The sequence below is a fragment of the Marmota monax genome, unplaced genomic scaffold (genome assembly GCF_021218885.2).
Source record: "Marmota monax isolate L192 unplaced genomic scaffold, Marmota_monax_Labrador192_F-V1.1 WCK01_AAM20220418_F8-fsc00051, whole genome shotgun sequence".
In the NCBI taxonomy this organism is placed as follows: domain Eukaryota; kingdom Metazoa; phylum Chordata; class Mammalia; order Rodentia; family Sciuridae; genus Marmota; species Marmota monax.
Genome location: NW_026695202.1, coordinates 1005861 through 1076083, shown reverse-complemented (window position 1 = coordinate 1076083; position 70223 = coordinate 1005861). Strand labels below are relative to the sequence as shown.

Sequence of the window (70223 nt, the reverse complement as noted above, 5' to 3'; positions counted from 1 at the left end):
TTTTTACTGGTGCATTCATAGTGCAACTATAATGCACCAGTAAAAAATTGTGGGATTTGTTGTTATTTGTTGTCCAAATTGTGAGATTTGTTGTCATATACTCATACATGCATACAGTATAATAATATAATTTTCCCAATATCATTCCCCAATATTTCCCCTTTCCCTCTCCTCCTCTATCCCCCTGGTCCCTTTACTCTTCTGATCCCCTTTTGGTTGAAATAGTGAATTATTAATACATTGAACTAAACTGGCTAGAATTCCTTCACTTAACCAAGTCTCAACAGACAATTTACATTACTCCTAAGGTTTGGGAAGTGGGGAAGGGGATAGAAGTAAGGAATGTTTAATTTTACTTCCCCATGAATATGAACCAACACCCTGCCCCTCTAAGGGGGTTCCATCCTGAAAGCAGAGTAGGGAGAAACACAAAAGAAATACTAGGGACCCATTTCTCATCCTTTCCCCCCATGTAAGAATTTACCTATGATAAAATTAAATAACAGCAATTTTCTAGTAATGTGCCATGAAAACAATGTAACAATTGAAGATAATGGAAAAAAATTAAGAGATTTTTTTAATTGAATGAATAGATGTACGTGGCTTATATAATCTCTGTCCTTTGAAATCAATATTCATTACTACTTGTTTTGCCTCCAATATTCATAGCAGTAAGTGAAATCTGGCAATCCAGTGATGCATTTTAGTTTTTACCAGCAAGAGAAAGTCTACAGGAAAGAGTACATATTTCAGAGGAATTCTGGTAGATGGCCAAAGCCTATAGTTTTTAATAGATCTGGAAATTCAGTTATTAAAATGTGGCACAGTTGTCAAGAGCTATGGATGATTGATGAACAGGCTCCTAGGAGGCTCCTAGGAGGCAGAGAGAAATTGCCACTCTTCACATCTTATATTAGAATTCTTTTTTTAAGATGCCAAACCACTTTTTTAAAAATTTTTGTCTTTTGACCAACTGAGAAGTTCATATTTCTATAGTCCTATGATATATAGAGAAATATATGTATACTACTAAATATATTCATATGCTACTTATTCAGAACCAGGGACTCCCTCCCCAATTTCCATTTCCGTAGCTGGGAGCCTCTCTTGGGTCTGGAGAGGAAGATTAGGCTGACCAGTTGAAGAGTCTTCTCAAGAAGGCTGATTGAGTACCCAGAGTTGTAAGTCCTGCCTAAATCAAGATTCATGGAAGATAAAATAAGGTGTGGAAGTACATGAGTCCTTAGACCCAAACATTATTGAACAGATATTTATCTGAGGGTTTATTATAGAACAGACATTGGGCTAGGACTTAGTGAATACAGAAGAATCTCTGCCCTAAATTAACAATCTGTGGGCATTCTAGTCAACAGGCTAGTGGAATGTGTGCCAAGATAAGGTTAAGCAGAGCATGATGTGGATACATATACTCAGAAGAACAAGTAAACTATTTTTGGTGAGTCAGGGAAAGCTCTAGAATAAGGCAATAAAACTTATATTATTGGTTAGGGTCTAGAAAGATGTGAGCCTTTCAAATCAGTGATAATAACAAGAAATAACAGATGAAACAAAATTTTACTTTTCCATGAAGCTGTTGAAATCATCAGATGTTTTATAACTTCAGTGAAATAAATTCCATAAAAATGTCTATGTCTGGAGGGACATAGGTGAGGAGAGACTGAGCATTGCCATACACAGGCAGAAGAGCCTGGTCTGGGTGCAAGACGGTGGAAGGGCAAGCCTCAGACACTAGGAGACCTGGCCAATAGTATTAACTGGTGGGACAGAGCTGGGTCCACAGGGACCTCAATCACAAAAACAAATTACTGAGGCCTATCTTCCAACCCCAAGATTCCTGAGAAAGTAAAAGTGGAGGAAATGATTTTAGTAAGGAGAGAGAATTCTCATAGTGCTCCAAAGTGCTTAAAATTCTTCAATGGCTCCCGTCATGTATCACTCCAGATCTTCCATGGCATCCCATCTCACACAGTGTGACTGGTCCAAAGTCCTTACAACAGCATACAAAGTTCTGTGTAAACAAGCTCCCACATAACTTTTAAATATCAAAGTTCCACCTTGATCATTCTGCATCTGGCTTCTAAATAAAATATCTATACTAGATACATAAATATGAGAAACTAGATATTGGGAAAATGAGGGAGAACCAGCAAATGAAACTGAGAAGTGGTGTCCAGCATGGGAAAAATTAAATCATGAAAGATTTGCTTTCCAGAAAGATGAATTTTGATAGTCCAAACAGGAGAAGGAAGATAATCAACCTTATTAAATGTTACTTAAAGGTCAAGGTGGAAAAGTAAGAATTGACCAATGGATTTAGCATCATGGAGGTCAATGGTGGCCTGGAAATCACCAATTTGTATATACAGTTTTGGAGAGCAGTGACTTGGGTCATGGTCTCTCACTGCCTCATGGCTGTGGCTGCGTTGCTCTAGGAACTTTCTGTGCAAAGATTCAGGACAAGACTGCCCAGTCGCTATGGTGATGCCCTGCCTAAGGAAGCTCTGTGCAAAGGCATGGAGCTACATCAGTCTTGACCTTGAGCTCAGACACCAGCTGCCGAGCATAGAGAGCTCTGAACATAATAAGATAACCATAGCCAGGTGCACATGCCTGTAACCCCAGTGGTTCAGGAGGCAAAGGCAGAAGGATCTTGAGTTCAAAGCCAGCCTCAGCAATTTAGCGAGTTGCTAAGCAACTCAGTGAGAACCTGTCTCTAAATACAAATACAAAATAAGGCTGAGAATGTGGCTCAGTGGTCAAGTGCCTCTGAGTTCAATCCCCAATACCCTCCTCCCCTGCCCTGCCAAAGAAAAGATAATCACAATGTCTCACAAGCGCTGTGACCTTCAAGACTGTCTGCTTTGCAGAAACTTTTCCACAAATAACCTTTTGATGATAAAATCTATATAATAGATGTGCTGTACTAATGTTGGGTCATTGTTCCTTCATCAGAGGACAGTGTCCCAGCTGGTCCCCACTTTCTCTCTATTAGTGATTGTTTGCCTTTCTTAATCCCCCTTTGCCCCTCACTGGTTTCTTAGATTTGGCCATGCTGTCACGGCATACAGTAGTGGGACTTATTAGGGAAATTCAGCAATTAGAAAGAAAGAAATTGAAGAAAGTGAGGGTGTACAATCTTTTGAAGAATTCTGAAAGAAGGGAGTATAGTCAAGAGATTTATCTGATGAAAATAGGGGAAACAGTATGTTTGTATTTTGCTGGGAATTATTCAACAAAAAGGAAATGTTGATGCGGGGGGGGGGGGAGTGGAAACAATCACTGAAGTGGTATCTAGAGAACAGGTAGAGGAACTGGGCTTAGCTAAGAGTAAGCCAGTGTATGCATAGTAGTCGAAGGAAGACAAGGTGTAAGGACTCTGGTGTGGGTAAGAAAAAGACCCGTTAGTGGAAGCATGTGAAGATCTAACCTTAAGAGAACATGATTTAAAATGAAAGGGGGTCTGGATAGGGCCAGGCAACATGGGTTGTACACTACTGATAGCCATTACAGAAAAAGCAGAACATTAACTAGGCTTTGCCAGGAATGATGAAGGAAGGCAGAGCCAGGTTTATGGAGAGATTATACGGAAGCATAAGATGTTCACTGGATAAGAAGGGAAGTAAGGGCTTGAGGGAATCGAGGAACACTGAAAAAGTACGCTTCTGAAGGCTCAAAGAACTATCAAAGTTAGGATAACAAAGAGTGAGGTAGAAAGATGGGAAGAAATGGCCATACCACGGATGCTTCAAATTTTAAATATGGAAGGGTGAAAGTATTAACAGTGACAAGTTCTAGGGATTGAAGATGAAAAAGACAGGGCCCCAGCTCCCCTGCAGCAGGATTCCCTGCCAATGGCCGCCTTCACCTGATGGTCTGTTCACATTGAGTCCGGTTTGGAGATGGCAGAGGATCTTGGAGATGAGTGGTGGGAGAAGCAGCCAGCAGGAGCAACTGGGAGCCCAGCTGCCACACACCCTCCGCACACACCTCAGGAGGTGCCTGAAGATAGGAAAGGGATTCCTCTGGCCAAAGCAACCAGCTCAAAGTGTATCAAATCTACACTGGCTCAAGGGGAGAATCTCCATCTCTACTAGCTCAGTGAAACTGAGTCCTCATCTAAATGGGCTCAAGGTGAGTCAGTCTGTATCTACACTGAACAGAAAAGGGAGGCATAGTGGTCCAGCCCTTGGAGAGGACAGCCCCAGGCTCCTGCCCTTGCCCTGAAGCCTCCTTCTTTTCTTAATTTTTAAAATATGCTTATTTTTTTTCATACAAACTAAATTAGGTTTATTTAATTTGCTACAACAAAGGAAAGTATACTCTGAGAACTCCTGGGAAAAATCCCAGTAAAGGGAGTTGAGGACTAGGCTGGGCTATTCCAAATTAGAGATTAGGGAAGTGGGGGGAGACTTTAAAATGGTAGACTGTTAAAAGGAGGAGAGGCTAGAATTCAGTGCTTGAGTATGTTAATATTAATCTTTTTGTGAGAAAAAGCAAAATAATAGTAGCTTAGAAGAAATGTCACACATTTTTACAACTTAGTATGACTTTGGAGGAAGAGGTGTTTGCCATGTCGTAATGGAACTACAGGCTGTGTACCAGCATTACTCACTTTCACTGTCTCTCGAATTTAATGAGGCAGAATATACTTTAAAAGAATTCTCTAGTAATTTAGCTTATATATGTATATATATATACGATGTTTATATGTATATGTACATGTACATATAACATACATACATACATACATAATGTTGTATAGAAACATCTATACAACATTATGTATGTATGTATGTGTACGTATATGTGTGTGTGTGTGTGTGCGCGCGCATGGGTGTATGTGTGACACAAGGCAGAGATAGAGAGTTTGACAAAGAATCTCCAAAGAAATGACTGGGAAGTCATATTTGAAGAGATCTGAGCCTTTTCTAGAGAATATTCCAGAGTTGAATAAAATATTATTTCTTATATCAAAGTACTTAATATAGTAAAAATAAAAAAAAATAAAACTGTAGGAAAAAATGCACCTAGAAGTCTTAATTATCACAAATTTAGATATACTAATCACTTTAAAATAAAAATTTATACAGCAAAATTAACGTAATTACAAAGAAATTAGCCAACACAATTGACAGGGGAATCAACATAAAATATGCTTATTTTTAAAAACCTTTGGGACATCAATTTTATTATACAATTTTTGAAAAACAGAAATTTATTAAGAGCCATCTCCACTATTCCAGAATAATGGGAGAAAGGACAGAGAAGAGTAGGACAGGGAGATGTGTCCCAGGGACAAAAGTCTCTGATGTCTCTTGAATGTGGAGGCAGAGGAGATTCCTGTTGGATCCAGATGCACTCCTGTCTGGGATCCATTTGGAAAAGCCTAAGCCAGTTTGCTCACTCCTGTGTCTGAGTCCATACCTGACCAATGCCCAAGCCGTAACATCAGGATCCACAGAGCTCAGAGTCTTCTGGCTGTCCATTGGTTTTGTTTGTTTCTGAATCTAGGACAGTTCTGTCCACCTTTCATTGGAGCCACTTTTTTTTTTTTTCCTGAATGCCAGCCTGAATTGAACACAGTTGTTGAATACAGGTGGTGATCCTCCTAGTCACCCCCTTCCAGCCCTTGCTATTGTCATGGGTTTGTCCTGTGGAGGTACCTCAGGAGGAACTGCTGTTGTGTCCAGTGACCCACCTACTGAGGAGACTCAAGAGGTTGGACACGTGGAGTACAAGGTCATGCTGGGAGGCTTTGAGGGGCGTAAGGGTCCTCACATGCAGGAAGTGGAGATGAATGGCAGGCTTGCTTGCTCTTCCACTGCCCTTCTGCCCTGACTGCTTGGCCTCCTTAGGCAGCTGCTGCTCACAGGGCAAGGGGAAAGTGGGAAGGGCAGGCTCACTGACATTCCTCTTTAGAGGGACATTGGAAGGATTCTTGAGGCCTGGGCAAGGTCCAACTCCCTGACACTTAGATTTCACTAGGAACATGGAACCCACCCCCAGATTCTCTGGTGCTGGAGTGTCAGGTATGTAGCCCTCCTCTCATCATAGTTTCATTTTGCCATGAGCACTCCAGTATTATATGTCATGACTGTCACAATTGTGAGGTCCTGGTGTTTGGGGAGTGACTCACTAGAATGACTGGAAAATATTCTTCACCCTGGCCCAGCCGTGGGTGCCCCATGATTTGCTCCACTGTGGGCCTCAGTATTTGATTGGTGAGGCTCCATGCTTTCTCAGAAACATGCAAGGGCATGTTGTACCTGGCATGTACTACTGACTCCTTCAACTGCTTATCATTGGTCCCCATAAAGGGCATCTCCTTGTCACCAACAAATATAGAATGACACCCAGGCTCCAGTGGTCCACCCAGGAACCCTTTTATTTTTCCCTCTGGATGACTTTAGGGGCAAGGTATTGGGAGTGTGCTCCAGAAATTGTTCAGCTTGTGCCCAACCATGAACCTGGTGTTCAGGCCAAAATCAATGTGTTTGATTCTGCCTCTGGCATCTACCAGGATATTCTCCACTTTCAGGTCTAGATGAATGACACTCTTTTCATGGCAGTAGCTCACAGTACTCACTATTTGCCTGAACAGTTTCTGGGTCTCCCCCTCCAACATGCCATCAGCCTCTGGGATGTGATGCCATAGCTCTGTCCCATCTGCGTGCTCCATGATGATGTAGACCACCAACCACCAAATACGCTAACTATCTGAGAGTCTCACAGGTCACCACCAAGAGCTTCCTGTACTTACAGACAAAAACCCAGTCATAGCCACCCTGTTATAGAGCCAGTGTTTGAAATTCCCTCACAGTGTCTTCTCTTGAGGTCAAAGCAAGAAATGGCCCAGTCACACCTGGGCATACCATTTGTAGCCTCCAGGACCTTTTAGTGTTTCATAAAAAAATAAGAAAGGAGCTGGTATGATGGTACAAGACTGTAATCCCAGGGGTTCAGGAGGCTGAGGCAGGATGATTGCAAGTTCAGAGCCAGCCTCAGAAATTTAGGAAGGCCCTAATCAATTTAGTGAGACACTGCTCAAAATAATACACGTAAATAAAAGGGCTAAAAGTACTGGAGATGTGGCTCAGTGGTTGAGCACCCTTGGGTTCAATCCCCAGTACCAAAAAATAAGAAAAGAAAGAAATCAAGCCTTTTGCTTCAGTGGGTTATAGAGACTGATACTTACTTTTTCAGAAATTAAAATTTGTGGGATTAAAAAAAGCCTGTAGTTTTAGAGGCATTTGTAGTGACTGATGTTTTCACCACTAAAAGGTGAAAGGAAAGATGAAAAGGACAGTATGGCTGAAGTAGGAAAGTGGGGATCAATAACACTGGAGGAGAGTTAAGAAATTAAGAGACTTAGGGGCTGGGGATGTGGCTCAAGAGGTAACGCACTTGCCTGGCATGCGTGCGGCCTGGGTTCAATCCTCAGCACCACATACAAACAAAGATGTTGTGTCCGCCAAAAAATAAAAAAATATATATTAAAAAATTCTCTCTCTCTCAAAAAAAAAAAAAAGAGAGAGAGACACTAGGGTACCAGAAAAATTATAGAAAATCAAAAAGCAACGCATAGCAGCAAACCAGGGAGGATAGCTTCAAGGATATCATCTATATTTCACAGCATGAAATCAGAACTGTGGGCCACTTTTAAGGGAAAAGAAAGGGTAATGGTCTGGAAGCAATGAGGAGCAATATGTACCTCCTATCCAAATAATGCAAGGATTAAGTGGATGAGAAAAGAACTGCAGACTGCACAGGAAGCTGTGTGAACAGTCATGTTGGGAGCTAGAAGAGAGTAATGATCAAAGAAGAGGTTAAGAAATGGGGATTTCACTAGAGACTAATTTCTTTTTGTCAGATTAGGAGACTGGAAGTTGAGGAAGGATAAGATGATGGATGAAGAAAGCCATATAAGGTTGGGTCTGAAGAATGAGTGATGTCACCAGAGTCCAGAACTAACTATGATGGTCTTAAGAGAGGTAGTGAAGGAGGAAAAGGTAGGATTCTTGCCAAGAATAAGTATTGTCTTCACTCCTCCCAAAAGGATGGATAGGCCAGGGCAGCGGTATTCTTACCTGGAAGGTTTAAATCTCTGAAAGTGCAAATCTCAGTGCCTTTGCATACACTGTGGAATGCATATCCCCATTCTTCTTTACCTTTCTAATTTTTGTGCTTTCAAACTCAGCTCAGGTATCAGTTCCTCTAGAAAAACTGTCCCCAGTTTCATTAATCTGTTAGGTGCTCCTCTTCAGGGCATATTCAGCCATGCCTTTACACTATTAATTGCTTTTTATTTTTCTATCTCTCAATTTGTACTGTGAGCAATTTAATGTTTTTTTTTTTACTTGTTTGTCTATTTACCTTCATAAGGGTATATTTTTGTCTGTTCTGTTCATTGCTATGTCCCTGATTTATAGAACAGTGTTTAGCACACAGTAGGGAATGCATGTTTAATGAATGGATGGATGGATAGTAGGATGGTTTTCCAATGCTAGGCACCAGCCTTGGACCCTAGTAAGCCCTCAAAATTACACATTAAAATTATTAATGATTTTTCACTGAAAAGCAGAGTGACTGTTACTAATTGAAGAGACACAAGAAAGGAATAATCCTTGCTCCAAGGAATTTACAGTCTAATGGAAAAATTCCAGCTCATATGGACTTTATCAAGGGGAAAAAACAAAACATAAGTACAGTTGCCTAGAACTGTCACAATGTTTATTTTATTTATAGTTGTGGCACTAGTACAGTTCAGGCATACCTCATTTTATTGTGTTTGCTTTATTGAGCTTTGCAGATATTGTGGGGTTTTTTTAACAAATTGAAGATTTGTGGCAACCCTACACAGAGCAAGTCTCTCAGCACCCTTTTTCCAGCTTCATATGGTCACTTCTGTGTCTTTATGTCAACATGTTGATAATTCTCAGAATACTTCAAAGCTCTTAATTATTACTTTACTATGAAGATCTCTCATCACCACTTGACTGTTTTGGGGTGCCACTATTATAATTGTTTGGGGGTACCACAAATCACTCCAATATAAGATGGCAAACTTAATCCATAAATATTGCTTGTGTTCTGACTGCTCCACCAACTGACCACCTCTGTCTCTCTCCCTCCTCAAGCCTTCCTAGTCCCCAAGACCCAACAACATTGAAACTGAACCAATCAATGGCCCTACAATGACCTCTGGTGCTCAAGTGAAAGGAAGATTCTCATGTCTCTTTAAATCAAAAGTTAGAAATGATTAAGCTCAGTGAGGAAGCATGTTGAAAATTAAGGACAAAAGCTAGACCTTTTGCATCAAACAGTCCAGTTCTGAACGCAAAGAAATGATTGTTGAAGGAAACTGAAAGATTTACTCCAGTGAACACAGGGATAATAAGAAAGAAAAGAAGTCTTACTGCTGATATGGACAAAGGTTTAATGTCTGGACAGAAGTTCAAACACGCCATGACAGTCCCTTAAGCCAAAGCCTATTCCAGAGAACTAACTCTCTTCAATTCTAGGCTGAGCAAATTGAGGAAGCTGCATAAGCAAAGTCTGGAGCTAGCAGAGGTTGGTTGGTGGGGTTTTAGGAAAGAAGCCTTCTCCATAACATAAAAGTGCAAGCTGAAGCAAGCTAGCCAGAAGACCTATCTAAGGTCATTGATGAAGGTGGCCACCCTCACACCTTATTTTCTGTGTAGACAAGACAGCCTTATCTGGGAAGAAGATGCCATACGACTTCATAGCTAAAGAGGAGAAGTCACTGCCTTGCTTCAAAGCTTTAAAGGAAGGCTAGGGTTGTGGCTCAGTGGAGAGCGCTTGCCTAGCACTGGGTTTGATTCTGAGGGAAAAAAATGATGGAGAGTTTGAAAATTGATTCCAACCCACAGGGATGACTTTGAGAAGGTTCAAGACTTGAACAGACGAAGTAACTACTATGGTGGAAATAACAAGAGAACTAAAATTAGAAATGTAGCCTCAAGACTGAATTGTTCAATCTTCTGATCAAATCAACAGATGAAGAGTTGTTTCTCATGGAAAACCAAAGAAAATGGTTTCTTGAGATTTTTTTTTAAGTATTATGAAAACAGTTGATACAGCAGCAGCACTGATTGAGAGGACTGGTACCAATTTTGAAAGATGATCTACTGTGAGAAAAGTGCTATCGAACATGCTACCGAGAAATGTTTTGTGAAAATATGTGTCAACCTGCATTGTTGTTTTAAGTTGTCACAGTCACTCTAATCTTTAGCAGCTATTACCTTAATCAGTCAGTAGCCATCAACCTCAAGACAAGAACATCCACCAGCAAAAAGGATTAAGACTTGCTGAAAATTCAGATGTTACTTAGCATATTTTAGCAATTAAGTATTTTAAAATTAAGATGTACATTTTTGGACATAATGCTATTGCACATGTAAACTATAGGATAGTAAAAATGTAACTTTTATATACACTAAAAATTGTTTGACATTCTTTATTGTGATATTTGCTTTAATGTAGCAATGTGAAAGGATACGCACAATGTGTTTGAAGTATGCCTATACATAGAAAATGGAAGGTGACCAATAGGTGTTTGTTGAAAGACAACAATGAAATATTCAAGGAAGTTCAACTAGTCATAGACATGAAGAGAGGTGTATTTAAAACTATTCCTCAATCTATCCTTCCTCACTTCAACCTCCCATTTCTACACATACAATTTGACTCTCAACTTTTCTGTTTGCACCATTTGTTACACATCTCTGTCCCAGGCACTGCTAGCCTTTCAACAAGTCTGTATCATGTCACTCCTCTGCTCACAAATTTTTAAATGACTCCCATCACCTATAAAAAGAACGTTCAACTTTTTGGGTTCAGAATAACCACAGGGGTTGGGGTTGGTTAACATGTGGATTTCTAGGCCTATCCAACAGAGATCCTAATCCAGTTTATCTGAGGTCAGTCTCAGGAATGTGCATTTTAAGAAGCACTCCCAAATAACTGATGTAGTTGGCCCATGGATCACATTTAGAGAAATATGAAGTTATTGTATAAAATCTGACAAAAAAGGCCTTTAATGAACTTTTTTTTTTTAAATCTCTACTTCTCCTGCCTCATTTTCCTGCCATTCTCTATTTCTGAGCTCTTTTGTTTGGACACTACCAGCTTTCCCTTTGTCCTCCATACCACACTCCATGCCTCTGTGCCTTTGTACAAAAATCCATCCCAAATTGTCTGCTTAACACGCCTTATCATTAAGAAGCCAGCTTAAGGGCTGGGGATGTGGCTCAAGCGGTAGCATGCTTGCCTGGCATGCGTGCGGCCTGGGTTCGATCCTCAGCACCACATACAAACAAAGATGTTGTGTCCACCAAAAACTAAAAAATAAATATTAAAATTCTCTCTCTCTCCCCCCCCGTCTCTCTCTCTTAAAAAAAAAAAAAAAAAGAAGAAGAAGAAGCTGCTTAAGTCTACCTTCTCTGGTTTCCTCAGCTCACCTGGAAGTGCTTCTTATCTATAGTACAATAGCACTTTGCATCCATGTGGATGCCTGTATCATCTTTACAGTTTTGTTTGCATGTCTGTCTAGATAGTGCAAATCAAAATTCTGCATGTATTCTCTACACTATAAATTTCTGGAAGGCAGAGATTATCCTCAATCTTTTCAGTACTCAGCATCTCGATTGCTATATAGGAAGGTTTCCAACTTTTGGTCAGTTCACTTATCCTGGATCATAAGCTGGTAAACTACACATTTAAAATCTGAACCAAGATCTCCAAATTCCAGGTGTAAAGATCTCTCCAGGTCACTGTTCTGCCTTTTGGATAGCAGCCACTTCCATAGCTTTGTGCCTCAACGTTAGCATAACTTTGTTATTTCATATTTTAAAGAGGATATATAGGTCTTATATCCTCCTTCAGAGCATAAAAGTTTCCAGAGCAGCAAGCTCGCTCTGACCAATTTTTGCATTTCCCACAATGTTAAGCAGTATGTTAAGTAGTAGCTGACCTTCAGTTAAAAAAAAAAAAAAAAAAGAGGAGGGATGTGAAAGCTGGGAGAGCTATGTCAGTCATCTCCTTAATCAGCGGTGGAGGGTGGAGGGACCCTCCCCCCTTCAAGGTGAACTGTAAGGCTTGAACATGTTAAAATGTTAAATGAATGACAGAGTTAATTATATGACAAGACTAGGCAGGGAAAACCTTAAGTGGATGCAACTCCCGACCTCTTTTTTCTTTTACTTAGCCTCCACCTCTGTTTTTTAAGATCTTACTACTACAATTGCAGCCGCGCTCCTGATCCTCCACAGCTCTCCTCGAGGCTGACGTCACAATGCAAACCACAAACTACAAACCCCAGAATGCCGAGCGAAGGGGCGGGCTCTCCTGGAGCCGCAGAGTGATTGGTGGGAGAGGCGTTTCCTTCCGACAGAAAGGCCCGGGAGGCGGGGACTCGGCGAGGCTCCCGGCGTAGTTACCGGGTTGGGCGGGGTACATCTGGGAGGGGTTTGTGGGTGAGCTCTGGGTCCCCCGCCCGCTGCGGAGATGGATGAAGATGGGCTTCCACTCATGGGGTCAGGCATAGACCTGACCAAGGTTTGTAAAAGACGCAGTTGAACTTCCGGCCATCGGCGGGGAGGTTGGGGAAGGGACGCCCGGGTACCGGGGAGAGGCCACCTCTACAGGCCCCACCCTGACCCTGTCTTCTGCTGACCTAAGAAGAGAATCTCAAAGCTCAGCCTGAAAGGGGGTCCTTCCTGAACCAATTAAGAGGATAACGCACCTCTCCCGCCTTCTCATCCCGAGTCAAGTGTCTCTCTGCCCAAGGTTGATCCGCTGGAGACACAGACCTGTTGTGACCTCTGATTCTTATGTTTTTTATTCCGGCGGGCCCTCCAGTGTGTGTGTGTGTTCCTACAAACATTCGAATCTAGAGGCACTTCTAAAACTTTTCTACAGAGCCTCTGTCGTTTTCTGACATTCCACCTATGGCTTTGGAAAAAAAGTTAACGATTATTCTCAGTCCTCCAAGAAATTCATATCACACAGCAAAATGCCCCGTTATGGTTTCCAGATACCCCAAACATTGCAAGGTGTACATTTGTGTGAATCATGTTTGTTTTTACAAAACACAGGTGCCAGCTATCCAACAGAAAAGAACGGTGGCATTTCTAAATCAGTTTGTGGTGCATACTGTGCAATTCCTCAACCGTTTTTCTACAGTTTGTGAGGAGGTAGGTATTGTGATACTGATTTCTCAAATAGCCTAGAAATCACCTTAGAATTTTTAGGTTGAAAAATGGAGTAAAACAAGAATCATAGTCTTTATGTATTCACATGGCTCATGTCAATCCATGGTGGTGTTTACACTCCTTAGCTTCTCTATGACTCTTTACCATCCAATTCTGCTCCCTACCTCTGCTGAATGAGAGTATTCTAGAGGCCTTTGTGAGTTAACTCAAGTTTCTTGTGATTAAAGAGAATAAAAGAAAATCCAAAATTTCACAGTTAAAACATTTTCTAATTTTGAATTTTATTATTCATTCTCCTCCCCAAATTGACATTTTAAAATACTAATTTAAAATATTCATAGTTTGTATTAAAATTATCTTACATTTGTTGACATAAAAGGTGGCTAGGGTGAGATAGCCTAGAAACACAATGTTGACATCAAATATCATTTTGGAAATAAAAATACCTTCTGCAAATGACTTGTGAAGTAGTGTTGGGCTGGAATTGTGGCTCAGCGGTAGAGCGCCTGCCTAGCATGGGCAGGACCCGGGTTCGATCCTCAGCACCACATAAAAATAAAGACATTGTGTTGTGTCCATCTACACCTAAAATAAATAAAAAATTAAAAAAAAAAAAGAAGTAGTGTTAAATACCAAGTTAAAGAAGTACTAGATCCAGGGACTCTTCCTGTCTTATACAATAGTCAAAAAAAGAGAATGGGGAGGAAAATGAAAAACATAGTTGAAATTGAATTTAAGAAAAAGAATCATGGGACTTTTAGGTAATTCACAGGTGAGCCATTGGAACATTCTGTCTTATATAAGGTAAAGCCTTAGCAATTAGTTTTTGTTAGGTGTGTTACTATAACTAAAAATTGCATGAGACAGCAAGACCATTTTTACTTGCATAGAATTACAGCTGTTATTTTTGTCGATTTATCAAAATTTCCTCTGCATTTTCACCAAGACAAAAATGAGATAGGATAATTGATAGCCTGCAGCCATATGTTTTTAAGAGTTGCATAGTTTCTTGACCTTACCTGTTTTTAGGAGTTGCATAGTTTCTGCTCTAGTTCCTAGGTCTTTGATCCATTTTGAGTTGACTTTTGTGCAAGGAAAGAGGTAAAGGTCTAGTCTCATTCTTCTGCATCTGGTTAACCAGTTTTCCCAATACCATTTTTTTAAATGGCTGTCTTTTCTCCAGTGTATGTTTTTGACACTTTTGTCAAGGATCAGGTGACTTGTAGATGTGTGGGTTTCTATGTCTTGTCTTCTGTTCTGTTCCATTGATCTGTTTTCATGCCAGTACCATGCTTTGTTGCTATAGCTCTGGAGTATAATTTGAAGTTAGGTATTACAATGCCTTTAGCATTGCTTTTTTGGCTTAGAATTGCTTTGGGCATTCTGGGTCTTCTATTCTTCCAAATGCGTTTTAGGACTGTTTTGTCTATTCACTCTTTAACCTCTTGTTGTTCCTCCCTCAACTTCCCCACACTATTTTAGCTGTGTCACTATTTTTTAGTATTCCTTGAACTCAAGAGAAAAGTTTGTTGAACAAACAAGTGTAAGGGTAGTCTGTGGCCTTTTATCCTTTATTTTAATTGACAATATAAATTGAATATTTCTATGATGTATAACATGATGTTTTCATATTTTTAATGTGTTGTGGAATGGCTACATCAAGCTATTTAATAAATGAACTTCTTCCCATACTACTAAATTTTTTTGTGATAAGAACACTTATAAGCTATTCTCTTAGCAATTTTCAAGGATACAATGTAATGTTATTACTTGAAGTCATCACCTATAGTAGATCTGTGGAACTTATTACTTCTAACTAGAATTTTGTATGCTTTGATCAACTTCTTCCCAGTCTTCCTACCTCAGTTCCCTCAGCCTCGGGTAATCACCATTTTAATGTCTGAGTTCAACTTTTTTTTAGTCTTCCACATACAAATGAGATCATGTGATATATGCCTTTTTGTGCCTGACTTATTATTTTTTAAAATAATATCCTCTAGGTTCATCTATCTTATAACAAATGACAGTATTTCCTTTTTAAAGTCTGAATAGCATTCCATTAAATATTGCATTTTCTTTATTCATCTGTTAATGCATACTTAGGTTGATTCTGTAACTTGGCTATTGTGAATAATGCTGCAGTGAACATTGTAAGTGCAGATATCTCTTCTATATACTCATTTTACATTCTTTGAATATACACCCAGTAGTGGAATGGCTGGGTCATATGAAGCACTGTTTTTAAGAAATCCATATTGTTTTCCAAAAAATTTACTAACTTATATTCCTACCAACAGTGTGCAAGAATTCCTTTTTCCGGTATTCTTTGGGTACTGGCCAAGACTTTGGAACTATAGAGGCTTGCATAGTGCCACGTTTACTGAGGTTGACCCTGTGTGTAGTCAAAAAATAAAAAGAAATGTAAGCAAAATCTAATGCTTACTTTTCTCTCCTCCTTCTAATTGGAGAATATTCCTCTCCATGCTGTACTTCTAGGGCTGGGCAGAAGGTAAAGATGGTGATGCGAAAACTGTTCTTCCTACCTTCTGTGTGTCTTTTTACACTCAGGTACTATACTCTTATCTGACTTCCCTATCTTGTAAAGGTATGTTCATATGGGAATAGTTTATCAAATTGATGTTTCTGCAGGTGGATGAGTGCTTCAAAGTCCCATTCCACTGTCTTGTTAGTCTCTAACCTTCTTCTTCTTTATGTATGATAATCTGAGGTTGATTATAACTCATTCTTTACAATTCACATTTTAGCAGCTTGAGATAATAATATTTATCACATGTTTACTCTGTGCTAGGAATTTTAGTAAGTGCTTTACCTGTGTTGTCTGGCCCTTTGAGAGCAATTTAGTCATACCTCTTTTACAGATATGGAAACTAAGATGTAAAGAGTTTTAAATCGTTTGCTTAAGTCATTTATCATTCAGCAAATATCCAAGTACCTTACATTTGTACCTGCACCAGTGGCTCTAATTTGCCATAGATAGAAAATAATTTGCCACAGATAGAAAATAGCAGAACTGGATTTCCAACATATCTGCTAACTGGAAAAGCCAGAAATGCCTCATTCTTGTCTTGGGTTGCACTTTCTGATCTGAATAACAATCATGTTTGCATCATTTTTATTTCATAATCATGATTTCATATTTTAATAGCTATTTCGAAATCTATTTTTCAGATTCATTTTTTGCTATGCCATGTCCATTTGGTTTGATGTCTTTTTTGATGTGATAAATTCTAAATATATATATATATATATATATATATATATATATATATATATATATTCAAATGTAAAGTGCCATTCTTTGAAGTTAAAGTCACTGTGATGTTTTGAAATAATTTTTAATTTATTCATAGCACTCATTAGGCATGTAGTCTGTTTTTGTTAAAATTTTAAGACCCCAAATGACTTTTTCCCTCAAAAACAACAATAAAAATGAACTTCAGTTGATATGTCTTAAACTGGAAGTGAATTAGATGAAAAAAGAAATTTGTTTTTCTCCCACATGATCTGATTTGAATCAAACCCAAATTGTAACAACTTCAATGATAGCTAAACTCAAACTGGAATGAAATTTGAAACAAATTTCTGGGACTCTTTTTTCATCATTTATACTGGTTTTAGAGTTCTCTAATAAAGAGAAGAATATAGAATATAACTGTGAAGAACACAACTTTTTGAAAACTTTTTGTATACTAGGATATTCTGTAACTCTTCTGTATGATGAGATTAGAGGTCAAGGAAAGGAAAGTATTTGAATTAGATCCAAATTTCAAAGTTCCTTAGGGTCATCTCTTCTTCCTTCACAAATCCTCACTAAGCTTTTCTGTTCTTGACCTGGTCAGTGAAATCCTAATGGTGGGCCATTGGTACAAATTCCATTCTATTACAGGTAAACCTGAGACAATCTTACAGTGAGTTTTAAAGTCAAAGATACTTCATAAACAGGAGATTCAGAACTGCTATTTTGACTCAGACTTATTATGCTTAGAATACTGGATTTAAAATCATTTTTTAATATTTAAAAAATTTATTTTTTCTAAAATCTTTAAATACAGGAAAAAGTGCTGAGTTCTCACATTATCTTAAAAAAAATTTACAGTTCTTATCTTACGTCCAATTTTTAACCTCCTTAGACTTAACTTTCAACCAGATAATGTTTTGTATAGAATCTCATTTGCTGCTACCTATGTTATAACTGCCTGATTTAAGTTTCAGATGGAGCTTAATAAAAGCCATTTATTGTTTCCCTTTCTGGCTTCTAGGTTGTTATATAAAACTCAATGGGATATATCAAAAGATTTATTGTTTTAAAATACTGTGTCTCTTTTAGAAAATTGGATATAAAAGCTGGGTATTTCATAATCACAAAAGTCAATGTTTTAGGGCTAGGGCTGAGGCTCAGTAGTAGATCACTTGCCTAGCATACGTGAGGCACTGGGTTCGATCCTCAACACTACATAAAAATAAACAAATAAAATAAAGGTATTCTGCCCATTTACAATTACAAAAAATAAAAATAAAAAAGTCAATGTTTCATTTTTGTTTCCATATTCATCTAGTTGCTCCATACTTCTTCCTCATGTCTTCTTTTTTCCCTTTAATAAATGTGCTACCTTAGAAATATGCAAGTAATAAATCAAGACATTTTCAGCATATCTGACAAATTTCAGGTGCCTTGTGAATTCCTGTTATCCCAAACCAAGGTATTTCAAGTTTGTTTCAAATCCTCATAAAAATAAGATGATGGTTAAATAGATGGGAAAGACTGCTACTTTTTCATTTTTCTTGCTAAAACTTTCAGAAGTGGAGATACGTATTGTCCCTGATCATGTTACTTACATTTTATCCATAGTCATCCTTACTTCAGGGTAGTGGTTCTCAAACAGGGACCATTTGGGATTGTCTAGAGTATTTTTGATTATCATAACGGAAAAGTGCTAGTGGCATTTAGTGAATAAGAGACCAGAGATTCTACTACACATCCTATAGTGCATGGGAGGGATCCTCCACAACAAAAAAATATCCATCCCAATATGTCAATAAAACCAAAGTTTGAGAAACCTGCTTTAAAGTGGTCTGTGGCTTTAGAAGGGAAATGCAGAAGGCACAAACATTAATGAAACAGCTACCCATTAATGAAGCCAGTTATATTTTCACAAGTGACAGCGACTCTCTAAAATGTATGTATTTATGTATATTATAGCAGTAATCACACTGGAATTGACTCAAAATCATGTGCTAAATTCTCTTTGGAAAGCAGAGATTTTTAATTGTGCCATGGACTCTTTGACAATCTATTGAAGCCAAATCAATGTTTTTAAATAGATAAAATGTGAAGGATTACAAAAGAAACCAATTATATATGTTGAAAACACAATATAGTAGTAGGCTCTTTATCAAAGCATTAAATTATATAATCACCATGTCTAATAACCTTAATTTCAAAATATGATAAATTTGCAAATATTGTAATAAAAATTTGTGATTTCTCTGATGACAGAGTTGTAGGTCCTACTACTAAGACTTTTTTTCAAACTAAAAGGAAAATGACAAATTTAAGTTAAAGGTAGATTAAAAATAGAAATAGAACTCTTTTTCTCATCCAGATTTAAAACAACTTTGTTTAATGACTCTCAAAATCATATCAACAAAAGAATTTTTTTTTCCTTTGGGTAGATTTTTGTTGTGATAGTTTGTGTTTTTATCTTATATTAAAGGTTTTACATATGTTCTCTAGAGCTGTTTTTTTGAGAGTTCCAAATGTTAAATGTGTTATCTAAAAATATATAATGTTTCCTAACGTTGCCTATCTTTTTTGACAATCATTCTTAACATACTCAGAAACTCTCAAATGAATTTGTAAATTATTAACTAGACTAAAACTAGTTTCTGATGTTTTATTTCTAGATTATATCTTTGTTGATATCAAGATGCTCATCTTAAAAATAAGTGTTTGGTAGAACAGGCACTTTGTAGTAGGTATGAGAAAGGATGTGATACTGGAACAAAGTACAAAATACAAGTTAAATAAGAACTTTGTATTGCTCTCATATATCATTCTGGCTAGTCTAACTTATTAAAGCAACTGTTCATAAGATCATCCAAGAGCAGTTTCTTCAAGGTTGTCATTCCACCATCCACCAAGGCATTTCTCACCCTTACCATCTAGGGTATCTAGGGTGGAACATTGACAAATCTACATCTCACCTTGCTAAAGGCAAAATATGAGAAAACTGCTTTAAATTACAGAGGACAGAGTCTAATATCTGGCAAATGCCTATAATCCCAGCTATTTTGTAATCGCAGCTACGTGGCAAGCTCAGGCAGAAGGATCACATGAACCCAGGAATTTGAGGTCATCTGGGAAATTACTGAGACCCTGTCTGAAAACAACAATACAAGTGTCCTGTGAAAAAGCCATTAACTACTCTGCATGCTGCTTTCAGTATTTTATGTCTGCTAATTGTAGATGAAATGATCATTTCTCAGGATGTTCAAGTTCTGCTTATTAGTGCGAAGCTTGATACTATCACAGGAAGTATCTGTGCTAACTATCTGCTAACTAGTAAACTGGCCATCTGCTCTTAGATTGTAGATTGAATATGATAATGTTATGATTGGAGATTTTATTTTTTCTTTTGTAGTATTGGGGATTAAAATCAGGGCCATGCACTCTAAGTCTCACCTCCAACCCTGAATTTGGGAGTTTTAAATAAATGTGTTTATGGATCGTATTCTATGATCTGTTATTTGTGTACATATATATGTCCCTATAGATAAGTTAACTGTACAGAGTAATTAGAGCATGTTAATCTCTTTGTTCTGGTTTATCTTGGATTTTGATGGTAGATTGCTTCTTTTTTCTTTTAAGTGCTAATTTTTTCTCCTTAAATTCTTTAAATAACAAATAATTTTTTAAAATATTTTTTTTAGTTGTAGTTGGACACAATGCCTTTATTTATTATGTGGTGCTGAGGATCAAACCCAGTGCGTCGCACGTGCTAGGCGAGCGCTCTACCGCTGAGCCGCAACCCCAGCCCCACAAATAATTTATCTTCTAGTTTCATTCCCTTTTATTTTTCAAACTTGAGAAGCCTGAATTTTGAACAAATTGTATATACTTTTGCGTTTCAATAATTTATGAAGGCAGATCTTGTTCCAGGTTCTTTGGTGAATTTTTATCCTTTCTCTTATTTTCTATGAAGAATTCCTTCATTCATCAATATGTACTTATTAAGCTCCTGTTGAGTTTCAGGTGTTTTGGGAACTTGGAGTACAGCAGTGAACAAGACACTGTCCTAGGCTGAGTTTATATTTTGGTTTCAGTGATTGTTTATTGCTTGGTAATTAGTTTTATAAAGCTGAAAAGAATATGATTTTACGAAATAATTATGAGGCATTCTAATAAAAATAAGAATACTTGTTTTCATTCCCACTCATGTAAATAAGATAGTAGTATATTGAAAAATGACAAATATGTAAGCCATGGTTTCTATTATTTTATATCTCTTTTGTTTTTCTTATATATAGTTTTAATTAAAAATTATATTCTATGTCTCTAATTTCTTTTTTCCAGAAACTGGCAGACCTTTCTCTTAGGATCCAACAAATTGAAACAACTCTCAACATTTTAGATGCAAAGGTTTGTATTTATGAATAATTTATAATATAAATTTTGCTGTACATAAACCAGTTTTCTCAGTCATACTTTAATTGCATTTGGGAGGAATTCAATTTAATTCCTACATCTGTGAAGTGGTGCAGTGTTTTGCTTTTTAAAAAATTTATTATAATTGCAAGGAAATGTTGTTCATTATTCATTATGAACTATTAACTGAGTCTTTTCAAATGTACACGTGGATTCAGATTTCTTTCATTATACTAGCCAAAAGCATAATGAAAATATCATGTTAACAAATTGAGCTGTTTTGTAGTTCATTTCATTTGATGGAAAATTCAAAATTATTTTAATAGTTATCATTTAATAATAGTACAATAACAGTTATATAAAACTTTAGATGTCTCCAGAGCAAAGTTTACAGACAATGTCAACAAATATCTTAAATGCTAATAAAGAGTAACAATTTGATGTCAGAAATTGCAAGAGTTATCTGGGGAAAATAAAAACTGTTTTGATTGAAAGTTTTAAGATTTAGATCATCAACAGTGGCATATGTTGTTATAATTTGGTTTCATTTGTAACATATGTATATATTTTTCCAGTTTATAAAGAAAACAGTGGATTTTTGTGACTTAATTCTTTTAAAAAATATCCTATAAAAATGTGCAATTTTTATGTTTTTATGATTAGTTAAAATTAATTTAAATTTTATAAAATTGATCTAAAATATTTATTAAATATTTCTGAGAAAGAATAAATAATGACGTATTTAGAATAAGGATCAGACTATCTAGTTTGCACTTTCTACATCTTCTATGAACTTCAGTAACTATGTTTCTTTTAGAATATTTCTCTGGGTTAGAAATTTAGGCGACTTGGTCCTGAACATGCTTGGGATATTCTCCTAGAGCCATACTCACCTGAAACTATTTTGGCTGTAGCAACCATACTAAGTACTGCCTTCACTCAACAGTTCTCAATGAGTATTGCTGCTTGAGATCTTATTACCATTGATATTTTCATTATTTTTTATTATGACTATGTATCTTGTTTATTGGGGTATTCTCAGAAAGTTGGAGTCCAAGGTCACAAGTTATGTTACCATCTAGGCAAATTAACCTTATTTATTTCCATGGCCATAGAATTAATATCCAAAGTTACACATACATCTGCCAAATATGAATCATTGATTACCAGTATAAAATCAGAAAAGGGTTTACCTAGATTTTGCAAATAGTGCCTAACTATTTCTGGTTGAAATGCTTAACCATTCTAGGTTGCAATGCTATTGTGCTTTTTAAAACATTTGTTATAATTGCAAGAAAATGGTATTCATTATGAACCATTAATGAATGGTTAATCATACCCATGTTTTGTGTATCAGAAACAATGCATTTTAGTAACATTTAAAGAATTTTTTTTTTTTTGGTGATATCGTATTGCTGTATTGCCCAGGCTGACCTTGAATTTCTGGGATAAAGGGGTCCTCCTGCCTCAGCCTCCCAAGTAGCTGGGTCCTCCTGCCTCAGTCCTCCAGGCATGCACCACTGTGCTTAACATTAAAGAGGTGTTTAAAGAAAGGAAAACTCGCTGTTTCATACATTAAGATGTAAAGAGTTTTTCATATCCCAGATAAATAAAGCTTAAATTATACTATAGAACACCTTTTTTAAACAAATATTTAAAATAAAAATAATTTTACAACTTTGTAAATTTTCTTTGAAAAATTTTTTTTAGTTGTAGCCATATGGACATGGTACCGATTTTATTTATTTATGTATGTATGTATGTATATATGTATGTTGCTGAGGATCAAACCCAGTACCTCACGCATTCAAGGCGAGTACTATTCCACTTAGCTACAACCCCAGCCCCTGTGAATATTTTTATTCCCAATTTATAGGTAAGAAAAATTGAGGCACACAGCTTGTGAGTGGTAGACCTAGGACTTAAATTCAGACAGTCTGACTCCAAAACCCATGTTCTCAGTCCTTATACCAGGAATATCTACACTTTAAAATAATTTCTGAGAAAAAAATGGTTATAAGCAAAATTACATTTGGGAAATTCTTCAAAAGTATTGTATTTTTGAATGTCTTTCACTATAGTTCATGACCTGGAAAATTAGAGTTGAGATTTTATGAGCTCATAAAACTTACATAAGCCTAAAACTAAACAACTCTCAGTAAAACACACCTGAAAATTTAGTGTTTATTTATACACCTAAGAATATTCTTATGTACCAACACTAATTTGCTTTTCAAAGTTGTCATCTATCCCAGGCCTAGATGATGTCACATTTGTGTCCAGTGTGTCCAGTGTCACAAATGGATCACAATCTGAAACTACTTCAGAGTTGTCACAGGTAAGTATTTAAGTGGCAAGAAGTATGAGCAAATCTTCTTGGTTGAACCTGATAGGCCTAGGTAGCAGGTTGAAAGAGAAAAGTTAAATAAGAATGTTAAACTTTTAATAGTAAGATTATAAAATAGAAAATGAAGTTTGAGGAGGAAAAAAGTAAGCTGTTAATTTTTTTGTTGTTTCTTTTTAACATAGGATACTTTTTTATTCTATTAGGTTAGGATATCTTCTTTTTATTTTTAAATTATAATTATTAACACATGTTAATTGTACAAATTAATGAGTTTACTGTGTTATTTTGAGGGACTTCCTGAAGTTAATATTTTCTTTGCCTGTAAAAAAGAAAATCAGTCAATACAGAACTAGGAAGAACCTTGAATATATTTTTTTTTTCAAATTCAGTATGGAAATGTTCCTGAGTTCTTTTAAGAAATGCACTTTTAAGTGTTTTATAAATTATAAAAATTTTAAACAGAAATGGAATAATACAATGAATACTCAAATGCTCATTCCCTAAATTCACCAGTTAAGATTTTATCACAATTGTTTTATTTTTATTTTTTTGTTATTTGCTGAAATGAATCCCACACATCATGTCCCTTTACTCCTCTATGATTCCTTGACCGTCTCTGAAAAATTTTACTTTTTTTTTTTTTTTTTGTACCAGTGGCACTTAACCACTGAGCCACATTCCGAGTTACTTTTTTTTTTTTTTTTTAATATATTTTATTTTTGATTCAGGGCCTCACTTAGTTACTTAGGGCCTCACTAAATTGCTGAAGCTGGCTTTGAACTCATAATCTTCAGCCTCAGCCTCCCGAGTCACTGGGATTACAGGCATGCACCACTATGCCCAGCAAATTTTGACAAAATTTTCTTTACATAACATTTTTCTTATTTCCTGTGTTCTACTTTATCATACAAAATACAATTAACAATAATTCCTGGCATTCATCTTCTGCCACCTAACTAATGAATCAATCTACTTTTTTCATTTGTTTGTTTGTTCTGGGGAGCACTTAACCACTGAGCTATATGCCCAGTCTTTTTTTTTTTTTTTTTTTTTTTTTTGAGACAGGATCTTGCTAAGTTGCTAAGGCTGGCCTCAAACTTCCCAACCTCCTGCCTCAGCCTTCTAGGTTGCTGAGATTACAGATGTGAGCCACTATCCCCTGTCAAAACCTTACTTTTTAACAAGACTCTTAGGTGATTTGTAGCTCTTAAATTTTGAGAGGTACTTTTCACAGGGTATTGTTTAGATCATGATGGTGTTGATAATAATGTTAATAGCTAATAAAGGGTGCTTATTGTATATCCAAGCATGCTTAAGTGCTTTTCAAAATTAACTCAGGCCTCACAAAAGATCTATAAAATATAAATACAATCAATCCTGTGTACTCATGGGTTTTGTATCTAACTACAGATTGAAAGTATTTTAAATATTACATCTATACCTAACATGTATGGAGTTTTTTCTTGTTATTATTCCCTCAACATCACAATAATTATTTACATGACATTTACATTGTATTAGATATTATAATTAATATGTTAAAGTATATTGGAGTGTGTATATAGTTTATAGGCAAATGCTATGTCATTTTATATAAGGAACTGGAACATTCATGTATTTTATTATCATCAGTCATCCTGGGACCAGTTTCTCACAAATACTGAAGGACAGTCCTACTTTACAGGATTACACAAAGTTTGAGTACTTAGGGCAAATGATTATGTAAGAGCTAGAATTTTTACTCAGGAAGTCTGGTGCCAAGAGTCCTAGCTCTTACCTGCTACACTGTACTATACTAGTACTGTGTTTAATCCATTGAACACATTAATGTGTGCTACAAGGCCCTGTGAGATGAGCCATTATATTTAGATAGGCTGTGTGCTAGGGAAATGGATTAGATGATCATTTACTTAACAATTAGATACTAGTAAATTTAGCCTTCATTTAATTAATATAATAAGTTTCATTATGTGCACTGGAATATAAATATAACATTTAAGAGGAGATCCAACTGTTGTACAGAAGTTTAACTTTGTAAGTTTTCTCAATTAAATGTAGGCCACTTTTTTTTCCTAAAGGAAGGCATCTATAAAGAATATGAATAAAGTATTTCCAATTTACCCAATAGTCACTCTTTGGTGGTTAGAGTTGTTATATGTTTATTTGATATTTTTAAATGGTATCTGTCTATCTTTGAATATTAATTTTCCAGGTGCTATTATGAATGCAATCTGTAATATGTATTTTAGAACTTTTATACAGTTGTGTGTAGGTCCTTGTCTATTTAAAAAAATTTTTTTAGTTGTTGATAGAACTTTATTTTTATTTATTTATATGTGGTGCTGAGAATCAAACCCAGTGCCTCACACATGCTAGGCAAGCGGTCTACCACTGAGCTGCCGGTCCTTGCCTATTTAAGGTTCTAAATCATTATCAACAATCACAGCTGCATTTCAGTAATCACCTGTTATCTCTCTGACAATTTTATTCTAAAATTGTATGATAATTATTTTAGAGGATTTACAAACTTCTGTTGGCTTCCTGGATTTAAAAAATTACGAAGTTTTGTGTTCAGCACGATTTTCTCCTGTACTAAGGATGAACCCAGGGCCTCACACATGGCAAGTTCTCTACCACTAAGCTACATCTCCAACCCATTTTAAATTTTACTTTAGGGCAGGGTTTGACTAAGTTTCCCAGGCTGGCCTTGAACTTGTGATCCTCCCAAGTTGTTGGGGTTACAGGCATGTGCCACTGCACTTGACTGTTCAGCATGTTCTTAATATTAAAATCAACTTCTTTTTTCTTCTTCATTGTTATTAATTGATATATTTTATGTGAAATATTTTGAAATGGTCTTAAATTTTGCTTTATACACTTTCCATTGATATTATAGTCAACTCAGTTATCAGATAAAGGATAATTATGCACTTAAAAATAATCCGTTTATCACCATCTGTAATCTATATATGAGTCAAAGACCCAAGGATTGGATTATGATTTTTCTTCAACTTTAATTTCATGGTTCAGCTCTTATTGTTCACAATAGACATCAGTTATACAGATTGGAATTAATTTAAGAATAAAATGAAGGATAGTTGAGAGACAGGATAGAGGACTTAATAAATCATTCATGTAGCAAATGTGTAAGACATTACTTAATTAAACCTTGTTGAGGACTTGATTATTGAGCAAAAGTTAACAACTGAGAGTTGAAAACTGGCCAAAATGTACTTCTCCTTTGCTCCATTCTGCTGTTATATGAGTTTGTTTTCCATAAAATTAAAAAAAAAAACCTTGAATCTTATTTTTAATTTTTTTTATTCAATTAACAGCATTTTGGATTTTTTGTTTTTACTTGTATTACAAATGAATATATATGTATATATATATATATATATATATATATCCACACTCACTTTTGTAATATTTTAAATATATTTTAAATATAATGGGAGAAACCTAAAGGATGTTTGGATTTTTTTATTTGCTTCAGAGTTCTTGACAGGTTCAGTTTATATTTGAAATATCTGTGGAAAACCTTAAGACATAATTGACATTCAAATTCTTAAGATTATGAAAATTTAAAAATATTGATTTATCTACATTTTAGTATATTAATAGAGACTTAAAAATGATTTCATTTGTTAAAGAAATTCCTCCCAACACTTATATGCTGATACTCAGTGAGAGTCACAAAAGTAACTTACTTTAAGTGTTCAGTTTGAAAGAAAAAAATCAAGTACAGTAAACAGGTAGTCAGCCCTGTGCTTAGAGATGATGAGGGTCTGTTGTGGTCAAGCTTCAGTTAATATCCTGCGAAGTGAGCACGGCCTGTAGGACAAAAGCATCCTGTATAAAGGACCATTCCCCAGTGTTTCTCATTGTAAATAGTATTTAATCTTATCCATTCTGTGGACATTGTTGCCATTGATAATAGTATTTCCATCTAGAACTGAAATATACAAAACCAAATAATTTTGTCTGAGAAGCTGAGTTTTCTCCCACAAAATCTCTACGCATTGCTTTCTAAAAAATTTAGAAGTCACGTACCCTCAGAATAAGATAATTTAATAAATGAGGAGTTTCAATAGTACAGATCATAGCTACCTAGGAAATTAATTCACTGTTAGAGTTGAACAATTGAGAGATCAAATAGTTTTACTAGCTTCATCTAAAGTATAATATATCCACCTATAATTCATGTTTTATGTCAACACCCTGGGGACAAGTAAATGAGGATTAAAAATTTTTAAATGCCATGAATATACTTTTTAATTTTAAGAAATACTGTATTGTTGATATTAAATGTAGCTTCCTCTGAAGTCATATTTAAATGTTTATAGATATTTAGAAATATATCCCATAATTAAATTATTGGTATTTAAATTTAGGAATATTCTTTCTAATATTTATTGCCTTATAATTATAAAAAGAAACATCCCTTTTAAGTAACATGATAGACCCCTTTTGTGAATTGTCTAAAGATTTACACAAAATACTCTCTACAGCAGAACAGTACACAAGACTCTGGACCACAGGAAAGTGAAGTATCATCAGAAAATATCTTAACTGTAGCCAAGGATCCAAGATATGCCAGATATCTCAAAATGGTTCAAGTGGTAAGCTAATTTGGTCTGTCTTCTCTGTCTAGCAGCCTCATTATAAATTCTTAACCCTGGAGGTTTCATTGTTATTTTTTCAATCTGAGCAAACTGCTAAACTGAGTGACCATATTTTCTAGTCTCTCAGTTCTATCCTATTTTAATTAATACCCTGAAAAAAAGTAACGAGAAATCAAATCTTTCTCATTGAAACTGATTACACTACAAATTAACATAGTTTAAATATAAACTTATGTAATTAGTTCTGCTTTATGCAGTTTCACTGCAAAACTTGGATGTATCAGAAAGAAAAGGAAGTACTATTCATTTGGTAAATCGTATGACTAGCTTAATTTATGCTACCATAAATAATTGTTTAAATGTATTTTATTCTGATGTTTATCTATCAGTGATTTGGTTTATAGGAAAGGCTTTTAGCCATGTAAGGTAATGTTTTTACATATGACTTCATAATTCTTATATATATTTTTAAGAGAAAATAACATGGTATGATAGAAAAAATATTTGCAGTTGTCTGTAGTAGCCGAAGTTAATTTTTTTTATGCCTGTAGAAAAGTCCTACTGCCACTGGTTGAAGGAATGTCATTTTTCTGTTAACTATTAAAATTAATGCTTTTATATCATTCTGTTATCAAGCAAAAGAAGTACTAATACCAAAGGCTAAATACAGATTTGTTAAGCCATCCATGGCATTAGTTATCACCAAAATAATTTAAAAGCAAATACTTCTCTTAATCAAAAAGAGCATATTGGCTAATTTAGAAACCAAAATGAGGGTAAAGAAAGTACATTTACTTTGTGTAGTGGAAGAAGTAGATTTGTCGCTTTTAGAATTTTCATTGACAGTCAATAGCCTGGGCTCTAGATTTCAAAACAAAATAGATTTGGGGATGAAAATATACATAGTTCTTTACTTAGTAAGAATAAAGCAGAGTCAGTTTGATTATGAATAATAAATACATTTTTAAAGCTAGAACCCAAGAAAACCTAAGCTTAAAAGATAGACTGTTAAAAACTGTGTGGCTCTCAAACAAAAGAGAAAAAGTTTCAAAAGTGACTCATAAAACATAAAGTAATCAGTCTAAACTTAGAAATGGAAATATCTATTTGGTATCTACAAGAATGACCAGAAATCTTTTGAGAAAGGCTGTGTTTTCTGTTATACAGAAGGTCCCCACTTCTCTACAGTTTCACTTTCCAGTTTCAGTTAACCATAGTCAACCTCCATATGAAAATATTAGAAACAATTTAAATTTTTCAATCTCATGCCTTTCTGATGCCATCCCACCTTGAGTGTGAATCATCCCTTTGCTCAGCTGTATGTACTATCTGCATGTTGGTGAATTTGTGGGTGTCTTGGTTATCAGATCAATTTGTTGCAGTATTGCAGTGCTTATATACAATGCATCCACCGGGGGTCTCATAGACCCACAGATAAGGGCGGATTATCACTATTCATTTATTCTACAGATATTTATCAAATACTTAACTTGAAGTTACTATGTTAGGTATTGTGTAGACCTACTTAGTTAAGATTCTCAGACCCACTTGCAGTTTTTACTTTTGTTATTTATTAAACAAGTTCTGTTGCTTTCCAGTGTGTGTGTGTGTGTGTGTGTGTGTGTGTTTATAAGACGACCCTTTGTACACTCATTTTTTCTACTGGAGATGATGTGGAGAAAAAGGAACACTTTTGCACTGTTTGATGGGATTTTAAATTAGAGCAACCACTATGGAAATTGGTATGGAGGTTCCTTAAAAAACTATGCATGAACCACCACATGACCCATCTATACCATTCCTTGGTATTTATCCTAAAGAATTAAAGTCACATACTATAGTGATACATATGCATATCCATGTTTATAATAGCACAATTCATAATACCCAAATTGATGGAACTAGCCTAGATGTCCATCAATAGAGGAATAAATAGAAAAAATGTGGTAAATATGCACAATGTAATTTTATTCATCCATAAAGAAGAATGAAATTGTCATTTGCAGGGAAATGGATGAAACTTGAAACCATTATGTTAAGTGAAATAAGCCAGACTCAGAAGGTCAAGGGTCATATGTTTTCTCTCAAGAGGAAGCTTAGAGAGGAAAAAGGAAAAGAAAGGTAGGATGGGTGGGGAATCTCATGAAAATCAAAGGGAGATCAACAGAGGAAAGTGTCCAAGAGGTGGAGAGGAGGTAGGAAAGAAGTGCTGGGGAGTGATAATTGGTCAAATTTATATTGTTATGTTGTGTACATATGAGTATATAGCAACAAATTCCATCATTATGTCCAACTATAATGCACCAATAAAAATGTGTAAAGAAAAAAATGTGTATCAACAAAAAAAGTAAAAACTCATTTTTCTAATCATATGGCTTATCATTCCACTAGGAATAAAAGCCAAAGTCTTTTACAGGCCTAGGAGATAGGTTTTCCTACCATTTAGCTACCCTTTACCTTACTTTTTTAAATTTTTAAAATTCTTTTTAGATATACATGACAGTAGAGAGTATATTTTGACATATTATACCTATGTGGAATATAACTTCCCATTCTTATGGTTGTATGCAATGTGGAGTTATACTGGTCATGTATTCATATGCGAACATAGGAAAATTACATCTGATTTATTCTACTCTCTTTCTTATTTCCATCCCTCTTCCCTTCCCTTCATTCCCCTTTGTCTAATCCAAAGAACTTCTATTCTTTACCCCTCCCCGCTTATTGTGTGTTGGCATCTACATATCAGAGAAAACATTCGGCCTTTGGTTTGGGGGGATTGTATTATTTCACTTAGTATCATATTCTCCAGTTTTATCCATTTACCAACAAATGCCATAATTTCATTTTTATGGTTGAATAATATTCCATATCCTTTACCTTTCTGATTTCATATCCTCACTCTGTTCTAGCCTTCCTGGCCTCCTTAATGTTCCTTGAATAAATAAATGGGCATTCTCCTATCTGGGTGCCTTTGTATCAGCTGTTTTCTCTGCTGGAAACACTTTTCCCCAAATATCATCATTATTTGCCCTTCCTTCAATTCTTTATTCAAATATTACCTTCTAAGTGAGGTCTTAGTTGGCCATCATACTTCAAATTACACTGTCTTCTGGTCCTATTCCCTTTACACCTTCCCTGATATGGTTTTCAGAATGAGAAACTTCTAAAATACGTGTTCCTGGGCTCTGCTCTTAGATTTTTCTGGAGTTGTAACATGGATCTAGACCATATGCAAAAGAAAAAGGTCATCTGAGTAAAACATGCTTAAAAATATTTTAAACTGTATAAATACCATTAAATTTTTTATTTAAAAACATTTAAGAAAATTTTAGTTTTATTAAAAACAAACTCTCTCTAGTGGTACTTGAAAACTCTGTCCTTTTGGCTAGTATTCTTGAGTCTGAGTAGGGATTCAATTTTATCTGCCTTAGACTTTTCCTGTTTTTAGCCAGATTTTCCTGTTTTAAGCTCTTTGCCTCCCTCCAGCCTTTGGTCAGGGTATTTTTATACCCTAAACATTTCCAGGGTTCTGGAGGTACTACTTCTTCACAGTGTCTCCTTGTGCAGGCACATGGACTCAGCCTTCATCTGCTATGCCAGGTCATCATTCTTCTGTCTGCTTTTACTTTTTATACATTTGGTTCATATATACCTCTTAATCATTCAAGTTGGAGGTTGTGTTCTGTTTCTAAGTGTTTGGGGCTGATTATCAAGGAGAATGGGGGAAGCAATATCTTTACACTGCCATCCTAAAACTGGAAGTTCATCCAAGTTAAATTTAATTTTATTGTTTTTAGTTTATTGTGCCAATCTGTATCCCAGAATCTTATTACCCAACTTTTTATTTCCTAGTGCTCCCTGTCCTGAATTCCATTGTTCAATCAGACGAAACCACAAATCTTTCCCCATGTAAGCAACTCTATGCTTTTCCATCACTGAATCTAGTTTTCCCTTCTCTTGATTATTACATGTCCACATTTTACTCATCTAACATGTTATGATGTATGCTTCTATGAAATCATCCCAGATTCGGAACCCACCCACATAAAGCGAACCACATTGACCTGTCCAACCACTGGTTCTATATTCATTAAGGTAGTTGTTACTTTAGGTTTTTTTCTATAATTATTTTTACATATTTTAATCTCCCCAGTCAAAATAAGAACCCTAAGAGGAAGAACACTGTCTTGATTAATCTTTTTTAGCTAGAAAGGTACTCCATAAATATGTTTCAGTGGATTATGTAGTCTTACATACCAATTCTCCTTCCAGGCTTTGTGTCACCTGAAAGAGGATAAATATATTTTTTCTTCAATTTATTGATTTTAAATGTTTTATAGGACCAAACCAAGAATAGATCAAGTAGATGTCTCCCTTAAAGTTAACACGAATCTGCTAATTATTATTCTTTGGGTTATGATTATTAAGCAACATATAAATACACTGTTTCTCCTGTTTCTTAAGTGTATCATGGGTGACTTGTCAAAACCAAAACTGGAAAAACAGATGACGGTACCACTTGCTTTAACCTCACAGAAGTGGAGTCTAATTAGAGACTCATGATGCTGGGCGAGGTGGTGCATGCCTATAATTGTAGGAGCTCTAGAGGCTGAAGCAGGAGGATCACAAGTTCAAAACCAACCTCAGCAATTTAGCGAGGCCCTAAGCAACCCTGTCTCTAAATTTAAAAAAGAGAGAGAGAGAGAGAGAGAGAGAGAGAGAGACCCATTATAATCCATACCATTGACTCATTCCATGTTTCCCCATTCACATAGAAGAATCTAAATAGTCTTTTGTGTCTATACTCAAGGATGGTGGTATACCTTCTAACCAGTTGTTTCTTTTGCCAAGTTGGTTCAAATTCTTGAGTGTGACGAAGAACAAACAGTATTCAGAGAGTTATAAAGATAAACAAATTTGACTGCTGGCCCTAAGAAGGACTCTAACTCCAGATCATTCTAGAGAGTATCATCTTTACAAATTGCCTTGTCATTAGTGAAAAGTGTTTGCTTTCCCTGAAATATTGCAGATTTCATTGAAATTCCCAATTTTTCTCAACTTCAGAAAGTGACGAAGATTTCTCTTTCGTATCTACCACTTAAAATTTAGTTTAAGGGAGCAGAGGTTGTAGCTCAGGGATAGAGTGCTTGCCTAGCATGCATAAGGCACTGGGTTTGATCCTCAGCACCACATAAAAAAATAAATAAATAAAATAAACATATTGTGTCCATTTACAACTTTAAAAAATATTTTTAAAAAAATTTAATTAGTTGTTACTGTAGAAAAAGACATATCAGAATAGTGAGTTCTACCTCGTCTATTGATATGATTTTGAGTAATTACTTCCCATTGTATATATTATCATAGGTTATTGAAGCTGAGTTTTAGAAGCCTTCTTTGCAGTTGTTAGGAAATTGTATTATCAAAAAAGAAGGGCAGCTTGGTCTCAAAAAACAGAATCTGTCTTTAAGGAAAAAATCACTTATTTATACTAACAATATAAAAATCTATTCCTGAGACCGTAAAAATCATCATCTCTGTAGCATCAAAAAGGAATTAGCAGTGCTAAAGGTTTGTTACCTCCAAGGGACACTACTATGATTAATTTCTTTTTTGGTGCCTAATTTATATTCTTTTCATTTAAAAATATGAGTTTCTCCTTAAGTATACCTATAATTCTATCTATACTGCTTTTTATCTTTTTTCCAAAGGGTAATATTCTTCCACTTATTTGCATCTTGGTACCACCTAGCCCTTCAACGATCTTGTAATCTTTTCCACATCCTTCCTGAATTATTCTGTAGAACCATTTCATCCTCTTGAATAACAGAGTACAAAAGTATATCTCAAGCCCTTTGAGCTTTTTCTCTAATATAAAAGGCTTAAATATGCAGATCATCTAGGTGTAGTGGTCATTGAATATAGATAGAAAGATATGGAAAGTTCTTCAGATTACAAAGACTTTTTTTTTTTTAATGTTTAGGTTTCCTCCTTATATCAGGATGAACTAGAATCTTCGGGGGCTTTCTCCTTAAGCATCGGTGAAAATTTTCTCTTCCTTGGTTCTAGCTTCCTCCTAGAATGTCTTGTTTTCATAGTTGTTCTGCCTCACTCATACTTATAAATCTATTTTGGAGTCTAATAATTTAAACCATTCAATTAATATAAGCCCCTTTAATTTTCACTTGCCTAACAAGTACCAATTCATAGAGCAATAAGCAATACTTTGCGTTTTGGTCTCCATGCCTTTTTTTTTGTTGCACCTGGATTACTGCCCTTTGAGCCATAAGAATGCTGACAGTTCCAGAAAGTAGTTGTCTGGGAGACAGTTTGAATGCCTAGGAGTGTACTTAAATCTTTACTCTGTACTTCTGAAATGCAATATGCTATAGTTTCTGTGCTTTATCATTCTTTGTATGGCCATGCTCAGTTTATGTCACCTCTCAAGGCCTTAGTTTCCTTACACATATGAACTCTGAAGTTCCTTCTATATTCATGGTCTATTAATTGATCCTTAGATTTGGATCTTGTTATTAATGAAAGTTCCTGGAACACCTGCTGGCATTTTCTGATTTTTTTTCCTTTTTAAGCAAGTTTTACACAAGATTTTTCACTGAGTAATACTGTTGTGTTCCAAATGTGGCAGATAATTGATTCTGATTTAATGTTTGTTGTCATAATAGTGCAGCACAAGTCTTTACTAAATTACATATTGCTTTTATAACTTAACTGGAATTGTGTACATAGATCACTTTTCCAACAATTCTCCCCTTTTTACTGGCAGAGCTTGGTGAATCCTTTGCCAGTAATAAATTGTGCTTTGGGAAAGTCCAACTTCCACATTAAGAAGCTAATGACTTGTATTTTTTGAAATCATATTTGCCAAACCGGTCTCTTCGGACACTTAGACTTTTTTAAAGCTCTATTTTCTTTGGCTTGCTTAAAATGTGAATTGAAAAATCTCTTTGGTTCTGGTGGTTCTGATGCATCTGTTGCCAGCAGTGGATATTGGCCTGAGGAAATGTGCTTCCATTACCTAAGGACACAGAGGCTTCAAATGATTATTAAAGATGTTCATCAAGAAGTTATGCACCTTGGAACTGGTGAAACAATAATCAAGCATGAAGTAGAGTGCTCTTTAGATATCAAGCAAGATGTAATTACTGTAAGAGTAAAGTCTTTTTAATTTTTTTATTATGACTAGAATATGACTTTTCTATGGTTTAGAAAACTCCAAAGTAGATTCCTTGTCATCAATGTATAGTCAAAAGGAGGAGCTACTGGTTCATATGTAATCATAACTGTGACAAATACTGTTACAGATTGAGTTTAACAACTATGTTATTTCTTTTCTCGTTTTCAACAATGTTATGTGTATGTAATAATATGTGTTTCATTTCTTTTATAATGCCTGAAGTTTATGAATCAACGCCAAGGTCAATGCTTTTCTAATACATGAGGATTTGGAGACTTGAAGATGAAAGTATATATCAAATGACTTGATTTTCTATACATATGAATGTAGATAAAGATGCAAATGAACATTTGTCTGTTTAATAATTTTATTAGCTTACTTTGAAAATTGAAAAGAAAATTTTATTCTTTCCATCAAATAAATGGTTCACCAGGTCTATTTGACTTTAAGTGAAAAAAGACACAAAGCTTAGCAGAACAGTAAGAATAGTTAACTGTGAGTTGGCATAAATGAAACTCCAGTGACCTCCAAAAATTATCCCTCCTTCCTCTGTATTCTGTTTTATATTAAGTGCAAGAAAGTTTAGGTAAAGCTTTCCCGTAAGTAGAAAACTCTATAGTTAGCCATCTGCAGTGTTACCTATGCTTTTGCCATGGCCTGCCTATCCAGAAAAACTAGAATCAAGAGAACATTTTGACAAAGAACCATAAAAATTAGTTATTCTCTGCTGCAGTCAGTGAACTGTACTCTACAGAAACCATATGTGAAGAATTATTATACCAGTTTTACAAATCATGATTTTTAAAATCATTTTGGCTACCTTTTTAATCCTCTGCATGTTGCCTTGAAAGTTAGGGAGCCCAGAACAGGTCACAGTCTCAAATTTAATCTTAGGTTTAATTTAAATCATTTATTTGCCCTTTTATGTATCTGCTTATTCTTTAAAAAAATTATTATAAGTGTTTGTTAGCAATAAACAATTATACTGATTTTAAGTTCAGATTTTAAATTCTTGCTTTTTTCTTGTATGTGATAACAATAGAAGATGGTAGAAAGTACTTACCATATTGTTATTTGGCAGGTATACTAAATGTTGTTGTCCATATTTATTAGGTAATATCATATGTGCTTCCAAAACTACTTTTTTACTATAACTATTTTTGTTTATGGTGCCTAAAGTCTCTGGAAAATACATTTTGAATTGTGAACCGTAGTATACATTTGAAGAATAGTCACCTATCGACAAACTGGTGTTCTTAAACAAATGCTAGTCTCTGTTAGAACTGTAGATGGATATTTGGCTACTGTACACTTAAGCTCTTTGGTTTTTGGTTGTTGTTGTTTTTTGCACTATTAAAGTTAAAAATTAACTTTAGTGAGAAATAATTTTAAAGGAGAGTAAATAAAACACAAGAAAAAATTAAAATGTAAAATAATCTTTAAAAAATAACTGATAAGGTGGGGCTGGGGCTGGGACTCAGTGGCAGAGCACTTGCCTACCATGTGTGAGGCACTGGATTCAATCTTTAGCATCACATACAAAAATAAATAAAAATAAAGGCATGCTGCCCATCTACAAAAAATAAATAGGTAAAAAATTTTAAAAATTTTTAAAAAACTGATAAGATAATAAACGTAGGATACTAAATTTGTCAAAGCACGTTTTCTTTAGTATAAAAGTGTGTTTGATGAGAATGTATTTCTTCAGGAACTTGTTCTCCAGATCATAGTTTTGTATCACTGGTATTATAGTAAAATAATTTAGATAATAGAATAAATCAGATATAACTTTCCTATGTTCATATATGAATACATGACCAGTGTAACTCCACATCATGTCCAATCACAAGAATGGGAAGTTATACTCCATTTATGTATGGTATGTCAAAACACATTGTACTGTCATGCATAACTAAAAAACAAAAAAAATAATTTAGATAATATGGAGGATGGCTTTTCTTCAGTACATCTTTTAAGCCAAAATGTTTTGTTTGTAATTTTATTTTTCTAGTTTTCTATAAAATTACTTCATCTGCCTTAAATTCACCATAATGTTATACATCTGTCCCCCACAAAAAAATAAATAAAGACACAGAGTACAAGCAAGAAAAACATAAGCGGGAACTTGTAGAAGATTAGCTTATGATAGTTTTAAATTACACAGGAAGTCCTTTAAATTGCACATAAACTGGTAACAAATGAACAGTACTGGCAGAAAAATATTTTTACGTTGGATTCCATATCTTTCATTCCAAATCATTTAAACAAATCTTTCGAAGTTGTGACAAAAGGAACAGCACTCTACTATTAAAGTTCCTAAGGAGGCTCCTGGGGATATGCAGTAGCAATAGCAGTTGTTATGCTTGCTGAAATGTGTGGTATAGTTTTTAAACTCTAATCCAAAATTTATTTTTTAGCTATTCATCTTTGATTTCTCAGTGCCTTTCTCTCCTTTACCACTGAACATCTGTCAGAAATAAGAAGGAAAGGAATCTTACATAAAATTAGTCCAAATTGGTGAGGAAGAAATAATGACCATTTAAATATAAGTAGTCACTTTCTTAGATTTTATTTTTTTATTTATTGAGCATAAACGTGTAGGATTTATTCAAGTGAGAAGAAAAGAGAACAGAGTTCCCTGCAAGAGTAAGAGGGGACCCCATAGGCATTGCCCTTCTTAGGTTTACTCTAATTAGAAGTATCAAGCTTTTCACCTTTACTATTAATTTTTTTTTTTTGGTCTAAGATTTTGGCTAATTAATGAGGGAGAAAGAAAGAGTAAACACTATAATAAGGAAGCAGGCTTACCTCAGGAGAGAGAAATGCCTAAGGGGTTTCAGAGGCCTTGAGCTTGAGGAAGGCATTTTTAGTACCATATCCCCCCAACTCAGGCTTTTTTTAATTATTTATTTTTTTTTTTTTTGCAATTCTTTTTTTTTTTCAGCTGTGGTATTTAATTTAATCTTTTTTTTATTGGTTGTTCAAAACATTACAAAGCTCTTGACATATTTCATACATTAGATTCAAGTTGGTTATGAACTCCCAATTTTACCCCAAATACAGATTGCAGAATCACATCGGTTACACATCCACATTTTTACATAACTGTTTTATTCTGCTACCTTTCCTATCCTCTACTATCCCCCCTCCCCTCCCCTCCCATCTTCTCTCTCTACCCCATCTACTGTAATTCATTTCTCTCCTTGTTTATTTTCCCATTCCCCTCACAACCTCTTATATGTAATTTTGTATAACAGTGAGGGTCTCCCTCCATTACCATGCAATTTCCCTTTTCTCTCCCTTTCCCTCCCACCTCATGTATCTGTTTAATGTTAATCTTTTCTTCCTGCTCTTCCTCCCTGCTCTGTTCTTAGTTGCTCTCATTATATCAAAGAAGACATTTGGTATTTGTTTTTTAGGGATTGGCTAGCTTCACTAAGCATAATCTGCTCTAGTGCCATCCATTTCCCTGCAAATTCCATGATTTTGTCATTTTTTAGTGCTGCGTAATTTTTTTTTTCCAATTCTGATGATTGAACTTAGGACACTCTACCACAGAACCACATCCCCAGCCCTTTTTATTTTTTATCAAGATAAGGTCTCACTTAGTCAATGAGGCTGGACTCTAACTTGTCATCCTCCTGCCTCAGCCTCCTGAATTACTAGATTTATAGGTGTATGCTACTGCTCTCAGCTTAATACCACATTCTGACAAGGATCTCAAATGGTGTAAGCATTCATAAGGGGGTGGGCATTCCTGGACAATTAGTATTTTTAGACCTATGTATAGTTTGCTCAAATTTTTCATAATACAGAACAGTATCCCAAATTTTCTTTTCTTTTTTCTAGCCCAAGTTCACAAATGATTTTTATTTAATTAGTTGGTTAGACCATGAGATATTGACACTCTAATCAGACTCTGGCCCTTAATTGTGGTTCTGTAGCCATGTTGAATGCCTAATTCTGACCATCTTTCATTAAATACTCCTAAGGACATTGTGTGAGAGAATCATAATACACCTATTTAAACACATTGTCACTGATGGACAATTAATTCAGAAATGAATGTTCTGTTATTTAAATCACTAAACAACTTTATATAAAATCAGTTACTAAGAATTCTTTGTAGTTTTATTGCTGTGTTTAGTAATGTAACAGTGGTCCACTTTCTGCTTTGAGAATAGCCCTTGCCATTCTGCCACTGCAACTTATTTTTAAAAGGGTATATTTCTCTCTCTTCCTTTCTTCCTCCTGTTGCCTAGTCTCTCCGCTTCTCTAATCTCACGGGAAACAGGATTACCTTTCTTCCCCATCCAAGACAGAGTTATCTGTCCTTGAGCACACCCACCACTGGAACAAAGTAATTGAGACTTGGGGATGGCACCAGAAGATCTCAAAAAAAAAAAAAAAAAAAAAATGACTGTCTCCCAAATTAACAAGTGAATTACAACTTGGACTGAGAACATGGGGAATATAGCCTTTGAATCACCTCTTTAAAAACCCCCTGTTCCCCTTGATAGGCAGAATCATAGGTTCTGGGACAGGAGTACCCTGTGTTTCTCTTTTGCTAGCAGAGCAATAAAAAAAACTTTTTTGTTTTCTTTTTCTCAAACCAAAACCCTGTCCTCCTCTATTGGTTTGGCATCAGGGACAAGGACCAAGCTTTCAGTGACCAGTAATGTTTTCAAAAACTAAACAGGAGACCTAACTTATAACACTTAATTTGAGTAGCAAATTCCATAATGATTTCCATAAATATTCTTTTTGAAGTTTTTATTTCTAGAAAGTATAATAAAATTTAGAAAATTCTAATATTCAATTCATGTTTTAGTAAACAAATGTCATTTGCGCAAAATGAGGTATATATTTATGATGGAGTGCTATCATTAATTAGTGCATCAAAGCAAATCTTTATATTTTAGATATTGTTTTTGCATTATAAGGGGGAAGAAAATGGGTCTTTCACAATCTTGAATACTGTTAAATCAACAAATACTTGAGCATTTGTAAATTTAAAGAAAATCCAATCAAAATACTCTATGTACGTTTTTTTGATCATTAAGACCTGATATTTATCATGTTACAATATATTGGTAGGAAGTAAATTAATCACATGGAAAGAATTTATGCAGCTTTATTTGGAATTGTCTCATAATAACAGATTCCTAACTTTTTGAAATAATTTTTCTTAAAGTTTTTTCTTCATAGTTCCTTATCCCTAAAAGGTACAGACATCTTTCTAAAATGTATTTATTTTATGGAATAAAGAATAGTAATTGCCTTACCAATTTGCTGGGGTTCTGATCATGACCAGTATGTGTTAATTTTTTAATTGCAGTATTAGGGATTAAACCTGGGTACACTGTACACTGAGCTACATCCCAGCCCTTTTTATGTATTTACTTATTCACTTATTGAGATAGTGTCTTGCTAAGTTGCTGAAGCTGACCTCAAACTTGCAGTCCTCCTGCCTCAGCCTTCATAGTTGCTGGGATTACAGGTGTGTACCACTGGGCCATCTTCATTTTCATCCATTTTTTCACGTAAGTTGTTCCTTCACCTTAAAGAAATATGATGGCAGTCAGTCAGAAAGTATTTCTACTACAAATTCATCTTTTGAGATAATCCTTGAAAAGGCAATAGTTTATTTTTAGCTTTCATTATGTATAGTACTAGTCAATATTTGTGAGCCTTTTATTGACCTATATATTGAAGTTCAACCCTTGATAGCAACAGTATCAGAGTATAACATTTTCTAGATTCATACAAGTCTTTAGAGATAAAACTTCACTTTTGTTAGGGAGCTATATTCATGTTATAATGATGAAGAGATTTGTTTAAATTGATATTTTATGCCTTCCTTGAAAGTTTACAGATGGAGAAAGATTACGTATGTGCTTTCTTTTGTGTTATGATTTTTTTAGGAAACAGTTATCTATCTGAAAAAATTGTCCTAAATATAATACCCTACAAAAGTATTTCATTAAATGCAGCCTATTTTAAAAATAGCACTATTGAAAGTCAAAAGGCAAAGATATGGTTGAGTGCATTTCACTAAATTAAAGTAAAAGGAACGTGATTGAAGAACATCCTGCCTTTTCCTAGCCAATAGCATCTTTTCAAATTCCTGCTCTTTCCTTCTTCCTGAAAAATAAAAAACATTTTGTCCACCTATCAATTCAGTACATCTTTTTATTGTTGTTCTAGGTAGAAAAAGAAACTTCATATTTTCCCTCTTTCCTAACTGAATTGTTGTGATTCAAACTCATAAAATGAGAGGAAAAGCTAAAATACAAAGAACATTTTTTTATTTTAAAAAACACAAAGTCATTTATATCTGTTAAACTTAATAGTAACTTTCCTTTCTTCTAATGTAAAACTTCATGAAAATTTCAACCTGGTTTATAAAGAGACTTAGTAGCTTGGCTTTCATTAACCCAGCAACAAATATATATAAATATTGGCAGGGATTTAAACCTCCAGACAGTTTTTGTGATATAAGAAACTAGTATTTAACCATTAGTGCTGCCATCATAATTTCATTAGTGTGGCTTCTTTATACACTTTCTCCAGTGACGCAAATACAGACGTGATTTTTTGGAACATCAGACTTATGGCTGCCTTCTCTCTTCTTCATTACTTATGTTGGACAAACTGCCATTATCACTTGCCAAAAAAAATCCCACAGTTCAGTAGACTTTAGTTTTGAGGTCTCTCATGTCCTCCTTAGACCACCAGTAGCTTTGTCTCTTGGTGATTAGAAATTGGACACTTATTTTTGATGTTTAACAAACCAGACTTTGTTACTTGACGTCTAAGGAAGAATATAGAAAAACAACCAATTTTCTAAGCAACATCACTGGAAACATTACAGCAAATCCCTTTGGAATGCATCCTTTGGAACCCAGGCCAAATTATTCTTTTTTATCATGTTTTGTGAGATTTGTACAAAAGTGTGATAATATGTCTTTCATAGGATAAAATATTAGAAGTCATATGTATTTTCCTTTACCTATATAGAAATGATGAAGACTTCCTGAATTTTGGGTTTATCTATACTCTTGTACTGTAACCAGTTCCAAGAAGCTAAGATTAGAATATGGATATCCTTTTACTATGACCAATTCCATGAAACTAATGTTAAGATAAATCTAATTCTACTAATGTTAAACTATGTTAAGATAATTCTAATTCTACTAATTTCACTAACATCACTATTCTCCATTACTCTCTTTCTGCCACTATCTCCCCTCTCCTCCACCCCATACATACTTTCTTTGCTGTATTTCAGGAATTTCTTTTTCAACCTCATTTCTTTTCCCTTCTGTTTTCTCAGCTTTGTAACTTATTTGTCTAACCTTTCCAATGATGTCCTGTGGATTATTCTAATTATAATAAGTAAATCACAAAATTGGGTTTATAGAAAGCCCGTATACCATCAAACCATAATTAATAGAAGCTGAGAGAGCTTTTTTTTTAAAGAAGTATGACATTACCTCCATTTTTTTCCCCTTTTATCTCCTTAGTATTTTAGTGTTTTTTCTTTTTATGAAATGTTCCAAGATTCTAACTTTCCCTGGTATCCTAAATAGTTGGATAACATTTAATTATCTAGTTAAATTCTTTGTCATTTAAGGAGTTAGCTTTCTCCTCTATTATTAAACTTAAATTAAGTTTGTTATTAAGTAAATTTTGTTTTAAATCTAAAGTTAAGTCTTGGTTCTAGGTGATATATTTAAAAATTGGTGCTTGTTTAATATCTTGCTTATTTTATTCCGAATGTAAAGAGTTTATTCACATTGCATACTGCTAAGCAAAGTAGGCTTTTTCTTTTCTAATCTTCCATTTATCCTTAAAACTTTGTTACTGAAGGTCCAGAGTTTTATCTTCTATCTTCTTTGTCTTCCAAACATAATTCACTTTTCAGAATATCATAAAGTTGTCTTGTGGAACAAGAGTACTTTTAGGGGTATGGTTTTGAAGAGGATTTGATGTTGATGCTATTTAAATTCTATCCAGTACTTAGAATGCATTTAAGCATCCATTGTTATTTGAATCTTAATAGGTTAAATTTTACTAATTCATAATATAAAACACAGTAGCTATGAAGATAAATATATAAATGGTTCTTCAGATGGCTGCCTTGCCTTTGCTCTCCCCCTCATGAGAAGATATCTTCTGAGTGACTTGTAATCTTGAAAGAAAGCCTTTGTTTGCCAGCCTCATTTAACCTCACAAACTTTAAGAGAGCACAGGGACTTTTCTTCCTCCTCAGCCCAAATCAACAATTATGGTTCTTCTTATAAATGCCTTTTCTGGACAGTTTAAAGGTAAATAAGAAATTTTTGAAATAAAATTTTCTGATTTAAAACCCAAGGATCATCATTAATGATAATCTGACCTGATTTAGGAAGATCTATAACATTTCTATAAGAAATATCTGGGGACTAAAATCAATCAACTTGTTATGTGCTTATACAAATATGCCACAATGAAACCCACTACTGTGTAATTACACATTAATAATTTTTTTGAAAACAAGAAATATATTTGTATTGAATTCATAATATAGTTGGCTTCCATGTTTCTGCATGTGCTTGTCTGGACTTAAGTCAGATTTTATTTGGAAATGTAAAATTTGCATTTTGGACAAGAGGAGTAACTGTGAGGATATTTACTTGTTCTTTAAAAATATTTTAGACAAGCTTATTATGTATGACAAATAAAAATTAGTGTATTTCTAAGTTTTTGTGTTTTTCATTTGAAGCAAACTACTAACCTATCTTCAGGATAATAACTTAAAGATCACCTCAGTGATTCTTTATTTGGTCCTCCAGTAATCTGGCTTGCCCTGAATCTCACATTGCCCATTATGCAGGTCTCTATTATCATTGTGCTGCCACATGATGTTTTAAACATTGAAGTGTAGGTTGGGATATCAGAATTCTACCACTAACCACAGAAAATTCACTGCTAACCACCTTGTAGGATCCCAGAGGCCAGAAAACACATCAGGGACTTTTAGAAAAGAAAGCAAAGGAACCTTAGCTGGGCTAGTGCCCAGAAACTTTAGGCACCAGCTCTGAGAAATTGGGTTAAAGCATCAAAGTTCCCAAGGAGCCTCTTCTGTACCTTAAGTTCCAAACTGAACGGCACAGCTGGCTTGTGCATGGGAAGACAGAAGGGAAGAGTTTGCAATGGCAATAGAGCAGTGATTGAGCTTTTTCCCATTGGACCCAACTCAACCTCCTCCTTCTGCCATATGGGATAAAGACACATAAGGACAAGATCCCCTTCAGTGATCCACCCTACTTCTTGAAGTGATATAATCAAGGCCGTTAATTTTATACATCAGGTTAGTTTCTTTATCTTTGGGAATGGTGTGAAGAGGGGGAGTTAACGGAGGTTTGATTGTGACTGTTTCCCTTAGAGTTTAATCAGGTGAGCTGTAAATAAGTGTGTTTATTCATCAAATCAGATTCCTTTTCCAGTAAACTTGTGTTTATTTCTGTTGTATCCTTTTCTTACTGTTTTGATATTCTTAACCTGAATGATGAAATTCACATTTTCTGAATATTTTTGCAACTTAATACACGTATACAACTGTTATTGCTTTGTGTTTGTACTGGTGTTTGGAATATGTATAATGAAGTACCCAGGGGGTCCTTGAATTCTATTTAACCTATGTTCCTAAGGTGTCCAAATGGAATTGGATCATTTTCTTATTAGAACAATATTAGTATGACTATATTTAAAAAACATTTTGAAATCTTTATTTTTACTTGAAAAGACATTTATTCCTATATTTAAGTAAGTATTCATTGTATCACTTCAGTTGGTTTTAATCATTTGACCTATCAGTGTTTCTTTCTGTTGGCTACATAAGTGCGGGAATATTATCTCTGCTTTCTATACAGCAGAATTAGTAATGAATAAGCTTACATGTGTACTTTGTTACAAATTATTCAAGTGCACAGACTAACAAAAGCAAATAGGACTATTTTAAATAATGATGCATCTAAAGATCTTATTTTAGATGGCATGTGGAAGCACAATGAAGGAGGCACGGAGACATTTTTAATGACTGGATTATTATGTTTTGTTTAGGGTGTTCCGGTGATGGCAATAAGAAACAAAATGATATCAGAAGGACTGGATCCAGATCTTCTTGAGTAAGTGGTTCTTCTAATACACTGCCAAGACACTGTATTTGTCAATTATAATAGAAATATTTTAAGCTCTCTATTTTTTTCATATATGATGTTTTTCAGTTGAGAAGACCAACTTCCTTCCTTCCTTTTCTGCCATATTAAAAAGAAAGAAAATATTCTCTGCTACTAATACCAGCCTTTTCATGTTTTAGAAGCAGTTTCAATAGACTAACCATGAATCTAGGTATCCAAAAGAGTCAACATTTGATGACAGTTATTTATTTTTTTTCTCTCCCTCCTTCCTTTTTTTGGGGGGGACATGGATGTGGGAGTTATTATCTACCAGCTCTTCATTTAAGACTTCTATGTGTAGGAAATTTATTCTACTTTTGACCTAGGTTAAGCCAGATTAAGAAATAAGTAGAGCAAAAAGTTACCCTAGGTTTACATTAATGGTTATTATGAAACTAGATACCGATTTGTATGAGTTTCATAAAATATTTTTTTGAGAAATGCTAAAAAAATCATGTCTCGGAACTTTGATAATTCATTCCTTCCAAGAAAACTGGCTATATAATTTATCCTTGATAAAATACATTTTAATGGATTTTTCAAAATTATTCTGTTTTGTAAGCATCTAGATACTTGTAAAGAGTCTTTTGCAGTTTGGGGTTTTAGTTCAGCCCAGTGCTACTCAGGCTTTCCTATAGTACTTATCAGTATACTTAGAAATTTTTCTTGGTATTCAGCCCATCAAGAAAATGTGTGCATTTTGGAGGTGAAACACCATAAAAATCTTTTTCTCATATTTTGTTTTTCAGAATATGTAATTTAAGGTCTACAAAACCAGATTTCTAACATGTATCTATATTTGGTGTATTTCCAAGTAGCAAATGGTTCAAGTACCATGGCATGGCTTGGTAATTTGAACTAAAGCATCTCTGGGATATTTGGCATTTGTTCTTGAAATTGTTTAAACAGAAACTGTTTCTATTTAAAAGCAGATGGGTTGTAACATGTATTTGCTTATGAATTTGGCTTTAATCCATTTGGTACTTCAGAAATCTATAAATTAAAAATATATTTACCATTGATTGTGACCTCTTCTTTGCTTCTGGAAATATAGAGCAAACAATTTGTAATATCAGAGAGCTAAAATAAGCTTTAAAATGATGATTTAAAATTATTTTCTCAGGAGAAAATGTATTAAATGGAAAACCAGTACCTCACAAGCATCAGCATATGAAGGATAGCCAGTCCCTTTACGGGCTGCTGGTTTTATTTCATCCCCTGCCCAAGCTAAAGCTACTTCATAGCCCTTTAGTTCAACCAGCTATTCACATTAACAACTTGAAAATCACCGTAGCTCTTTCTCTCTTTCTTACTCTCTATCAATCACTATGATTTTTCTCATTTTTAGTATCTCTTACATCTGACCACAACTCCATACCCAGAGTTGCTCAGACTCATCATTTCTCACCCGAATTATTATAGCAGCTCCTGATTTGTTTTCCTGTTCTCTTTTAAGCTGTCCACAAAGGCTGAGTGGATCTGTTCATACTTTGTTCTTGCTGCAGATGGCCTGTGACTCTCCACTGCCCTCTAACTAACATTGCTACAAATACTTTCACCATCAAGTCACAGATTCTTTCTCTAGCTATATCTCTTGCTACTCTTCCACCCATGCCTATCTCATGCACCTATCACAAACTACTTGCAGTCATCTGCATGTATCATTTTCCTATTCCCTTTTGGTATCTTTAAATGTTTTCTTTCTTCTCCGTGGCCTGTCTAATTTGTTATCCTTTAAGAGTCCACTAGGTATCTCTACCTTAAGAAGTCCATAGGTGACTACCAGGAGGAGGATCCCAACCCACCCTTATATTTTACTTTGCAAGTCTGAGGGTATGTAATTGTCTATAAATGTTAAGAAACATCAGTTGTGAGATAGTGCCAAGTTTTAGGGTAGAATTCCAGTAACAGTTAACATTGTCTTACAGAAAAGCAGCTTCTCAACCACAGCCTAACTTGTGACCATTACCTCAGAAGTACATGCCATTGGTCACCAGGGGCACTGGTTGGAGTGGGAGTGATTCACTATAACCTATCACCACTACTGGCAAATCAGTTCCAACTACATTTAGCTAGATATGATAAGTGGAATCAGCCACCTTGTTAACAGAGGAATTTTGGTGCTTTTGGCATCATGTTTACATAAAAGTTAGGGAGCGGTGATGAAAGAGAAGAAAATGTGCCATCTGAGAAGAGAGTACACTTTTATTTAGAATCTTAGGTACATAATAAGCCTCATCCAAGAACTTTCAGTAAAGATTGTTCTGTTTTCTTTTAAATTATAAAATACACTTTCTATTTTATGAGCTTTAGGTAGTAAGACAAACTCATAACTGTTAGAAGAAATAGCCTACGTCTGTCTGTACTGAGCAAAGAGGAAAACTGAGGTTGATAAAGAAATAAATAGTGACCAGTAAATACATTGCTTTGGATTTGTATATATAAAAAATTGGAAGCTAAAAGAATACACTAATTAAGGGGCTGGGGATGTGGCTCAAGCGGTAGCGCGCTCTCCTGGCATGCGTGCGTCCCGGGTTCGATCCTCAGCACCACATACAAAGATGTTGTGTCTGCCGAAAACTAAAAATAAATATTGAAATTCTCTTAAAAAAAAAAAAAAGAATACACTAATTAAGCTAAATATTTGCATGATAAAGAGGAAGAAAGCCTGGCAGTTTTTCTAGAAAAGTGTGACTATCAAAGAGTTTTAGAAAGTCTTTAAGGCTGAAGAAAATAACTTATAATTATTAAATAAGTATTGTTGGTTTGATACTTTTGATTGGTTGTTTAATTATTGTTTAATATCCAATGAAATGTTGTTATTGAAAATAATGATAGTTCTTCTTTAACTAAGAATTAGTACTTACTATTCGGCTTATAAAAATTAGTTTCAGTGCCATTGAATTGAAAGATATGTGAAAAATACCCTTGTCACCATCATACTCAGAAGAGTTTAAAGGGAAAGAAAATGGAAAATTTTAATTGGTCTTTGTCCAAAGGTTAATCTGCTTCAGTCTTGCATTCAGAAATACAGAATGGATAAATCATGCTTTAAAAATTCTTTCAATCAATGCCCAGATTTTCTTAAAAAAAAAAAAAAACCATTTCTCCCCTATCCTGTTCTGTGTCCCAGAACATTTGTGTCTCAGAGCTAAAGTTACTATTATGACTCTAGGATAAATAGACTAGCCACTGATCTGCTCCATCAGCAAGAAATGGAATTCATGCTATTTAAAGCTCAGGCTAAGGCAGGCTTTGGAGATGGTCTCTTGCTGAGGTTTAGGTTCTTTCCTGACACTCTATGGCTGTATAACCTGGAATTGATTACCTAACCTCTTTGATTGCCTAACCTCTTTCCTTATCAACAAACTGGAAAATAGAAGCATTCACCCCCTAGTAGAATTGTTCAAACTAAGATCAATAATGTTGTAAGCACTTAGCACAAGTTTGGATAAGCAGTAAATGTTCAATAAATGTTAGCTGTGATTTGTGAATGGTTTAATGGAGAACTTTGTAGCAAGTTCTAAACAATGGATTCACCAGGCATTTGAATCACAACTTGTTTATAATCCTGCAGTTGCTTTGTTTTCAACAAAGACATATTTCACATACACAGAGTATTATCTTTTAAAATTATAGTCTATTTTCTCAAACTGAAAATCTGTATTTTCAACTTTTTAGAAAAGAACAGACTTCTGAAATTGAAATTCAACTGGTCACACACAATCTTGGTGGGAGGGTGCAGTGTGCAGCATATTGATTTGGCTAAAGAAAGTATATAATTGAGTTCAAGTTGCTCTGCAGGCTTTGAACAGAACCAGCTCAGTTGGCATTTATCCTGGAGATATCTATTCAAAAGACATTTATACTGTCTTCCCAGATGGTGGAATGACTACTTTTATGGTTGCCAAAAATAAAAGTAACTACCTCAGCCTGCTTATCACTGAGTCAGGAGGGGATTTATTGGAGTTAAACAAAAGGATATTGAAAAGCATGATTTTTTTTTTAAGGCCTATCTGGCATATCTAGCAGATTGTCCTGCTCTCTAAGGGAATTCCTTATCTACCAATATTCTTTGTCTGCCTCCTGCTATAAAGTCACCAAATGGACTTAAGTTTGAACTGGATGAGAATAGAACAGATCTCAATTCCACAACTGGACAATTCTAAAAATAAGGTTTTTACTGGTTTCATGTATTTTTGTTTATGTTGAACTGCATTTTCTGTTCAATATAATTGCCAGCCCTCAACAATTGACTGGCATATACTAGCCAAAAAACATAAGACATTTGTTTTTAAAATCAATGTCCAAAAGTTATTATTTGTCTACTGGTTGGAAACTTTGATCATAAGAGAGAGATAATAGCAAAGAGGAGTTGTTGAAAAGCATTCTGGGTCTGTTGGTAACTAGCAGACGAGGAAGTAAAACTAGCTCCAGGAAGTAAAAGATCCCAAGATCAACAGCAAAAACCCATCTTACCTGGAAGACCTGGCTCTTTTTCTCCTTGATATTTGGCATTTATTTGTCTCCCTAGATGTAGAAGCCTGCTTACCAAAACAAAGAACAGAATATATGTGTCTTGGAACATTCAGAAAGGAACAGTGTCTTTGAGTAAATGTAATGCTGAAGCAAATCTCCCTCCCTATTAGGGAGACTAGCTATTATCAAAGTCAAAACTGTTAAATTTTTGACAACCCTAGAGGTTTTTATATGGTAAATACAATTTAAGTTTAAGAATCTTAGTGTTTTGCTCTTCCCTTAAGACTACCTGTTGCCATTGCATAGAGCTCTGACATAGCACAGTGTCATATGAAATTATAACTTTATGTATGAACTGAAAACACATGGACAAATTATTTGAATGGTAATTACCACATCCTTTCCCTACCATCTCCTGCTCAGCAGTAGTTTTACTAACACGGTTTTTGGTACTTAATCTGCTTTAAATTCAACTCTTTTTTTTAAGTACATTTATTTTATTTATTTATTTTTATGTGGTGCTGAGGATCAAACCCAGCACCTTGCTGAGCCACAACCCCAGCCCAAATTCAATTCTTTTAAATTTAACAAAATGAAAAATATTTTTAAACTCTTCATCTGCATAAATAAAGACTGTTGTTTGGTTTTGTGTCCTTAAAAGTGACTGTCTTTAAACACAAATATAAATCTTCCTTCAGTGAAAAAAATTTATTCAACAATATTTGTGTTTGAGGACTCCCTTCACTTTCAGGATTTCAGAAACCAACTTAAACAAAAAGGGAAGTTATTGGCTCATAGCTAAAAAGTCTATGTGTAGAACAGGATGTAGGGCCTCAGAGTCATCAGGGCTGACTAGCTGGAATCTTCTGTTTCCCCTAATCATACCAGCTTTACTTCGTTGGTGTAATAAGACACGACTCTCCAATCACGGAGCCTTATCTCTGAAACCAGGAAATAGAACCCTCAGCAAGGCTTTAATATTTCTAGTCACTTTTCCATAACACAGTATCTCATTTCTAGAGAATCATTGCAATTGGCCCTGCATGAGTTACGTGTCCTCTTGTTTTGAATCCCTTGTCCTCCAAAGAAAGATGCCTGTGATTGGTCAGGCCTGGATTGTATGACTGAAGCAAGAAAGTGGGTAGGGAAAGGGTGAGGGCAGCAGGAATTAGGGAGAAGAATGAGTGTCAAAATTAGCATGTGCACAGTGTTATTTGCTAAAATGTACTGATTTGTATATACTTAGTCCTTCCTTCTATCTCCTTTCCTTCCTAAATTTTGGCTCCCCCCCCCCTTTTTTTTTTTTCTGGTACTGGGTATTGAATCCAGGAGCACTCAACCACTAAGCCACATCCCCTTCCCTTTTTTGTATTTTATTTAAAGACAAGGTCTCACTGAGTTACTTAGGGCCTCACTAAGTTGCTGAGGCTCGCTTTGAACTTGCAATCCTCCTGCTTCAGCCTCCTGAGCCACTGGGATTATAGGCATGCCCCATTATGCCCAGCTTGGCTCATTTTTAATTAAGGTCAACCTAGTAATTTCTTTGAAAATACTTAATTTTTAAAAGATAATTTAGACTTAGTAATGAGTTTAAACATAAGCTTTTTAAAATTTTTGGTTTTATTAAAAACTTATTGATAATCCTGATGCTTTAGATTATATAAAAATACACTTGTTCAAATGTTAACACCAAGGCAGTGTTTTTATGTAATTTTAAAGATGGAGAATTTTTTAAAATATCCAGGATGCATCATGAATGTACTTGTGACTTTATATATTTTTCTCTATATTGCTGATACACTCTTCTTTAGTATTCATTTATATATTTAAAATAGTAAGAAACTATTATAAAGTTCTCATTTCTAGATTTCAGTAGTGAAATGTGTTTCCTTTGGGTTTGGATTAATAATTGTTGAATTTTAGGCTAGTAGTTTAAAGTAGTAATCTTTTCAAACTGGTCTTAAAACTTCTCCACGAACAACAAGATGAAAGATACATATTGCATAGAATCAAGTTAAGAATACAACAGTTCATAATATAAAGAGCTAAATTTCTGTTTCCCCTGAAAATATGGATATCTAGGCTAAAACCGATGGCATTGCTGTGAGTTTTATTCACATTGTCTAAGACTTTGTAACTTATAAAATGTTTTCCTGTGTAACGCCTCATTTGATTTTGTGGTTTCTTGAAGTTTTTCTCTTTTTTGTACCCTAAGAGAAGTAGTGTACACTTTGTGTTCTTCTAGTGATTCCAAGTCAAAATAGCATTGTATTTATTTTTAAATGAATGAGGGCAGATAGTAAGTAACAAGTGTTGGTGAGGATATGAAGACACTGGAATCCTCACTCACTGTTCATGGGACTATAAAATAATGCAGCTGCTATTAACACTACTAAATGTACTTAACAATGAAATACTGATAGGTCCTACAACATTTGTGAACTTTGAAGATATTATGCTTGGTGAAAGAAGCCACATTCAAAGACCAAAAACAGTATAGTGATTTCTCAAAAAATTAAAACCAGAATTACTATATCTTCTAGCAATTCTACTTCTAGGTAAAGATCAAAAGCAAGATCTCTGGATAAAGATCACAAGTAAGTTCTCATAGAAATACCTATGCACCCATGTTCATAGCAGAATTATTCACAGTCGCCAAAAGGTGGAAGTGTCCACTGACAGATGAGTAGATGAACAAATTGGCATACACATGATGATGAAATATTTAGCCTTGAAGGAAATTCTGACACGTGTTAAAATAAGGATGAACCTTTAGGACACAATGCTAAATAAAATAAGCCAGTCAAAAAGAACAATATTGGGCTGGGGTTGTGGCTCAGTGGTAGAGTGCTTGCGTAGCATGCACGAGGCACTGGGTTTGATCCTCAGCACCACATAAATGTAAAATAAAGATATTGTGTCAAAGTTGCTCAACAAGTAAGTCGCAAGACTGGGATTTGAACACAAGACAGTCTGACCCAAAAGTGAGTCTGTGTTCTTAACTCTAGTATGCAGTACAGTATCAAATGTATCTGTAAATGATTACACACACAATAAATTTAAAATTTTACTCCCTTGTACTTTTACCTTTAAATAGCATCTGTTTTAAGGAGTTACATATATTATTTTATTCATTTGAGTTGTCATAGATACTAATATAATCTTGATGCAGTTTTGAAGTAATTCCCTCTAGTATTTTTTCCTCTAACATAGTGGAGATGAAAGAAATCAACCACATAATAAAGACTGATTTACGTGGAAAAGTGTGCCCAATACTCATGCCCACTGCTAATAAAGTTGTTTGTTGCTTTTGTGAAGAGTGATGGAGATAATGGTCCTGTGTTAGTATTTTAGCAGATGGAGCATCAGTCAAAACCTGGAAATGTTTTATCAGTTTTAAAAGTGTTACTGTATTTGGTATATGTGGTTGCCTTACAGGTATAACCTAAAATTTTTCAGTAGAGTTTATATTTGAAGGTAGAGAACAGTGCCATTTCCTTCTGTTAATTAGCATGCCAAACATATCAATTTATGTAAGCCATTATTTTTGATAACTAAAAGTTAACTGGTAGACAATATGTTTCCTTATTTTACTACTATTAGTTTCTATTTATTGAGTGTCCTAAGTCTTTAGTAAGAATTAAGGAGCCTGAGGCAGAAATAGTCTGGTGATTTTCATTATTAAGGCATAGTAGTTATATTATTCTTCCTTTTCATCTTAATTTTCCCAAAAGAATACTGCTCTTGCTTAATTTACTTTCTTGATAAGAATGAAAAGAACAATAGTGCTACTGCATTGATTAAATGATTTGTTGGCACAAACACTAGTGGGGTGTATCTAAATGACTGCTTTAATAGCAATAATAAAGTTTCACTTTGGTTTCTTATAGCACACCCCTACAAAGTTAGTTTAACCATTCTGTCTGCCCAGGGACTCTGTGAAATGGTATTTTTTACCCACTAACACTTTTTATGTTCATTCTCTAGAGTTACAACTTGTAAGTGAAAATATCCAACAAATATTAAGAACCTCATTTGACCAGGCACTTTTCTTCCCCATAAAATTTCCATACTGCCTACCTTTCTTCATGGCCTTTCTTGAACTCTCTTCTAAGTTTCTCCCTGCAACTTTCCTGAACATGAAGACTTTCCTTTCCTCTCCACTTCTAGCTTTCCTTTCTCTGTGCCTCATGTACACTTGAGGTGGCAGGGATTTAGCATTGGTCATGACAGCTTCTACAGATCACATCTCTGTCTATAGTTGGGTCTCCATGGTAATGAGAAGCAGAAACTGCTGAAGTAGCACACTATGTAAGGGCTGGCAAGAGAAAATAGAGCCGTGGCCTTACAGGAATAGCACTTAATCCCCATGGAGCGCAGAAGCCAGAGAGAATCATGCTGTTATAGTGCAGGAGGCTCCCTCATTTAAGGACACAGAGTTGGCAGATTTATTAGCCTCCGTAGACTAAGATGAACCTAATTTACAGTTTGTAAGTGCTTCTCTTCAATTGGAAAAAACCTTTAAAAATTGTTTTCCTTCTTCTCTTTCAGAAGGCCAGATGCTCCAGTGCCTGATGGTGAAAGTGAAAGGACTGTAGAAGAAAGTTCAGATAGCGAGTCTTCTTTCAGTGACTAAGCTGAATTTTGATAAAAATTACATATACATGTGTAAGGGTACGTTTACATTCTATGAGAGAGTCTGACTCTCTTCATCATAGAAAACATCAAATAGCCACATATTTACCACCAAGCTTTTTCATGTTAAAAAAAAAAAAATAAAGCATTTATAACCTGCAAGTATGTCTTGTTACCAAAATAAGGGTTCTGAAATCAAAAATAGAATGACCTAAATTGCAACTAGTGTTTTAAAATGAAGGTAAGCTATTCCAGGAATGCAGTGAGCATTATAGAATGAAGTTAATGTGAATATTTTAGCATGGAAAGTTATATACATTTTTATTCTAAAAATTGTTAAAGAAATTTCTGATAGAAGATAATATTGGAATGAAATTGTGACAACTTGAAACTTATATGTCATATCTATTATGGATCTGGAACTTATTGATAGTATTTATTAGTATGCACATTACCCCTTGGCCAATAGTTCATATGAGTATGAAAGTGAGATGTTTTTATTTATTTTCAAGTAGAAATATTGAAGGTAGTTATAATGTGGTTCAGAGTAAGCAAGCATCATTGTCATCAGCTTCTTTATTGCCTAAACCGGAAAACTTCATTTGCACAAAATGAAAATGCTCTCACCTCGCCTTGCAAAAAAATTCTTCATAAACAAATATTTTTTTGGTTAATATCTAGAAAATCCCAAAAATACTTAGATGAAGAGACTTAAATGCATTTGGTTAGTGGTTCTCAACCTAGTTTAGGGCACCTGAAAGTAGAGTCAGAGAAGAGATTTGGATGTCTGTAGGTCATTTGTGAGGTGATCTCAGGAAGCATAAATAAGAGAACATGGAGAAGAAGGAAAAAACCAATATGAAGATGTATTGTATTATCAAGGTTACTATTTTGGTCTTGAGTGCTCTAAGACCTCCTAAGAAGCTTATAGACTGCTTCCCAATATTGTCCACCTGATAGAACTGCAGACATTTAGTTAGCAGTTTTCATTACCCATTATAGTTGAGAGTTGCTGCCAGGGGCATTAACTTCCCCTACACTTCTGGGCTGTGCTGTTTTTTTGGGGGGGGAAACAGTATCTCCCAATATTGAAGCAGGACTTGGAATAGCAAGCAGATCAAGATGCTCATGCTTACATTGGCATTTCACTGACAAGAAGGACAAACCTGAGCTTACTTAGAACTATCCAGGGAAACTATGGCTGCTACTAGAAGCAGAAAAGAAATAATGTGGAGCAAAAGAGGTGTTTGCTGCTGTCCACTTTTTGACCGTTCCATGTTAAGTCTACTCTGTCACCGAGACTTCTAGATGATGGCCAGCTATAGCCTTCCTAAAAGACTACACAGGAAGATTAGCTGCAGTCCTTGTTGCTGCACCTCAATCCAGACCAAAACTAATATCATCATCTCCTTCCTTCACCACCCACTTTAGATTTCTCTTGGTCTGTGCCAGAAACTCTGCTGGACAAAGTTGGTTGCCTGGTAAAGAGACCTAAAGAGTTGAGTTCTTCTTGTCCCAGAGAATGGTTACTTTGGCCAATAAGGTCTCCTTTATCCAACCTTACATTCTGTCTCTCTGATCCAGTAAACTCAAAGATCTATTCTCACATGTTATCTAGCTTACTAGCAGTACTTAACCAGCCAGTTCCTGAAATCCTTTCAGTACGGAACCTATTTCTTCCCAGCTCAATAAATATATTTTCCCTCTCAGATGAAACCCGATATCATTTAATCTTCTTGAAATAATGCCAGAGAGTAGAGTTGGGTCTTAGGGATGAGAGTTCTCTTATAAGTCACCAGCTTCAGGTAACACTCTGAGTGGTCTCCAGGTAAGGGGAGGCTCCTTTCCTTGATTGTGAAAGAAAGAGCTCTTTGGATGGTGTAGTGGGCTTAGAGGAAACCAGGGATTCAGGCCTCTGAAGCCCAGATTTTCTCATCCCATATCTCAGTCACACCCCTTTGCTATCAGGGCCCTGGCTTAGCAAAGTAAACTTGTTGAGGTTGTACCTCTCCTCTCCTTTACCATTTTTACACTCTGGGTCTGATTTTCCTGGACAGGAGGCCTTTTGGCTTCCACAATATGCTCAAGGTTGATGATTGGCCAATCTGGGCCTGTCAATTTCTCTTCTCAAAATATCCAAGGCAGTTAACAAATGCTAGTGAGTTCCATAATCCTTTGCCCCCATGCTGTTCTAGTGACAGAACTACCAGTTACTCCATTACTTCTCACCCTATTCCACCATAGATGAGATTCACAGGAATTATGATGCACACGGGGGGCAATTACCATCCTTCTTAACCTAGAAATAGGAGTAAATGATCTAGTCCAGAATTCCATCCTAATGGATTTTCTTTCCAGAGTCACTTCTCATACCTAAAGCATACTCTGAGATAGATACTTGAAGTAACCCCAGGAAATAGAAATGAGAGCAACCAGAATGAAAGAGGGAAGAAAATCCAATACAAGGATATATTACTGAGATAGTCATTGTGGGTACTTGAGATCTGATTTCAGTACTAGCACTCCTTACAAATGAGTATAATGCTTCCCAGAATTGCCCATCTGAAGACTGGAGGGTGGAGCATTTGTGCACTAGCCTGGGACTGTTACTAGGGGGTATTACGCCTTACACTTGTGGGATCTCCTTGCTCATAGGCCTTGGGGTCTTCTGTGGCATTAAAAAGGACACTGAATTGGAGACTGAAGAATGAGGCTTTCACTTGAGATGGGTTGCTCCACCAAAAGATGAAACCCAAAAGATTGAGTACGACTCTCTATTACATTTGTGGTTGAACTCCAGGAGAGACCCAGGGATGTATTTCAGGGTATCACCAGAAGCCGCAGATATAGACAGTCTTCCTCCAAAATATTAGATTGACCCAAGCTTCTGTTTATTTAAAATATATAGTTTCTTCTTGGATATAAAGACAAATTGGATGATAAGCCACACACAGGATTTCCAGAACTTCTTCATTAAAAATTTTAGTTTTTAAAATCTTCCAAAAAATGAGCAGAGGATAAACAATAACTAAATCTATATCTTTATATTCTGTTATAATAGAATTTTTAAATGTTTCCTATTACACATATCCCATAGAGTTTTTCTGTGAAACTTTTATATCTAAACTAGAGCCTGGCTCTTGATTGTGTCCATGTGCTCTTAAAGAGTGTCCAGACAATATAATGGCCAGTAAAATGCTTTTTTTCTGATCATGTATGTTCTTCACAAAAACAATCTTGATATCTAGGGTTCATGAAGAACTTACATTCCAACAGTTTATTTATTGATTTATCTGTTAGAAAAGCATGATGGATTTACTTAATGAAATGGAATTAATACTCTGAGGTATATGGAGCAGACTGCTTCCAAGAGAGGATATGGCCTGTGTATTCTACATTGTGGGCTTTTATGTCCTGCTGGGGATTCTCCCACTCTGAATTGTTTATCTGAGGCGGTTACTACACTTTCCTGCGTGGTTTAGTGTGCTTGCACACTGATTTTGTCATGTTAGAAATTTTTGCAACATAGACTGTACCCATTTTCTCCACAATGGCAGGGAGCTGTCTGACCAACCTCAAGAAGACAGTTCTTTGGCCAATTGGGTGTTGCCTGGAACAGCCTGAATTTCCTTTCTCTACCCGTTTTGCTCATGTCTGCCTAACTACCTGTTCTAACATTCCTCCATCAAGGACTTGGAAATTCCCACAAGTTAATCCTGTATTTTAATAGCTGTTGCAACAATGCCAAGTTGTCTTTCAAAAAATTAACTTTTAAATTTTTTGTTGGTAAGATTAATAAGTGAAAGGACTGATAATAAAGCAAATGTCACACTGACTTGGTTAAAAATCTTAAGACATTTATTGTCCTTTGAAACTTGAAGTATAAAGATTTTATTTGTGATTCCATTTCATCTTTCCCCAAACAATATTACTTTAGATGGGCAGATATCAAATACTTCTAAAAAATCACTTTATAGTAGCTACAAATTATTTACTAGACAATTGTGTATACTTATCTTCAAATTGATATAAAACTCTTCAGAATTAGTTGAGATTAAAAACTTAATTTTGAAATAATTTCTAAGAATTGGAATAAAAGTATATTTAAGTCTAGAAGAAATCTTAGCAAATATCTAGTCTGAATAACTTGAGGCCCTGGAGAGTTTGAATAATTCTCCCAAGAAAGGAAAGGGGGAAAAAAAGATTTGTTTATATGAACAAATTGCTTAACTTCACAGAAATATTTTACATTATCAGTGCTTTTAGTTATCCATACAAAAGCAAAGTACTTAAAATTTCAGTAATCTTATTAATCTGCAGTGAAGTTTTCATACACTTCTTAAGGACATTTTAGTGTGGATCTCTTAATTTTTCATTCGCTTTGAAATATGTAACCATGTGGCAATCAAGTAAAGCTAATTCTGTATTTTCACAGGGGCCTCTTAACTATACCAATTTATATTTTATTGTATGCTCATTCTAGCTTCAAACCTTAGAAAATCTGGAGAAACCTGGAAACATATATTGTATTCTTTTATTGTATTTTAATAGTTTGTATATATTTATATATATTATACAATAAATTGTATATATTTAAGGAGAATAACAAGATGATTTGATATACATATATATTATGTTCTTGTTACCACAAATTAATTAACTCATTCATCATGAACCATAGTTACCTCTTACCTGGGTATGTGGTGAAGACAATTAAAATGGCCAGTATAGTCACAGTAGTTCTATAAAAATCAATAAAAAAAGATGACAAAATTTCTTGAAAGACACAAACTGTAAAAGCATATGTATATATAAAATAATCTGAATAATTTTTATTTGTAAAAGAAATTTAATATATAGTTAAACATGTTGCCATAGGGAAAACTGGACACCCACATGGCTTCAGTAGTGAATCCTACCAAACATTTAAGAAAGAAGTGATGCCAATTTTACATAAACTCTTCCAGGAAACTAAAAGATTAGGAAACTCCTTCCTAAGATATGCTATAAGACCAGCATTAACCAAGAACAGAAAAAGGAACTACAAGAAAACCATAGATTTTATAGAAATTGACACTGTAAAATTCATATGCAAGTGTAAAGAAATAGCCAAAACACTTTAAAAATGAACAAAGTTTGATGACTACAAATAATGATTTTAAGAGTTATCATAAAGCTACAGAATTCCACAAAGTGTGATATTGATTTACAGACGGACAAATAGATGAATAGAGCATAATATAAAGCCCAGAAGCATGCCAACACATATATGGTACTAATTTTCAATAAACATGCAAAGTCACTCTGGGGGGGGGGAATCATTTCAACAAATGGTGATGGAACAATTGTATATCCATATATTGACTCTTATGCAAAATTAACTGAAAATGTATCATAAACCTAAATGTGAAACCTAAAACTATAAAGTTGAGGGCAGGGGAGAATGTATGTGACCTTAAGTTGGGCAAAGATTTTTTAAATCCAATACCAAAAACAAGATCCATAAAAACCAAGTTGATAAATTGTAACACAAAAACAAGTTGTAACACTTTGGAAGACACAAGAGAATGAAAAAACAAGACATAGACTAGGAAAAAATATTTGCAAATATATCTGATAAAGGACTGATCTCTAGGATTAAAAACCCTCAAACTCAACAAAAAAAATACACAAAAGATTTAAATAGATATCTCGCCAAAGAAGGTACACAAATGACAAATGCTTAATATTTCTCATTAAGAAAATGCAAATTGCAACTGGAGGAACAAGTTACTATTGTACACCAAATAGAGTAGCTAAAATCTAAAAGGTGGAATATGCAAAGTACTGGCAAGGATGTGGAGGATTTGAAAAAGCATTTATATATGTACACAAACTATCCATCTAGCAACCTACTTATATATGTTTATATGTCAAAGAATATCCTACATATAGTAATAGGAGTTCATGAAGAAAAAAAGCCAACAGTGCAACAAAACACTATAAAGCATGATTCAAAAAAACTTTTCTAAAATAAAAGATTACATATTGAAATTACTTATTGAAAAGACACACCATGTAACCCAGAGCAGTTAATACTAAGACACATTTTTCTAAACCTATTTTACTAAACCTATTAGACATTAGGAAAAGGGAAAAAAATGTTTTTGGGCATCAAGGTAAAAACAGACCAAGTTACTTCTAAATGAAATAGGATTAGATTATCATCAAACTTTTTTCTTGTTGAGATTGAAATTGCCCAGTTTGGCCTTGAATTTATGGTCCTTCTGCATCAACCTCCCAAGCTGCTGGAATTGTAAGCATGCACTACTGTACACAGCTTCAACAAATTTTTTGATGCAATAGCTTATATTAAAAGCTACTGGAGAGGGAGAAAGGGAATAGCGTGGATTGTGAAAGGAGACCCTCATCACTATACAAAATACATGTACAAAGATGTGAATTTGGTGTCAACATACCTTATATAATCAGATATGATAAATTATGATATAATGGTGCATAAAATTACATATAAGAGGTTGTGAGAGGAATGGGAAAAAAACAAGGAGAGAAATGAATTACAGTAGATGGGGTAGAGAGAGAAGATGGGAGGGGAGGGGAGGGGGGATAGTAGAGGATAGGAAAGGAAAGGTAGTAGAATACAACAGTTACTAATATGGCATTGTGTAAAAATGTGGATGTGTAACCGATATGATTCTGCAATCTGTATTTGGGATAAAAATGGGAGTTCATAACCCACTTGAATCTAATGTATGAAATATGATATGTCAAGAGCTTTGTAATGTTTTGAACAACCAATTAAAAAAATAAAATAAAATAAAACCAAAAAAAAAAGAATTGTAGTGCAAAAATAAATAAAATATTTTTTTAAAAAAGCTACTGGAGTAACACATTTAAGATACCAAAAGAGCCAGATGCAGTAATGCACACCTGTAATCCCAGTGACTCAGAAGGCTGGGGCAGGTGGATTACAAATTCAAGGCCAGCCTCAGCCATTTAGCAAGTCCCTAACCAATTTAGCAAGACCCTGTATCAAAAAATAAAAAGGACTGGAAATGTGGTTAAGTAAGTATCACTGGGTTCAATCCCTGGTACAAAAAAAAAAAAAAAAAAACCATGCAAAATAGAGAAAATATGAGCTAAGTATTTGTTTTAGTCAGCTTTTAAAAAATATATATATTTTTATGTGGTGCTGAGGATCAAACCCAGTGCCTCATGCGTGCCAGGTGAGCACCCTACCACTTGAGCCACATCGCAAGCCCTTAGTCAATTTTTTCACTGCTGTGACTAAAGGATCTAACCCAAACAACTATAGAGCAGAAAAAGTTTATTTGAGGGCTAACGGTTTCAGAGATCTTAGTCCTTAGAAGGCCAGGGCTCAAAGTGAGATTGAACATCACAGCAGGATAGGGTGGCAGATGGAAGCAGCTCACATCACAGTAAACAGGAAGTAGAGACTCCACTCTTCAGATACAAATATATATGCCAAAGCCATGCCCTAATTCTCACCTCCTCCAACTATACCCTACCACTTCAGTTACCACTCAGTTAATCCATATTAGGGGTTTAATTCGCTAATTGGGTTAAGACTCTTACAACCCAATCATTTCTCCTTTAACCATCTTGCATTGTCTTACATGTGAGCTTTTGGGGGACACCATATCTAAATCATAACAGTGTTTTATATCCAAATGAATTTAGAGCATAAACACACAAACTGTTAATACTTTAACTCATTAAAAACAATCCAATTCTGGGGCTGGAGATGTGGCTCAAGTGGTAGCGCGCTCGCCTGGCATGTGTGCGGCCCGGGTTCGATCCTCAGCACCACATACAAACAAAGATGTTGTGTCCGCCGAATACTAAAAAATAAATATTAAAAAATTCTCTCTCTCTAAAAAAAAAAAAAAAAAAGGTTCTGAACAATTTAAAAAAAAATCCAATTGGGCTGGGCTTGTGGCTCCGAAGTAGAGCACTCACCTAGCACACACAAGGCCCTGGGTTCAATCCTCAGCACCACATAAAAATAAATAAAGGTATTGTGTCCAACTACAACTAAAAAATAAATAAATAAAAACAATCCAATTTAAAAACAAACAAAATACTTGAATAGACATTTCTCCAAAGATATATGAATGGCAAAGTAGTACATGAAAAGAGGCTCAAAGTCATGAATCCTATGGAAATGCAAATCAAAACCACAATGAGACACTACTTCATATCCATTTGGATGGCTATTATTTAAAAAGAAAGAAGCATTGATGAGGATGTGGAAAAATTGAAACCCTGTACTATGCTGGTGGGACTGTAAAGTGGTACAGGCATTGTAGGAGAGTATGAAAATTCCTCAAAAAATAAAAGAAGCAAAAACAATTCAAACAGATATTTATGCTCATGTTTATAGCAACATTTTTCACAATACTTCAAAGGTAGAAGCAACCTAACAACAACATTCATTCAACAAATGAATGTAAAAAACATTCATAAAACAACATTCATTCAACAAATGAATGTAAAAAACAAAATGTGGTATATTATTCAGTCTTTATAAAGAATAAAATTCTAATATATGTTACAATATGAATAAACCCTAAAACATTACAAAAAATGAAATTAGTTAAAATTTATTTTCTATGAAGGATGGAAGTGAACTAACTTGTTATTTTGAAATAACAACAAACAAGAATTTACTTGCCTTTTCCACAAAAACTGTATCTTGGGGTAATCAAATAATTGGTGAAGGAAAGTTTGTCTTCATAGAAATATTCTAGCTTACAGGAAAATTTAGAAATAAAATATCACCATTTTGCAACCCCTAGTGAATTAACAGATATTTGCATTATCCAGATAAAGAAAATAGTTTATGAAGCAAATCTGATTTATCATATTTCTCCCATAGATTTCTTTTTAAAAAAACTTTTTTTAAAATTGGTAGATGGACAGAATACCTTCATTTTATTTATTTTTATGTGGTGCTGAGGATTGAACCTAGTGCCTCACACATGCTAGGTGAGTACTCTGCCACTGAATCACAACCCCAGCCCCTAGATTTCCTTTTTAATAGTGTGAACACTTAATTATTAACTCAAAATGGTAAGACCCTAAAGGTCAAGTTTAAGAAAATGTCTTTTGTGAATTTATAGTACTATTTATACATCCTGGTGTTATGTTTTTTTTAATTGGGTCTTTTATTTGTGATTGATGGTCAACTTGCAATAAACACATATTCAGTGAATATCTTTTATATGGAAGGCACTGTTCTGGGTGCTGTCAGGTGTTACTTCTGCCCTGAGGAACTTTTGCAATAGCGGTGGGAAGATTCATTTATTGAATGGAGAATATGCCACAAATTTTTCTAGGTACTAAAGATACTGAGATAAATAAAATGCAGTCAGTCACCTGGAGGAGTTATAATCATGGAGGGGGACAGATAAACAAATGAGGTTGCAGTAGAGTTTAATTATTCATACACGCGCTAGGTACTGCTCTAAGTAACCAGGGCAAAGATTTATTTTTTTTATATAAGAAATTACTGCTGAGTACTTACTATATGCCAAGTAACTGTTTTGAGTGTCAAGGATATTGCAAAATGGGCAAAAGTCTTCTCCTTTGTGTAGCTTATGTTCTGTCTTTTTGATCAGTGCATAAAAGTGAAGCATAGGATATTTTGATACATGTATATAATGCATAATGATAAAATCAGGATAATCAGAATTTGCATCACCTCAAGCATTTATTATTTATTTGAGATGAAGTGAGAACATTGAAAAGCTTCCCTTCTAGCTATTTTTAAATATATAATAAATTGTCAGTAACGGTAATCCCTCTATTGTGCTACAGTATGTTTGGACTTATGCCTCTCTTGTCTAACTGTAATTTTGTACTTATTAACCAATGTCTTTCTATTATCTCTCTCCCTTATTTTCCCTAGACTCTCATATCCACTAATCCTCTCTCTCCTTCTATGTAATCAGCTTTTTTAGCTTCCAAAAATGAGTGAGAACATGCAGTATTTGTTTTTCTGTTCCTGGTTTATTTCACTTAACATAATATCCTACAGTTCCATCTGTGTTGCCACAAACAGCATGATTTTATTATTTTTTAAATGGCTGAGTGATATCCCATTGTGTTTATATACTATATTAATCTGTTCATTCATTGGTAGAAATTTAGGTTTGCTACAAATCTTGGCTGCAGTGAACAATGCTGCAATTAACATGGGAGTGCAGATATCTCCTTGACATACTGATTTTCCTTTCCTTTGGCTACATACCCAATAGTGGGATTGCTGGATATTATGATATTTCTAGTTTGGGTTTTTTAAGGAATCTCCATACTATTTTCCATAATGGTTGTACTAATTTACATTCCTACCAATAATGGCATTCAAAAGTTCCCATTTTTCCACATCTTTGCCAGCATTTGTTATCTTTTTTCTCCTTAATAATACCCTTTCTAAATGAGGTAAGATATCATCTTACTGTGGTTTTATTAGTCAGCTTTTCATCTCTGTGACAAAACTCCTGAAAAAAGTAATCTAGAGGAGAAAAACTTATTTTGGCTTACCATTTCAAAGGTTTCTGTCCATGGTTGGCTGGCTTCGTTTCTCTGAGTCTGAGGTGAGGCAGAACATCATGGTGGAAGGGTGTGCTGGGAGGTAAGATGTTCACCTCATGGCATCTGGGAAGCAGATGTGCGTGTGTGTGTGTGTGTGTGTGTGTGTGTGTGTGTGTGAGAGAGAGAGAGAGAGAGAGAGAGAGAGAGAGAGAGAGAGAGAACAAAAGGCTGGAGACAAGATAGAGTCCTCAAGGGCAGGCCACCAGAGACCCACACCTTTCAACTAGCTCTAACCTCTTACAGTTTCTATCCCCTCCCAAAAGTCCACTTAAACTATGAATCTATCAATGGATTAATCTATTGATTATTCCAATGATTAATCCATTGATTAGGCTTTAACCCTCATGATCCAATCACTTGCCCACATCCCCACCTCTGAACATTGTTGTTTTGGGAACCAAGCCTTTAACACAAGAGCCTTTGTAGGGTATTCCAGATCAAGCCATTTGGTGGTTTAGAGTAACATTTTCCTGATGGATAATGATGTTGGACATTTTTCATACTCTTGGCCATATGTATGTCTTCTTTTGAGAAAAGTCTATTTAGATCAGTTGCCCATTTCTTAGTTGTTTGTTTTGTTGTTTGTTTCCTGTTGGGGGTTGTTTGAGTTCTTTATGTATTGTGAATATTAATCCTCTGTCAGACAGATAGTTAGCAAATACTTTCTCCCATTCAGCAAGTTATGTCTTCACTCTGTTGATTGTTTTGTTGTCATTGTGGTGGTGACGGTGGGACAGAGCTTCTTAGTTTAAGTGGTCCCATTTGTCTACTTTTGCTTTACCTGACTGTACTTTTCAGGTCTAATCTCCCCAAAATCTATGCCCAGACCAATGTCCTGAAGTTCCCCCCATTCCTTCACCTCCCATTTACTTCCATTAGTTTCATAGTGTCTGGTCTTCCACTTAAGTCCTTGAAGTCCTTAATCCATTTTAAGTCCTTAAAGACATTAATCCGTTTTTCTGTTGTTGTTTTTGTTGTTGTTAAACTGGTGAGAGATAGGGGTCTAGTTTTATTCTGCAAATGGATGTCCAGTTTTCCTAGAACCATTTATTGAAGAAGCTGTCCTCCTCTCAATGTGTGTTCTTGGTGTCTTTGTCAGATACCAGTTGCCTTTAAATATGTGAACTTATTTCTGGGGTTTCCATTCTATTCCTTTGGGTTTGGTTTTATGCCAGTATTATGCAGTTCTGGTTGCTATTACCACATAGTTTATAGGCTTGTTGGGAGATAAAGATGAACATGTGAAATACATAGTACATCAGATGATGATTAGTGAGGGTGGGGAGGCATTCACAAACTAGTAAACATAAACAGATAATATTTTTAAATCAAGGTAAATACTTCACAAATAATATTTGTGGAAAATTTTATGGATGTAACAGGAGGGGCATCTAATCAGCTTGGGGAAGGGCAATGTAAGGGAAGCTGATAGATACGGCAATGTCTGATTTGAGTTCTTAAGAATGACCTGAAGAGACATTAATAGGAAGGGGCAAGATTCAGCAGAAGGAGCAGTATTTGCAAATACCATGATATATGAGATGCCATGGGGAAATGGGTAATTCAGAATGAGGTGAGAAACTAGGCTGTTAGCTGGGCATTGTGGGCCACAAAGGAGAACATGAGTTTTTTATCTGAAATTCTATGGTGAACTCGCAAAAGATATTAAGCATGGAAGCAAAGTAATTGGATATTATTTAAGAAAGGCCACGTTTTGCTGTATAGAACTGATTGAATTTTTAAAAAATGAAAACCAAGACCAAAAGCAGAAGAATATGACTAATAGACCCAAAAGAGAAATGACTAAGTCTGAATCAAAGCACCAGTTATAGGGGTAGAGAGGATAGAGACCCTCCTGAAAAATGTGTACAAACAAATGAATGAGATTTGGTGAGCAATTGGAAATGAGGTTTAAATGAAAAAGAAATCAAGAATGTGCCAAGATTTAAGACTATGGTATCATTTACTAAATTCAAGAGCTCATAGGGGAACATGGGTAGGTATAATAATAATGTAATGGAGCCTTGTTTACTTTGGAGCATTTATGGACATCCAGGTGAATCTCTAGGAGGTAAAGCAAGTCTGCAATTCAGGGAAATAACATGGACTTGAGATAGAGATTTGGAAGTATCAGTTTATAGTAGATAGATGAAACGATTAACATAAATGAGAACATGAAGAAAATTTGAGATATAAATTGGGAAGAAGGCCAAGGAAGGAAACAGTGGGGAAAACCATGGGACAGGTGAAAGAAAAACAGCTCAAATGAAGGTTGTTAAAACATGATCAGAATCAGAAGGAGAAGACAACCCAGGAAGATGGTAACACAGATGCCAACATCACATAGAAGTTCACATGGGAGGGAGTAGCCACCATCAACAAATACCAGGTGAAACCTTGTTGCTTAATTGCTTGACTTTCCTGCTAGACTTTTGCTCTCGGAGGAAATTTGTATTTCTTACCATCATATTCCCAGCTCCAGGTATAGCAGATGCTCCAAGTGTTTTGTGGAATAAATAAAGATTAAAGCTAAAAGACTCCATTGGACATGGGCAGCAAATAAGTCACTGGTAACTTTGATGAGAACAATTTTGGGGGGTGGGGGAGATGATGGCTTCCATGCAGCAGTGCATTGTTGAGATATACATAGATATACATAGGATATGAAAAAAAAATCGAAAAATCTTTTCAGAGAATTATTTGTGAAGGGGGAAAGGATAAAACAACAGAACTCAAGAGTGTAGAAGGATCATGGGAGGTTTTTAGTCATGAAGCTTATTTTTCAAAAGATAATAGAAATCTGAACAGGAAACGGGGCAATTCTGTAGAGGAGGTATGCTTTGAAGGGAAAGGAGAGAGAATCCAAAATTTGGGTGGAGGAAGGACATAAACATGGAAACATTTGCATAAAAATTAAAAAGAAGAGAAACAACTTTGCAGGAACTTTCACCAGTCACTGCGTGACTTAACTCTCAAATAACTGATGATCCAAAAAGTATTCACTGTTGAGCGAAGGATGAAATCACTTGGAAGGGTCTGGGAATGTCTTGTGTAGGCTGCGGTCTTAAAGTGTGTTTCAGACCAGTGAAGGTGAAGAAGCAGTTGGGGCATTCCAGGTGAAATGACCTCAGAGGTAGTGCTTTCTAATGAAAAAGAACTTCTGGGTCTTTTCAAACCATGCTACAAATTGATCAAATGGAGAAATTTGGGGCCATTATATCTTTAAATATTTTTTCCATCCTCACCTGCCTCTCCTCACCCACTGGGACTCCAATTACACACACCTTAGGCTGCTTGATGTTGCCTACAGCTCAATGATGTTCTGTTCGTCTTCCCCCCCAGTGTGTTTAGTCTTTGTGGTTCATTTTGGATAGTCTCTATTGTGCTTTCAAGTTTACTGATCTTTTCTTCTTGTAATGTCTAATCTGCTCCTAATCCCAGCCACATCCAGGGCACTTTTCAACTCCAGAGGTTTGAGTTAAGTCTTTTTAGTTAGCTTCCATTTCCCTCCTCATCATGCTCATGTTTTCCTCTGACTTTTTGTACATTTGGACTATATATAATACCTGTTTTAATGTCTTTGTGTACAAGTTCTGTCATCTGTATCACTTCTTGGCCTGTTTTTATTGACTTCCTTCCTATCCTTGGTCTTATATTCCTGCTTCTAAGCATGTTTAATCATTTTTAATTTAGTATCAGACATTGTTAAGTTTAATGATTTTGGGGTGCTGGATGTTTATAATCCTTTAAATATGTTTAAAGGATTGCAGTTAAACTACCGGGCAATAGTGTACTGTTTTTGAGGATTTTGTGGGTACAAAATAGTCTTTCAACTAGGGATAACTAACTACTAGTGTTGAGTCAATACCCTTCTGTAAGGCTCCACTCAGTTCCTTAAGTGTTTGGAAGTCTTTCTACTCTGGCTCATGGGAACATAGAGTATTCCCAGCACTGTCTGTGCTTCAAGGATTGCTCCACCTGCTTCTTTCCAGTAGCTTGTTCTCCAGCCTTGGTACTTTCCTCAAATCCAAGTGCTGACTTCTAGTAATGCAGCTGAAGACTCAAGGAGACCCCCTGCAAATATCTGAAGTGCTCCTTCATTGTAGCTTTCTCTCCAGTGTTCTGTCCCCCTGAAGACTTACTGCTTTGGTATCTCCAAACTCTGAACCTTGTCTCAACTCAGAGAGATTGCAGGCTACACTTTTCCTGTGCAATGGCCTGAAAATTCTCTAGGCAAAAAGCTGGAACCTTCATCAGGCTCATTTTCTGCCCCCTTTTTTTTTTTTTTTTTTGAGGGGAGTGGTTCTCTGTCCTGCTGTGCCTACTTTCCAATGTCTGTAACCATAGTTTCAAGCTTTTGTTTAAGAAGGGAAGGTAGTGGGAGGAGGGGGGGGGGGAAGTGCTGGGAAATGGTATTGGCCAAATTATATGGTTATATTTTGTGCATGTACAAATATATACAAATCCCATCATTATGCACAACTATAATGCACCAACAAAAAATACGGAAAGAAATAAAAAATAAATTTTAAAAAAGAAGGGAGGGTAAATTTTTTTGCTGTTACTCTATCATGGCCATAAGTGAAAGTTCAATGCTTCAATTTCAATTAGACTCTCAGATTTCATTAGAATGTGAGTTCCTTGAAATTAAACCAGCACCTAGAATAAAGCTTGGTATATTGTAGACATTCAATAATTATTTTTTAAATGAACAAGGTCCTGTTTCCTCCCAACATTATCTTCAATGAACTTTCCCCTTTCAATTCTAGCCATTTTCCCCAATATAACATGAATATGATCAATTCTGATTTTCTCTTCTGAAATATTGACTCATTTCTTCTATACCCATCTTGATGTGGTTAACATATTTCTGTATCATTTCTAAAATATTTAGAAGGAAAAAAAAGAGGACCTACAAGAACTGTTCATGGTTAATTGAATCTACTGATACCATCTTTCACAAAAATCTCCAATCACTTGTGTAGCCATCAAAAGATGGTCTAATCCAGTGGCCTATAGTTCCTTCAGATGAAAACTTCCTATGTTGCATCTACCTAAATAATTTATCCTGGCCCTGGTCTAGCTTTATAACTTATGGCCTGAAGACCAGAAAAGTGCTAGGGAATAGCTAGAAATGGCACATTGATTCTTCTAAGATACTAGGCTACCCACTTAAAAAA

General features: G+C 35.2%; 1 protein-coding gene across 2 annotated transcripts; it reads left to right on the top strand.

The window, feature by feature from the left end:
* The first annotated feature begins 12443 nt into the window (after positions 1 to 12443).
* Positions 12444 to 54588, top strand: Washc3 (WASH complex subunit 3). 2 transcript variants are annotated; one of them, XM_046429432.2, is made up of 7 exons: positions 12444 to 12597; positions 13137 to 13235; positions 20848 to 20913; positions 23159 to 23257; positions 27781 to 27888; positions 45197 to 45261; positions 54343 to 54588. In XM_046429432.2, the coding sequence occupies exons 1-7, from the start codon at positions 12547 to 12549 to the stop codon at positions 54425 to 54427; spliced, it is 573 nt and encodes a 190-aa protein (XP_046285388.1). In that variant the 5' UTR covers positions 12444 to 12546; the 3' UTR covers positions 54428 to 54588. The 2 variants fall into 2 exon arrangements, with proteins under 2 accessions (XP_046285388.1, XP_046285387.1); XM_046429431.2 differs by having other exon boundaries at positions 27778 to 27888.
* The last annotated feature ends 15635 nt before the right edge of the window (positions 54589 to 70223 follow it).

Excerpts from the sequence above, each read along its gene's own strand:
- Washc3 (XM_046429431.2), top strand. The coding sequence starts at position 12,547 with ATGGATGAAGATGGGCTTCCACTCATGGGGTCAGGCATAGACCTGACC. Across the intron at positions 23,258-27,777 it reads CTACTTCAGAGTTGTCACAG|CAGAACAGTACACAAGACTC; the intron begins GTAAGTATTTAA and ends TACTCTCTACAG. Across the intron at positions 45,262-54,342 it reads CTGGATCCAGATCTTCTTGA|AAGGCCAGATGCTCCAGTGC; the intron begins GTAAGTGGTTCT and ends CTTCTCTTTCAG.